This window comes from Chamaea fasciata, unplaced genomic scaffold (assembly GCF_029207755.1).
Source record: "Chamaea fasciata isolate MVZ Bird 193981 ecotype frontalis unplaced genomic scaffold, bChaFas1.0.hap1 SCAF_2, whole genome shotgun sequence".
NCBI lineage: Eukaryota > Metazoa > Chordata > Aves > Passeriformes > Sylviidae > Chamaea > Chamaea fasciata.
The window spans coordinates 98,023,122-98,095,210 of NW_027094087.1; the positions used below are offsets into that span (position 1 = coordinate 98,023,122).

Below are 72,089 nucleotides of genomic sequence, written 5' to 3' on the forward strand. Positions count from 1 at the left end.
AATATATAGAAGGCAAGTATTTAGGAATCTTCAAGACCTAAAGGAAATACAATTTTATATTTCAGAGTAATGCTGCAGAATCTAACCACTATGGAGATGAAAAAGCAATAGAAACAGAAAAGACAAAGAAGTGTCTCAAATCCCTCTTTACTAAGCTGGGGAACAGATGACTTCACTGATGAGAAAAAGAGTGAGAAGCAGTTTTTTGTTTTGGGGGGGTTTTTTTTGGGGGGGTTGTTTTGTTTTTGGTTTTGGGGGTTTTTTTTCCAAGAAGTGTAGTCTCACACCAGACACAGTATAGTTTATGTTTTTGTCTCAGGAGGTTGATCATCCAGCCAGGTCTGAAAAACCATGCTGTAAGGCCAAGTTCCTCCCTTAGATGCACATACTTAATTCTCATTGAGAAGACAAGCCAGAATATATCCCAGAGTAGAATCTGATCCTTTTCTGTTCTCTGGTTTCCTGGTTGCTATTAATGGGTGGACTAGAACCAGAATACCAGTTACTACTTTTCAAAGTTCCCTACTTACATGCCAAACTTGTGTGGAATTACAACATTTCAATGATAATACTTCATTTCTCTTTAAAAGTTTGCTACAAATTAACTCCTAATGGTGAAGCCATTGCATAAAAGATACAAATACACCAGCATCCTTAACCAATATCATAACATAATATCTCAAGGAATGAGCATTGCACAAAAACTTTAATGTATTTGAACTGGTTTCCATTAATTTTTATATCCCCAGCTCAGTAATGCTATGAACACACTCCTTCCTGTTCTGGTGCTTGAGAGAGAGTAAATGCTACCTTGAGACCTGTATTTTACTACAGAGACACAGAAACAGAGACATTTGTGTTATTAAACATGTGCTCAAGTGCTCAGAATTACCATGAAACACGGTTATCCTGTAGCTGAGGGAAGCAGCGTTCCCCTCTGCAAAGGCTGCAGTCACAAGACCCATTCAGAGCTCTGGCAGATCCTGACTGTGACAGGCTTAGTGTGGCCCAACAGAGCAGGGAGAAGCAAGGATTAACATAGCCATATATCCAATTTTATCTATATCCCTGCATACAATTTCACATCTGATGTAGCATCCTCCTCAGAAAGCTCAGTGTGTTGAAAGCAATTCTGTCTGCAGCTGATGGGGCTCGGGTCAGATTCAGCCTGGAACGTGTCACTGAGCTGATAACACACAGGCACTGTGGCCAAATATCCACCCTTCAGCCTAGCAGAACACAGGACACTGGGTCCTTGTTCAGCTCATCATCTGCTGTACATTCCCACTGTGCTCTGGACACACTGTCACCATGTATCCTGAAGGAAAGGTTGTAAGGGAATGTGTTTGCTTTTACTGGGGAACAAGAAGACTAACAACCTTGTGGGCTTTAGAACAACCATACTCAAATATTTTATTGGCACATCTTTAAAAGCAAAATAGGTCTGCTCTGTTGTCATTGTTCAGAAAGGAAAAGGAATCTAAAACTCTGTTATAATCTCAGTTTTTTACATTTTTGTCATGATTTACCATTTGTGAACTCTAGTATTTTCTTACTATAAAAATAGTTTAGATGCTAAGAATTGTTATCTAAAAAAGACAAGTTGATTTCAATTTTAAAAATGCATAGATAACATTTTTATCACTGTGAGAGGAATAAAATTATGTAAATACCAGTGTGTACAGAATTTAGACATAATGGAATAGCACTTAAATAACCATGCCATTATCAACTCTTGAACCAAAGTATGGGCTTTTGTAACCACGTAACATGGGTAATTTTCTCATGAAGTTTATCTGCCACGATATAAGAAACAAATGCTACAGCCAGGTTCTAAACCCACAAAATTTCAAAGTTTAGTCCAATAGCTTGAGAAAATGGTCTGCTTTCTTTTACTAAACTAGATATGGGCCTGAACATCCCTTCACTCTGAATTCAGACCAGATTCAATGTCCATTATCATAAGCTGCCTAGTCATAATTTCAAATTTTGATTTTTGTTTATAATATGATAGCATAGGTTCAGTTCTACTGTGGGAGGCAATTCTAATATGAAGAAAAAGTTATTTTTAAGATCTGTCCACAAATCTGGAAGCTAGCCAGTTGAGCTGTAAAATCTTTTCCCACTCTTTTTTTCCTTTTTCCAGCCCTTCAGGCCTTTCTAGGAATAATCCACTCAAAGATCTGCAATAGTGTAGGAGCACATTTACACTTTTAAAATGTGGAGCACATACTCAACATATATAATCCAAATTTAATAGAAAGATTATCTCAATTTGACAATTGTAATGCTATCACTTTGATGTTACAAAAGGCCTCCCACTTTACAATGACAACATTTACTATACAAACTTATTTTGCAAGGAATAGCTTTGTGGCTGTAATAATCCTCTTGACAGATTTAATGGTAATTTTCAAAGCTGAAGAAACAACACTGTTTACTCCTTTTACTGTTAATTTGAACAAAAAGATTTTAAAAAGGAAAAAAATGTATTTAGATTAGTATCTCTCAATTTCAAGAGTATTTTGTTACAGCTGGCACCTTTAGGAAAACCCTAAATATGCATTTTTGAGAGTGATGTGGATGAAATCAGATAATAATTCTCCCTTTAGCAATAAAGAAAAACTGTTTTTCCACCTTTTCTCAGTCTCTGTTACATCTAAGCTAAGTGCCTCTCCAAAGCAATGTTAATGACAAATTTTTACCTATTTAAGTTTGTAAAGCCACAAAGTGAAGCTAATATATTGACAAAAATATATGCACATCAGCCTTTTTGCTCACTAAGGGGACCACAGGGAAAAAAATTAAACTGTAGTCATTAATTAAGTCTTTCTATTTTTCTATACCATGAGATTTTTTTCTCCCATTGTGGTACTATGGAAGCAATGAAAGTGTAAAAGTACATCGTTTTCCTTTATCTTCTGGGAGTCTTTTTTGCATCATTTAGTACCAGCACAGAGGGGGTCCCAATTCAAAATAAACAAAACACAGCTTTGCATATAAATATATTGGAGCAGAAAACGCATTAAACTTCTCTCTCTGACCTGACTCTCTGTATCAATACCTTGCAGGAAAAAAGCATTCAGATTCTTGAAAAACAACAGCACAAAAGAGTGGCTCTGAGGTGAAAAATGAGCAGATGGAGATAGAAAATGTTCAATCCAAAGCTGCAGACAGAAAAATGCACATCAAATTACTATCCAAAAATTCTCCGAAAGTTAGAAACCTCCTATAAGCCTGAAGGGATTCTGGTCAGGATTTGGGGCATTCTTAAGTCCTACAGCATGAATTTAAGTAGGTTGAAAAAAGAATATTACCTGGCTCCAGTATTTACCTGATTTAGTGAACTAAAGCCCATTTCCAAAATCCTGCCACATTTTGGATTTCTGTATCCTTTTAGAGCATTTGACTGACAAAATTTTGACAGGAAAAAATTTTGCTAGGTTTGAACATCTTGGACTTCTTGTGGTCTAGAAATGAACCATGCCAAGGTGCCATCTTTTGCTAAAGACAAGTGACATGGCACCTCAAATGCAAGCTCATCTGTGTTTCTGTGTATTGATCTATCCCTCTATATCCATAAGTATATATAAATATATGTAAAGGAGTGGCTGGAGTGCACATGGAGGCTTGTCTTGGAACAGGTGACAAAACAGCAGAGATATCAGACTGAAGCAACCTGATTGTTTCCTGTGAAAATGCAAGTAACCTTGGTGGCTGGTCAAAGCACAGCCTTTGCCACAATCCCCTGATCAACAAACCAGTGGCCAGTAAGGCAGGTAGGAGATTGGACAGAATGGTGTCTCAAGGAGTTCTGATGAGTAGTGCACAGTCTCACTGGGAAGCAGTAACCAGTGGCATCCCTTCTGTCTGTCTGTCTGTCTGTCTATCTATCTATCTACCTATTCTATCCAACTAACCATTAATAGAAACACACAACTTATATCCCAGGTCTGAAAAAGGATGGCATAAGAACAGGTAGGTTTCTTCCAGAATAAAATTTGGGGGTTATTATTAGTGCAAGTAATAAAAAAATTCTCTGAAGATATGCAAAAGCGATATTCAGTTGTTCCCTAGGTTCTCAGTTTAATTTATTTTTTCCTTCTTTCTCTGAAACAAATTTAATGTAATTGAAAGGAATCATTTATGATTTACACATCTTATCGGCAGGGTGTTGTGGGAGGACAGATTAGTGTTTTTATTGTTGTGTTTCTTATGAAAGAATGAGACAAGAGAAATAATAACCCAGAGCTTTCATAGCAATGGAGAAGGAGATAATCTTCAGGGTGATATATTTGGGGATTCTGAAAGGTGTAGTAGAGGAAGGTGCCCTTCTGAGCTGTGGAGTGCCACACATAATGTAATTTCTTTATTAGAAGTTATTTACATGCATTGGGATTTATACCAGTTTTGTTTAAGGCATTTACTCACTAACTGTTCTATGTGCTGTGCTATCTTTTGAGAGAAATAAATTCAAAAATATTAACAAATATTTTATTGTCCAGAGGAGAATTTTCCCAAGTTACTGAAATTTATTTCCACTTCTTCTCAAGTCACTAATAACAAAGCCACTGTCCCAGCAGGAAAAGAATGCAAGGTTTTCGGAATCATACCAAAAAATTACCAACTTAAGTTACGTTAAGAGGAAAAAAAGAGTAGCATTAAGACATACAATGCAAGGCAATTTCTTCATCTTTCAGCAAGCAATGTCATTTAACAGTGGGATGCAGAGAGAGTGTTTTGTGTCATCATAACTGTAAATATTGGTTTAAGTCACCCACTGAAGGCAATGGATCACTTCTTGTTTCTCTTTGATATGTCTGTGACCACAACCTGTAAGTCAAAACCAATACCTTTTCCAAAAACAAATGAGAAGGCAGTACAGACTGTATCTGCTGGTTTATGCTGGCATCCCAACCCTGAGTATCTAAACACCGTTATCAGGCAGTACCAACCCAAGAGAGAAATCCAGCTTGTGCATAAACTGTGTATCATCATTCCCAACTTGTCGATGTTTTTGTTATCAACTAATTCATCTTGGAGCTTGGTACACCTTTTCCCATGTCAAATTCCAGACTAGCACAAGCAGCAAACTTGAGGAATGGTCATGGCGGGATTTCTGCAGTTGGCCTATCTGAAAAACCCTTCAGATGCTGTAATTGCTACAGTAAATGATAACTTCAGGGTGTCTTCAAACCTCTAACAACTTGTTCCTGTGTTGGTTGCCCACACCACGTTTATACTCAGAACAGCTGATGACTGTTGACAGTTGATGACACACTCCCTAAATATCAATTTTCCAAACTGTGCATGTACTACAGGTCATCAGGAATTTAATTTTGTGTTTTGTTGAACATGAGGCTTGTTAGAAGAGACAAAGTGAATTTCATATTTTCAGTTCCTGCAAAAATCCTTCTCATCCAGAAGTACTGGTCAATTTCATCCTCAAAGGGAAAATAACAGAAAAATATGTAAGAAAGGATGAAAAAATATTTCTTCTGATGAAACACTTCTTCAGTAAATTAGTTGTTCAAGAAATACAGCATAACATTTCTGTATGGACCTGAATCACAAAAGACATGCTCAGCCACTTAGTTCCTGTCACAGACCAGGGCTTAAATTTAATGTTCTGAAGAATGCCCCAACACACAGGAACTGACCTACTCACTTGTAAATCAAGACCTCCATTCCAGGCAAATAAAACACATGGGGTTATGAAATTGAAAAAAGAATGCAACACATTGTGTGCAGGACAAAAGAGAACAGATTTTGCTGTGAGATGATTGGGATTTCTGTACTTTGTGTTTCCTGCCATTTTTCCTCACATGGGGCTGTTTTATCAATTAGCAGCACATGTGTGAAATAAAGGTTCAATTAAATGGAGACAACCAGCACAATTATGCACATTAAACCCCAGAAAAATACTGGCATTTATTCACTATTATAATCTGCCTCCAGAAAGCAATGAACACTGTGACACAGAGCCATGCAATTGTTTCTAAAGAAGAGATTTTCTCTAGAGACCACTATTGTTCTAGGAAGGAGATGTAACTTTGCTCCCTTAAACAGATTGCTGTGGAGAGACAGGGCCCTGTCCATTGGCTTCTACTTCCAAGAGATGCAAACTAAAGTTTCCTCTCTGTACATTATTAACTGCTCAGACTTATACCATAGACAGTTTTAATTTCAAGAACAGAAAAGTACATATCCTACATAAGGGTCAATGAGAAAGACAGCCCTCTTTAAACACTGAAACAAAATGTTTTTAACACTCTAAAGCTCTTACTTGTTCCTTCCATTGTCTCAGCAAGATGCACTGGGCAGTGAGAAGTTCTGGGTCACAAATCATCTATTTACTTTTAATCCTCCTTTTCACTGCATTCTGCAGCTTGCATAACCCACAGTGTCTACACAGCTTCCATTGTCACCAGAGCTCAGCATTACCCCCACTAATGCACAGGATGCCTGCCATAGGCCAGACTCTCGTTTTTAACAAACTGTATACTATATGATTTGTATCTAAGTTTAATAAACGTGTCTATTATACTGTAATGGTATTGGAAAGGGAAAACAGCTTTCTGACAGACTCAGAATCTTAAAGACAGAAGGTTTCATTAGCTACAAGTGCAATTTCAAACCACGGTTTATCAATTTCTGCTATTTCTGGTGAGAGAATACTTAATTTTTTCATTGTGCTGATTGAAATTAATGATAAAGGTACTGAAACCCAGATTATTGAGCAAGGTAGACGTTTGATTCAATTTTCTGGAAAGGAGCAGTTCACCTGTTTCATATCCTATCAGAACATTTCTGTCAAGATATGATTCATGGACAAAGAACTACTTTTGGGATTTTTTTTCCCCAGAAAATGGTGATTATATAACTCAAGTAGTTTACTCAGGTTAAGGGGCAGAAGTGTTGGGAACCACAGTCATAAAGGACAGAATTAACTGGAAATGTGTAAATATACTTCAGATTTGCCCTTCACATACTGAACCATAGTGGGAAAGCAGTAAGAAGGACAGTGGAAGCTGAAGATAATAAACTTTTCCAGTCCTCAGTTTCATCTTGAAAGCTTCTGAAATCTGTGCATTTCCTCTACAACAGCTTCACATTATCTGTCTTCAGGAGGTGGCATTTAGAGAACACTTGTTACAATGAGACTGACCCTACACTACACATGCCCATGTGGGTTTAAAATGTTTGTAGGTTTGCTAAGGAATATCCCAGTGTCCAGTCTCTCATGGTGGTCATTTACACAGCATAAACACAATTACAGAGCACTGACAAAGAGTCTGTAATTCCACCCAACCTAAATTGGAGTTTTCTTTAGCAAAGGGATTAGCCATCATCACTCATTCTTACAAACCATCTGAAGTTACTACATATGGTCAAGAATGATGATACACAGAACACATGGTGCCCAGTAAAATCACACCAAGACAACGGTTGCAACTGCTGATATAAGTCTGGTTTTGTTACTAGCTCTGTGCAGCTCTGCAGATTACATCACACAGATGGTTTCTATGCCTGACATCCATTCAACCTGCACATATACTTATCCACCTCCACCTGTCTGCCTAGCCAAACCAGTAATGGGGAGAAAAAAAAAATAGCCAGGCAGCATATAAACCCATCTGCACTGAATATAGAAAGTTAATATTAAATGCTGTGCAATGGAGAAGTACTTTAGATTTCAAAATGGAAACACTTCCATTTAGAGAAGCAGGGAATTCAGTCCACAGTTGAAAAAGAAAAACTGAACACTCTTACATGTTCAAGCACAGTAGATACCAGCAGGATACAACATTTCAAAACAAAACCAGTAGATATACAGCTGTCTACTCAATCCTACCATCAGTCAGTATTATCTTGCACTGTTAGCCTACAATATCTATTTTCTTCAAATCTATGCTATGGGATCCTTGCTTCCACAAACACAATGGCATCAAGATCCCAGAGTTTGTTGACAGGAGGTATAGATGAACATACATAGGAAGTACCTACTCAGTTGAAAAAATAAATTTATTTTTCCAGAATAAGAATTCTGATATGGACCAGTGATAAATATGAAAAAAAAAATCACTATACTCCAGGGATAATCACTTCATTACTTTTCTTTTCAAAAGAAAGATAATCCTCAAGCTGAAGGTTAAAAGCTTTCTCAGTCTTGGCATTATGACACATAGCCTGGCAGTATTTAAATGGGACAGAGAGATGACCTCTCCTTGACAAATTTTATGCAACTATACTTGGGAGAAGGTATGCAATTTTGTTACAGTCTACTTTCCTATCAGCTTTAGAGTTATGCATCTTCCTGAGTTGTGTTTTTTGCCATATTATGTTCTTATAATGAACCACACACAACTCTTGTCTTTTCCTGACATGGGGAAAGCACCAGTTATTCACACTCCCTAAGTCCTGCACAGCTGCAATTCCAAGGTTTTCCTAGAACTGTAACCAGGATGGAAAGATTTGTAACCAAGGTTTTGAGGTTGCTAAGTATTAATTATGAAAGGAAATGTGTGTGAGAAAAAGAGACAGCGCTAGAAGAAAACAACAGAACAAAGGTTAAAAAAAAATGTAATGAACAAGGCAGTTCCAAGTCAATCACATCGAGGAATGTGTCAAACCCAGACAACACACATTGTGATAACACCTCAGCAGAAATTACTTATTAATGTAAGACATTTTGAGAACATAAGAATGGATGGCAACAAGGCTGCAGAACATCATTCACACCATTCCCTCCTCTTATCACAACAGGAGAATAAACACTAGTCCTAAATGCACATGAAATATTTATTTAAAAAGTAATTCATCGCTGCCAACCATAAGAATCCCAGAATTATGACAAGGACTCAGTAGCCAGTTTCTCTGGTCCTTTGTGTCCCACGTGGTGTCAGACCACTTAGGCACACTTGGTGCCTGTGGTAAGTGGAAGGAAGAATGAGTGTGAGTAAAACCAACTTATTCAGAGCTTTTGCAAGCAACTTTCACCTTTCCCTTCCTTTTAGACCTGATCAGTTTTGCTATACCACTTAGCAACAAATTTCTCTATATAACATCTATACTAACATCATACAGCCATATCCATAAGGGTGATCTGTCTTACGAGGACTTAAAAGAGTTCAAAAGACTTTTAACCAGATTAAAAAAAAAAAAAAAAAAAAAAAAAAAGTCATCTAAAAATTAATATTCATCAATATAATGTTATTACTTATTTTCCCATTAAGGATTTTTTTTTCTTATAACAAATATTCTACGTTTCTTGGGCAACAGGGAAAAGGAAAAGCAGAGCTTTTCCATCTTGCTGAACTCAGACCACAGGTAACTGTGGATGAAATGAAAGAACACCTACCAAGGTTGAAACATTGATTGCTTTTGAACTTTTGTTATCTCTCTGGACTAGTTGAGAACCATGCTGTGCATTCATGGGAACAAGCTGTTTGTTAGTGGTGTCAACAAGGAGGTTCTGAAATATTTCATAAATTTTGAAACAACAGCTATTATTTTAACAGCAGTCATTTTCCAGTTACTGTGGTAAGCACACTACCCCATGTGATTGAAGACTGAAGAGTGTAAGAATGGAATGTTTCAGGAGGTCAAGCTTCCAGGTGTCCAGGAAAGAAACTGAGCATCATGACAGAGCTGCCAAAAGCCTTCTGGAGAGTTTATGGTGACAAAATAACAAAGCTCTTCAAGAAAAAACCGGGAGGTCCTCTTTCTCTGAAAGTTGCCATGCAAAAGTTAAACATGGAAACTTCCTAATGAGCACTGTTACTGTTTTCTTTTTGACACAGACAGTAACAGAAAGCAGATGTTTCTGCATAGGGGAGGGGAAGGGAAGGGAAGGGAAGGGAAGGGAAGGGAAGGGAAGGGAAGGGAAGGGAAGGGAAGGGAAGGGAAGGGAAGGGAAGGGAAGGGAAGGGAAGGGAAGGGAAGGGAAGGGAAGGGAAGGGAAGGGAAGGGAAGGGAAGGGAAGGGAAGGGAAGGGAAGGGAAGGGAAGGGAAGGGAAGGGAAGGGAAGGGAAGGGAAGGGAAGGGAAGGGAAGGGAAGGGAAGGGAAGGGAAGGGAAGGGAAGGGAAGGGAAAGGAGTTGGACACAAACACTATGACTTCAGAGTACAAATTTATTTACAATATGTACACAGTTGGGAAGGGGGAAAAAAGCAGCCAAATTATTTTCCAGGAGGGACTTAAGGCATACACTGAACTTTACACTGCATATTAGCTACAGATAGATGTTAAACAGATGTTTATTTTTTAAAGTATCTGTAATAATACATCTCCACATATAAGCTTAGGAAATAGATGGTCATGTGAAAAATTTAAAGGAGAGAAATACACATTGGAGGACAAGGTTCCAAGACAGAGTGGTTGAAACCAAAGAGACAGATGTCTACTCAGAAAAGAAAATCATGGAATGGTTTGGGTTGGAAGGGACCTTAAAGATCCTCTGGTTCAAACCCTTCTGCCATAGGCAGGAACACTTCCCACTAGACCAGGTTGCTCAGAGCTCCATCCAACCTGGGCTGGAACAATTCCAGGAATGTGGCATCCATAACTTCTCTGGGTAACCCTTTCCAGTGCCTCACCTCCCTCACAGCAAAGAGGTTCCATGGGAGCCTCCTCTCAAATGCAGTAATGAGATTAAGTGCCACCTAGAAGACAGAGCGACATGGAACAAAAGTGCTGAGTGGTGAAAGATGTCTGCATCACCCAAGGAAAGTAATAGTGCTCAATTCCAAAAGCCCACTAAAATTTCAAACCTTGGAACAAGATAGCAGATCAGTTTCAAGAGGACATTTCTGATTATGCAAGAAACACGGCTCAAAAATCCACCTGGATCTCAGACTGGGACCAAAACCAAAGGTAACAGTTTTTAAAACACCAACACAAAACAAAAACAAAATGTGTGCACTTGTAAATATGGAACTGTACCCACCAAATGTTTATGTGAATAGTCATTGCTGAAAAATAAACTAAGTTTTATAAAATATTGCATATTTTGTAATTTTTCATTTGACTTAATTCTGCATTACTTCTATTTTTTTGTTGGATCTTCTCTGGATTCTCTTAAGATTTGTATGAGGGCAAGAGTATTCATAACTTTGATGAGAAAAAGGGGTAAAGACACTGACCAAATGAATTCAGGGAAGTTGATGAAATTCAGGCAGTTCAGCTGAAGAGTAAGAACATGTCCTCCAAAACTTTAATTTGGCATTTCAGTATCATATTTGACTGAACTCCAGGCTCCTTGATAATTCCTGTGTGGCTGCTGGGTAGTGGAGAGAGCACATGATCACTACAATAAAAGCCATATCTAGACTATTTTGGCCACCAAGAGAAGCAACCAAAGAAGAAAATAATTTTTCATGTGGTAAAAGGTACTGTTTTGTTACAAAAAGTGAAAACAGACTAAAATGTTCATCTAGAGGATGTCTTGATGTGAAAAACTCTTTCTACACATGTATGAGGCAAGGTTGTCCTTTTAGGAGCAGAAATAGGAGGGGAGTATTTTCAGAAAAACTATATAGTCACATTTATAAGCATTGAAGGTCTAGGGAAAAGAGCTTATGAAAGAGGTCAAATAAAAATAAGTGTAGATAAAGTCAGATAAACAACTTGAATCCCTTTGGAGTTTTCTCCAAAAGCCAGTATTTATTTATTATAATACTGGTGCTCTCCATAATGCAGACACAAATGGTGTTTTTACATCCACATTCTAGTTCAAATTAGAATTGCACCTTGGAAGTAAATCTTGTGACTGACTGTTCAACATGCTTAGGTTCATATGAAATGGACTTTGTGGACCTTAACCAAAACCTTAGGATGCACTTCAAAAGCAGACCTGACACAACTGAACCAGTAATTAATATCCATGCCAGAGAACCAAATGACAGCAAAGAAAACCTTGAGTAGACATTTCCATGCAGATATTAATCCATGATGCCCTCAGATTTTTCATTAGTTTCATGTTGTCTTCCTTTCCTTTAGTGACCTTTGTCTTAGCTATGAAAATAAACTTCATCAGCTATTGCTGAGTTCCTCATGTTCTTCTGAACCAGTCACCAAACAGGCACATAGATCCTTCAGCTCAGTTGCTTCTGCCAAATAAATTTATAACCTTGCTTGGAACACCAGGCTGTGGAATATAAACCCAACATGTGAAACCTCTTATTTATATGTTTAGAAAGGTGATCTCCAGCCCAATGGTATAATCTTTACAGGCTCTTGTTCATGGCGTATTGGGCCACCCACCATCTTGAGTGTGTGAGTTTAAATTATTTAAGCATTGTACAATACAAAGTATTTCCTAAACACTGAGCCTTTATGCTTGCAATTACTTTTGAGAAGAAATGAGGATTCCCTCATAGAAACCATAACTTGGTTAGATATATACTGAGCCCTTCTAATGGATATCTGGGATCCAGGCTGATCCTGTCAATGGATTCCTACTCTCTGCTACACAAAGAACAGCAAGCATTGCCCCATGGACCACAGGGCTGAGTTTAACCATGGTAGAAATCTGAAGAATGTTATCAAATATCAAAGGAATATAAAGAGACCACTTCTGAGAGTATTTTATAGTGTCAACTAAAAAGTATTTTGAGGTTACAACTAAATTTTCCTAATAGCAAAGGTTTGTTAACCCTGGTGCTCTGCCTTTTACAATCTAGTCTGCCAACTTTTCCTCATATGCATAGTCTCAGTGAAGCAATATTACAAGGTCTCATAAATCTCTGGATATTTGATAGTTTTCCTAAAGCCTCAGATCATAGTTAAATAACTGCAGGAATTTCAACTTTGAAGCTGATTTTTTTTCTCAAGATATCCTGGAGCAATACTCAGCAAACCAAACCAAACAAAAAAAAATGCTCAATTGATTTTATAATCATGATTCTATTCAGGAATTCCAATGCAGAAATCCCATTCGTGACTTCTTATTGTTTCAAAATAGTCTGTTGAAGCTGATAAAATGATTCATGAGGAAAAAAATTAATAGTTTGCTTTTATTTATTTATTCTAGTCCATGGAAAACCTATAAAATAACTTGATCTGAAACTACTTGGCAGTATAAATGGAACTTCATTAAAATTAAAGGGATATAGCCATTATTACTGTTGTAGCAATATTTCAATTTTTAATGGCCTTGAGGTTTTTTTTACTCTATCTATGCTTAATGTAAATATTTTAGTTGAAGTATTTCTGTTTCAACTTTATCAGTCCTTTTTGATTTTTAAATAGAGATTGAATAATTCATATTTACAGCATAAGAAAAGTTAGAATATTACACCAACACCTACTTCAAATATTAAGACACAGAGAGAACCTGAACTCATGAGAGCAGAAGTGTAATCTACATTTTGATAATTCAAATAGTAAGGCCAAACTGTCAAAGATTAAAGCTCCAAAGCACTGAATTACAGGATAGTCAATTAACATTTAAAATTTGCTAATATGACAAAATAAAGGTCTAGATTACATCAACTTCACATTTTTTTAAACATAGTATGGCTGAACAAACTATAAAACCACTGTGGTTTTTTTCTGTCAGAAAAAACCTCAAGAACTCCTAAGAAACATCATGTTATTGGGCTACCATATGGAAAGTGTTATATACAAGAGGATCGCCAGTGACTGAATTATTTTTGTTATAGGCTAATGGAGTCAAGCAATGAAAGATTTGTGTGTTAGTATGTAGAAAAATAATATGAGGGGAAAAAATGTCTAAATCTTTTTGGCAGGAGACATGAAACTAAAAAAAATCACATCAAAAGTCAGGAAGCTATACTTATATAAAATTCCTCCCTGAAAAGCACACAGTGATCTCGTATTACATTCATTCATAAAGCTGCTGGAAATGGCAATCCCTGATGCACACATGGATTGCACAGGTATCAATTAAGATAGGCCAGGTGGGGAAAAAAGAGCTCGTATGGGGGCATTAGATACTTGGTGTTGGATTCTCCACAGGGGACTTGCAGCACTGTTCAGAGTTCAAAACTTAATTTGAAAATGTAACCCCTTCCTTTCCATGGAAAGGGACACTCAAAGTGTGGAAAAGAAAGGGGCAAATTTAATTCTCTTCCATAGCCTCGTAGACCATCTTCCATTCCACTCTTCCACCCCTTTGAGTATTAGAGCTACTGACTCAGAGGAAAAAAAGCATATTAAATCATGGTACAGTCAGAGTTGTGTCAGGATAAGTACTTCATGTACCTTCAGCATGCTCTGGAGACTGAATCTCTGTAGTTTTGGTTTGTGCTTGATATGTTTTGGTTTTTTGAAATTTTTTCCCCAGAAAATTTTCTGTAAACAAGAGACATGTTTTTGTAGCTGTAACTTGTTTTCATTCCTTTTCCTAGAAGAAACTTCTTGATTTCCCTCTGGTCTGACCAATGGGAAAGAGGAAGTTTGCCTTGCAGTCTCCAATCAAATTGGTCTGTGAAAAATAGTATATGAAAAAGACACATCCCAAAAATAAAGAAGTCATTTTCAGCCTTCTGAAGTTCAGAGTCTGTGTCGTTGTAGTATAAAACAGCATCAAATCTCCTCCTCTGCATGGAAGCTCCAGGGTCCATGGGTCTGTGGAGCTGTTTCACAGTAACTTTCAGAGAGAAAATAGCAAGTGGAACAAGCAGGAGAAACCTAAGCAGAGTATTCCAGGTGTGACCTGACAAGTGATAAACAGAGAGGGCCAATTATTTCTTCATCTTTGTTTGCTGGTGATGCTGTTGTTGATACAACCTGACATGTCAGGCAAAGGAGGAAATGAGGGGGGATGAGCAGGACTCCCCCCCCCCACACACACACATATTCAGAGCTGTTATGTCCATTCACCCCAAATGGGAAGTGGCATCTTCAATGGGCAAAGCAGTCTTATCATGGGGCCTCACTTTGCTCCAGAGATGACTATCTGGAATACAAAACATAGCTAAGACACAAAAACTAGGGGCAGCATTTCATGAAACAATAACTAGAACTGTGTTCAGTCTAGAAATAGGATTAATAATTGTCATCCCACTAATCTCACATTTTGCATACTAGATATCAAGAAAATACACAAACAACAGCAGCCATGAGGGGTGCTTTGGGATCACGATTGTGTGAAGTACAAAAAAGATTTTCCTAAAAACTGAGGGACATTCCTGTAAGACATGTTATATATGACCCTAGAATCCGCAGGCCCTTCTTATATCACCTTCGTGTGAAAGAGCTCATGTGAGAGCTCAGAGCAAGATTGGGAGGATAGTCCAGAAACTGCCCATTAGCTTTCACCTGGGAGACAGCCATGACTACAGCCTCAATATACATTTCCCTGATAAATCACAGGGGACGGGGGAGACCCAGGGCCAGTCCCATGCCAGCAGGCAATGTGAAATACTACTTAGGGACCATCAGGGCAGACAAACCTATCCACAACTGAAAAAAAACTCTGAAAAAAAAATTGAGGAAATAATTATAGCTCATAACAGACTACATGCATCACAGTTCAGAAATTATTTGTCTTCTGACCAAGAAAACTTATCTTGAATGCCAATCAATATTTTAATGACAAGCTCAGACTCAAATGATACATTTATATCTATTTGTTGGAATAAATGTGCATAAAAAAAAAACATGAGTCTTTGAATTCTGTTTTAAGCAATTAGTATGCTTTCTACATGGTGCTGATTTAACTAAAATCAAAAGACTACTCCTCCCATACAGGAAAACAAGTCTAATGATGGGAGTTGGAGAGTTTCAAGGTACTCCTGCATTTCAGAAAGACAGCAGCACAGCTGCAAGCCAACAATGGCTTTTGTGCCCATCATCCAGGACAAAAAGTCTTTACCATCCTGTGCAACACATAAACAGTATTGCAAAAGTTTGTTTCTTTTAAATAGATGAAATTTTAATTAGATGTCATTTGAATCCTGGGGCTAAAAGTGCCATCTTTTGGTACCTCTGGCTTTGCACAGCTCCTCTACAAGGCGATTTAAACGTGCTTTGGAGGAACATCTGCACTTTCACAAGTCTGAAGGAATCAGCAGCAGATGTCAACAACTTGGCAGAAGCTTTTTCTAAAGAAGATTTTTCCTAACATCCAAGTACTTAGCAGCTTGGAAGAAGTTTGTTCAGGGATGGTCATGCAAGGCAAAGCCTGGAAAGCTTTCGGGGGAAAAGCAGTTTCCCGGCGATGGAAACCCATCGCAGCGCTGCCACGGGGGACAGCCGGTGGCGGCGGGGGCAGAGCCCGCGGGACACCGGGCTGTGGCACCGGGTGAAACACCAGCGGCCGTCCGCCGGAGCGGCACGACTTTCCCCGGGGGAGCATCACCGCGGCTCCATGGCCGGCTCCGGGGCAGCCTGCCCTGCTGCGGCCGGGACCACCCGCCCCTCTCCGCCCCGGTCTCTGCCCGCCCCGGCTCCAGGCGGGGGAGCGCGGCCGGAGGCGGGTCCGCCCCGCCCCGCCCGGTTACCCGGCCCCGTCCCGCCGCCCGCCCGCGCTCCGGTGCTGCCACCGCGCCGCCGAGGGTCGGCCAGAGGGACAGCCCGAGGGACAGCCGGACAACGCCGGGGTCGGGGTCGGGGCCGGGCCGCCTGCCCGTGTCCGTGCCCGGGCGATGGTGGCGGCGCCCGGGAGCGCCCTGCTGGCCGCGCTGCTCGCCGCCGGGCTGGCCGCTGTGGGCAGGTGAGCGGGGACGGGCGGGAGGGGCCCGGGGCGGGCTGCCGCTGCTCCCCGGCGGCCCCGCGGGTGTCGGGCGCTCCCCGCGGTGCGCGGGGTGTGCGCGGGTCCCGCCCGTGCCCGCGGGCTCGCCCCGCCGGCGGCCGGTCCCCGGGGCCGTGGTGCTGAACGGCGCCCGCCCGGTTCGTGCGCTCCAGAGGGCGAGTGAGCCGCTACCTCGAGGTGCTCACACCGGAGCTGGGGACTCGTGCTCTGGCAAAATCGGCAGCTTAAGTGGCGGTCCGAATGGGGGAACGGCTGCACCATCTGTGGGAAGGTGTGAGCACCTCCAGTTCTTGGTCTGCAGCACAAACGGCCCTTCACCAGCTGCCAGTCATCACGGATGCTGGGTTCTGTGGAGACGGGTGTGCTTCGGAAACAGAAGGAGATTTTGAGAGAGGATCAATAAAAGAACTTACTCCAGACCGAGCCATCCCAGTGTTCCCTCTCCCAGTTCTCCCGAAGCCGAAGTGCTGCAGCAAGGGAATAGCTCGAAAAGGGAGAATTCCCAGCAACTGCAAATGAAGCCTCCAAGATGTTTTCTGGTTTCTTTCTTTAATATTAGATCTATGAATGGAAACATTTGTCATCAACAAGTGGCAGTGTACGGTTCCAGCACATGGGAGGCTGTTGAGTGGTTAGGTCCTCAGGAAGTGGAAGTTCACGAACTCCAGACCTGCTCTTACGTCTTAGAGAAAGCACATTTGTTATTCTATACCACCTCACACCATTGTCGAGGGCAGGGGGAAAAGGACTGTCCTTCAGGAAGAAGGGGTTCCTTCCAGTCAACAAAACGTGGTGGAGGGAACCTGTCCAGTCTATTATTGGGGTATTTTCATGTGAAATGTTTCTTTTCTTCTACCTTCTGTCATTAGTAGTGTTGCTGTTGCTGTTCATTTCCTTATCTCATTGCTGTTTCCAGTAAATTATTCTTACCTCAACCTGCGATCTTTGCCTGTTGTGCTTCAGATTCTCAGCTCCATCCTGCTGCAAGGTTGAGGGGAAACTGGGGGAGCAAGAGACGGTTATGTGTGGTTGTGGAGAGTGTTGGTGGGGGTACTGATTTGGGGAATAACATTCCTAAACCATGACAACAATACAGGTTACAGCAGCAGTGAAACTTAGTCCCACTTAGTTTAAAATGCTGCTAATGGCTCACAACAATCTTGTGACAGCTAATGCAGCCAGATCTTCATTTCAGTCACCTCAACTCAGGGCCCTGGGTTATTGTGCTTGCTATTCATCCTCACTGTTCTTTGCTAAATGTGACATAGTGCTGTCAGCAATACCACAGACACATAAAATCAATTACTTCTCTCCTCCCTGGGCACCCTGAACTGCTAAGTAGCCACGAGTTACATTTTGCACCAATGCTGCCTCTCAGAGGACAGAGTTCTTCAGACGCCACCCTTCCACTGACTGCGCTGCGTTCTCACCTGCACAGTGTGCCTTCTCCTGCCTTTCTTTTTCAGTCACATATTTTGGCTGCAGGTTCTTCAAGGCCAGGAATTTTTTGCACACTGAACATACTGTGATAAGTCCAGCCATCTCACTCAGGTACCTTAGGCAGTCCCTCTGAAATCCGACTGGAATATCAGACAAGGAGGGATCAGAAGTGCCCTGTGCCTCCAGTCTACATTACTTCTTCCCCAGTATCTGGGAGGGTTCATGTGACATTCTCCCAGAAGGGGTCTGCCTGCCTGAAAAAATCTTTCTAAATTTCTTTTTCAAAAAGTGCTGAACTCCTGATAGAAATAGCTAAGCTGATGGGTGTTGATTCTTCATGGGTGAGAGGGGCTAACCTGGCAAAACTGGTTTTCCTCCCAGAATCTGGGATCTAGTTGATCTTTCCCTCTGCCAAAGGTAAGTTTTATCTTGATGCTTGTGGAAGTCAGAACAAGTTTTTCGACCTTGTCCAGGGCAATATCTGTAGAGTTCAGTTATGTTAATTTAATTTGCAGCTTTATGGAACATTTCCCAATTTTAAGGAAAGTTTGTTCTGAAATCTTGAGAGATACTGTATACTATATTATGACATTAATTTTTTATATTTAAGCAACTTATTAAATAAAACATTACTGAATCAGTTTTTCCTGTGAAAATGAGCACCTTTTGGAAAGGAATGAGATCCTTCTTCCAGGCTTTAGGCATTTTAGCCTTCCAGGGGAGTCATAGCACTATCCAAATGCATTCAAAGGGATTTTCTGGGATGCAAGCAGAATATATATTTACTATCCAGGTGTATTCAAGGCCACTTTCTAGTTTGCAAGCAGAACATATGTTCTTTAACTTGTATACTTGCAAGTGATGTAAGCCAGCAGCATGTGAATAACAAAATGGAAAAAGTTTATTTTATTGTCTATAGATGCAGAGGCAGGGTGCTGATTTGCCACAGACACACACAGAGGGGTTATAGCTGTTCAACACACTTTTTCACCTGTCTGAAAATGTTAATGTACAAGCACATGTACTCTTTAAACTGGTTGATGGCAAAAGTTGGATGGCTTCGCAACAATTTATTCTAGCACTGAAGCGTTTTTACTTGCCAGGTGACACGAAGACCATCTCTGTGTTTAGAGTACCTCAGATCCACGAGCTTATGCATTTCCTCTGAACTCCCTTCTAGTTCCAATGGTTCAGCTACTGAAGAAAACTCTGGAGTAACTTATTGTGTCTTTGAAGTGTATGCATATATTTGTTCTACTAGTTTGCCCCAGTGATGTCTGCAGGAACTGTTTTGATGTGAGTGCAACTGTTACAGATAAGCGCAGGAGGATACATGCAAAGCACTCCTGTAATGTGATAAAATATTACCTTTTTTGTGCCTCAGACTAAAAAAATGCAAAAGTTCATGACTCATGACTTTTTCCCACCATTTTTTTCCCACAGTGAGATTTCTGTTGCAGTGTGTTGCCCCCCTCAGTACCCCAAATCACTTGCTATAAAGCTCTCACCAAAATGGCATTTTCTGTGTCAAAACCAACACGTTGGGCTCTTTGAAGAAAATGCATTTTAAATAACGACTTGGATAAAGCAATGGGACAGAGGATTTTGGATAAAAGAAAGAATTTCACGAAGGGGACAGGCATGTGGTGGTGGACAACTTAAGTAACATCAAGCAGAGGGAGAAGAGCACTTAAGCCACAGCACTCATAAAAGCACAGAGGAGGTCTAGAAGATTTACACCATTGTGGATTTCCACTAGATTTATAATTTTGGCAACTAATATGGCAGGGTTTCCAACTCTTGCAGCTGTTGATCTGCACAATGACTTTGAACCCCCTGGGCTTATTTGGCAGGTGAAAGTAACATTAATTTATATGGTCAGGGAGTCTCATGCAACCAGAATGCTTGGGACTGTCTGCACTTACACAGTCACTTTGCATGTGTGCAGTGGCTACGAGCCTGCAAGTCACTAGTTTTTATGGGGCTGACTGATGTTCTCAACATGCTCCTCTGTAGAATCAGTCTTTCCTCATCCGAGGCAATAGTGCTGTCAGTTATGGTGTCATATATTCGATCCAGTTGTTCATGTGACACAAACTGAGGTAGCCCTATTGACTTCACTGATACTAATACGACTCGTTCTAGGAAGGGAGCTGGCTGTATTTTTTGTCTTAGCCATGTTTCTTATTACAAAGGGTTTACCTTGCACCATTAATTTGTTGCTGGTGAAACATTCCCATCATCACAGTTTCTCTCATCAAATGCAAGTTTGCATTCCTTGTCTAGGAACACTGCTGTAGGTTTGGTGAAATGAAAATGCTTGACAGTGGATAAAATATAAGAGAATTGTACAAAGGGGTGTGCAGAGGAATGGACTAGAGAATTTTCCTGCTGGAGCTAGTGTTTGTACTTCCTCACACAGCTCGAGGGCTCGTGGGCAGCTAGGGACTGTGAGCCAGCCTGGGGTGTGTCGCTATGGTTCCAGGTTGGATTGTTGTCCTGGCTGGAGGAAGAACAAGGGCCATTGTGAAGGTAACATTGACTTTCTGTTTGTTTCCTCTCTGTTGCTGCATACTTGGTACTAATAAGGAGGTTTCTTACATGTCTGCCAGAAGTTACAGAAGAAAACTTCTGAGGAGTGAAATCTCCTGACTCTGTGAGAGAGCGAATAAGACATGCTTGAGAGACCATCTCCTCAAAAAAGCAGAGCTTTGGGTAAAATAACACATAACTTGCATGTGCAGAAATTCTTAGATCCAGAAGGCACCATCTGTTCTAACCTCCTGCACAGCCCTGGTGGCTATGCTCTTACAGCTGTTGAGTACGTGACATAAATGCAGTGTTTTCTAACGCTATATAAGGACCCCTAAAATTATTTAATATCAGTTGGTATCCTTTATCTTCAGATTACACAGCCTCTGAGAACCGGAAGTGTTTAACATACTAAAAATATAAATAAAACTCAAGCAATAAGTGCCCCTGACTTGAGCTTGTGTGGCCAGCCAGCATTCTGGTCTGTGGATCATTTGCCTAATGAAGAGATAATGACTCTTAAGACACTTCTAATTTGTAAAAGGTCTACATATCCCAAGGAGAATGCAGTGTGGAATCTCTCTCTCCAATTGTACTTGGGCAAAACACACAAAATCATAAAATATATGTTTTATGAATCTTTTTCAGATGTTGCACCTGTTGTCCCAGAGAGTTTGGCCTTTTATATCTAGTGAATTTGTAGAAAGGCTTAGTGTAATAATTCATTGCTGAAAATCCATATACTAAAAGGGAAAGATGCTAACATGTCTCTGCTCTGTATATAAAATACATCATTTTAAAAAGGGGAAAAGGGATTATTTTAGTATTTCTTGCACTGCCTAACTGCATTTTAGTTTTGATGCAAATTAATACTTGGAGGGATAACTGGCAAATGTAACATTTGATCAGCCAGTGGAGTAGGTTTTCTTGTTTTAAAGAAATAGGTTTTCATAAAATTTGAATACTGTTCTTTGGCAAATTACTTTAAGGCATCTATAATGTAATTCTGCAATGTAAATCCGGATAAACTGTGGTGTTTTTCTCTGCTTCAGTGCTAGCACTGCAAGCTGGTCTTTTGCAGTCCTGCATCTCCTCAGTTACAGCAGAGAAATGTGTCCATCCATGGGAGAACATCCCAAGGAGGGATGCTTTGGATCCCAGGGGAAAAAGCTGGTCTCGCAGTCTGCCATGTTGCATTCAGGGCTGGAAGAAATGTTGAAAAATGCCTCAGTCTGCAGAGTTAGTTCCTTCAGTACATCTGAATGTATCTGTTAATGTAGGGAAGATACTTGAATTCAGAAAAATGAATTTTAATACTAATATTACTATATAGTAACTAAACTTTCCTGTAGTTTGCAGATCAGCTTAACTACATAGGAATAGAGATTCACATCGTGGTGCACACTCTTTCACTGTTTCCTCAGAAGTAGTCGTGATATAAATTCATGTTTAGTTTGCTCTTCCTGAATAACCCCCATGCTGACAATTAGAGTGATTTCAGGAGCCTTAAGGCTCATAAAAGTCAGCATTTAATTTCTGATTGATGATCCAGAGGATTTAGATTTGCTCTTTAATGCATCCAGGTTAAATACAGTCCTCTCAAATTATTGTAAACCTGATGCAATTCTGCTTGCTGGGATGTGTGGTAAGGACAGTTTCCTGATGACAGATGTGCTCTGGATGTTCCACCATGGGATAGACACGTTCCTCAGCTGTAACTGAGATCCAAGATTGTAAACTGCTATAGGATTATGTGTCTCCTTTGGCTCTAGGAGAATGCTGTTGCCTCTTTCCTACTCCAGATGCCAAGCATAGCAATTCAAGCTGCTAGCCAGCTGCTTCTCACATAGGCTTCCTAAAAAAAAGGAAAAACACAAGAGTACAAAACTAAATGTGGGTTGTAAGCATTGCAGAAAAAAAAAAAAAAAGAAGAAAAAAAAAAAGAAAAAAGAGGGTGAGACCTTTTGTCTTTACAAACCTGGAAACAACCAAATTCTTGTAATTCATGTTAGTGCCACTATTCCCAAGTCCAAATAAAGTGCTAATCAGTAGTTACTGTGCTCAGACTAGAGGGAGAGGTAAGGAGGATGCTGCAAAATCTTTTTGGTAATTAAGCAGGGAAAAAGTTCTGAAATAAAATATTTCTAACTTATTATTTTTCTCGCTCCTTTCTGTACCTGATTCCACCAGCTACCTGTGGACATGGCTGCAAGTATGGCGAGTGCATGGGACCAAACAAATGCAAATGTTTCCCTGGATTTACAGGGAAAACCTGTAATCAAGGTTTGTGCATATGCTCCCGAAAGGAGACTGTTGGTTTCCTGTTTTCTTATCTTGTACTATGGTTTTTGTCATCTTCCAAAGCAGTAAATCAGGATGTTTTCTTGTTTATGTAGAAAAACTTAAGAATTTAAGGCTTTTGCATCTCCAGCATCCCAGGCAAGCTGTAAGGCTCTTTCAGTGGACAAAAGTTTGAACCTATATTGTGTATCTCCTATGGGCTGATGACAAGGGCAAACTGTCATTTTTACAGTCAGAGGATTAAGGCACGTAGAGATTATATAGGAAGGTATCAGAAGAGATGGAAGTCAATTCCAGAACCCGTGTTATTTTCTTAAGTAGCAGCCCATGTTTCTTTTTAAACTAATCTTCTAGTCAGAAAGACATGCAGTTGTATGGTACACATGTAATTTATCAATCTGCCTGAGCTGTTTGTATGTACTGATGGTATTTCCAACCACCATTGGGAATCCTTAGAATTACATTTTCAGAAAATTTAAATGCACCATTTTCCCCCCATAATCTTGGAATTCGACACGGAAATATTTCAGTTAACACATTGGTAGGAACTCAGCTTTTTTTTTTTTCCTGTTCCAAAATATGAGACCCCTGTCTTGGACCAGATGAAAGGAGCAGGTCACTGTGGATGGAGAAGCAGATAAGTGAACTGTAGGTGCTATGATGGAGCATGACATAAAGGCCACACCAATGACTAGGTCTGTCCTTGCTACCTTCCTAAGCTCCTGCAGACTTTGCTTGAAAATACTGCATCGACATGCTAAACACACATTTTTTATAGTCAAAAGAGCCCGTTTATTACACAGTATCTTTCAAACAATATGCCCTAAAGGTGTGCTATTAGGTATTTTGGAAAAATCGATCTTTTGCTGTTTCTCACAGGGAAAGAAGTTAAATCCTCAGTGCCACTAGAGAGGAAAGGGAAAGAGCAGCTGTGGTTATATGTAACAGATACATAAGTACCTTTTACAACTTCACCCTCTAAATGCAGAAGTTTAACCTCAAAAATTGTTTGGCAGCTTAAATGTTACTTAAAAGGCAACAGAGAAGCCCTCAGCTTTTAGGTGTTTTCTGTGCAGTAACTCCATGTACATTTGACATGCTTTCCACAGGCAATCTGATCAGTTCTGGGCACTTCAGTAGGTTCAGAGACTGAGGCTTGGAGGAAGTACTGCACAGACCTACATATGCAAATTCCCTGTTAGCTCCTGGGCTTTTCTACCTTCTGCAGCATGGCCAGGATTTTTTCAGTGAGGTGGTGGCTGGTACAGGTCAGAAGTCTCCAAGAGCTGTTTGTTTCAACATTATATGTGCATAGATGGTCATGTTCCATCAGCCAGGAGTGCTAATACCCGCTTTTAATTTACTGGCAGATGTAGCCTTGGTCTGTCCTTACAACAGAATGTCCTGCTGAGCAAGCTCAACATGAGCTAACTAAAATAACAGAGATAAGGGCACTGTATTAGTCTGCCACTGAGTCTGAGCTAAATTAGCCTTATCTCCATAGGTTCATTTTTAGAGCTGTGTATGCTATCTGTGCATTGTGAGAGATAGGTGCAGATAAGCACTTTTGAAAATGTATGGTCTAAGTGGAATAACTTTTGTTCTCCAGTTTGCTCTCTGGTTTCTTTGTTAAGAGAGTCTTAGTTATGTAATGGAGTCACAGTAGCACAAAAATCCAGTGTGATTTGCAAGCAGACAGGTTGTCCTTTTTCAAACAGATCCTGTGAAAATAACACAATGCAACCCTCTCTCTTCCCTGGACTGAGCTGTAACAAACACTTGGGCACTTCCTCAAAGTTTATGCTTTGAATGGCCTGGAGGTTTTGTTCCTATACTCTTCAGGATGTAACACAAGAGCAGATGCTTCTCCCATTAGAAGTGGAGTTGCACAAGCTCAGTGCTTGCCTGGAGAGCTGCATCTTTACTGAAATTATATTTTCAGTCATATGCGCTGTTAAACACATATTGAATGGGCTGCATATGCTGGTGCATTCTATAAATGAGTTCTGTGTATTTACTAATCACTACAAGAGGTAGAGGTGTCAGGTCATGGAAGTAAAAAACACAGATGTTTTCCCCCTGTCATAGGCCAAATATAATTGTCAGCACTGCTCACCCTATACCACACAAATAAACATTCTGGAATTCTCATTTTCTCCCTGTGAAGGACAGATGTTGGGAATTTGAAATTGATTAAGTTTCTAAAAAGCCTTTAAATCCTGGATTTTGAGAAGGATTTAGGATGTTTTATTCTCAGGATTTTGAGATCTTTTTAAAGTCACATAATTATTATTATATATTGTATTTAATTTCTGCTACTGATAACCTTGGTGTCAGCATGTAGCTCAGAAAAAGTAAAAATCTTTGTTTCACTTTATCTCAAACTTTTTTGCTGTTCTTAGTCTCATATTTTTGCTTTTCTAATACAGAGGTCAACTGGAGGGCTGGAATCAGAAAAAATCCATTAAAAACACTCCCAAAAAAAGATTAGCTACAATTCTCTCCACCCCTCCACTTCCTCCTAACAAGCTGCCAGATGTGGCCAGAGTTTGCATTATTTTTTGAAGTGTAGAGGTCTGTGTATGTTGGTTTTACTAGCAGTCTTTCAGCCAGATGGTCTGCTAAACTCTCATCTTGCAAGGGGTTGGCTTATTTTCCATCCAGACAATTTCACTCTGGGGAACTCCACACATTAGGCAACATTATCCACCTATATGCATGAATATATGTATAAAAGCCCAGCACTCACTCCGTTCCAATGACTTCTGCAGATCTGAATGAATGTGGACTGAAGCCACGTCCCTGTGAGCACAGATGTATGAACACACATGGCAGCTACAAGTGCTATTGTCTCAATGGGTACATGCTCATGCCAGATGGCACATGTGCAAGTAAGTAATAGAGCTGATGGAACAGGCACACGAAAATCTTCTAATCACATTTAATCCCAGCAGATTTTCTTCTTGTGATGAACAGATTTAGCTTATTCAGGATAGGGTCTTTGCCCCTGCTCTCTGGTACTGTCAACAGCTGTAATAGGCTTCCTATTTGGTAGTTCCTGGGTGAAGTAAACTAGGTCATACTTACACTTTGGTCTTTAGAGGTGTTTTGGTCCTGACAGAAGTAAAACTCTTGGATAGTGTTGCATCAGATGAAGAACAGCTAGTATGATCTCAGTGTATAGTCCTGCCAGTTCATCTGTTGAATAAGGATGACCAAATGCATTCGAGCAAAGCACCAATACAGATTACTTTTCACTGTGCTGAATTTCATGCCATTATTCCTTGCTTTACCTTTCTGTGCTTCACAACTGATTTATTTTATCTTTTTCAATATGCTTTTGACAGTTGATGAAAACTGTTCTTGCAAACATTTGCTGTATGATCTAAGGCTTATCTAAACTTGTGAAAATAGGTATTTCTGCCTATCTTCTTTGTCTTTAAGCCAGCATGAAATGGAAAGCATTCTGCTTTTTTGCCAACCTGATTTTTCAGACCTGGAGAAGCTTCTAGTTTTTTGGTGACAGAGGTTTTTTTTGTAGAAAATATCTCACGGACTCCTGAATTTTTATATGTTAATGTATAAACAGCTTTATTTATAATGAATGGATTTTTGTTGTTCTGATTAACTTCTGTGTTCATCCATATCTAACTTAAAATTGTGTGAGTCCAGCCTAGAATTTTGTTCTTCTTGCTATTTTAAATACTGTTTCCAGGTTCTAGGACATGTGCCATGGTGAATTGCCAATATGGATGTGAAGAAGTTAAAGGGCAGGTGCAATGTCTCTGTCCATCAGGTGGCCTTCAGCTGGGACCAAATGGAAGGACATGCATTGGTATGGTTAGAGAGCTCACTCTCAGCTTCTTTTCTGCAAGATCCCCAAAGTCATAAGATTCTAGGAAGTAGTTAACCCTCCTCACTGGCTTAAATAATGCTTCTTGTTACTCCCAGTGTGATGTAAAGTTTTCATACTTTTTAAAAATATTTTTTCTTAAACTACTGGCCATGTAATTATTTAGATAACTCTCATCCCCAGTGAACAATTCAGTGTTTTGACATGATTTAGAGTCATCAACAGATTCAGTTTCTCCCTGTTGGTATTAAGGCCAGTAATTTCAGTGCTTTGCCTGTAGGAAGCTGCCCTGCTGACATAATGTCAGTTATAAGATTTGGGCATTTTGTTTAGATGGGGCTTTCTGTTATTGTGATGAGCCACAATACAAACTTCTCAATTTTTCTCCAGAAGCCTCAACATTACCTGTGAGTTTCCTGTGATTAAGAAAGCATTGCTTGTAATACTTGGTACTGTGTTCTTCCAAAAAGTTAGTTCACATTTTAGTGCTTAAGAACGCATGTGAAAGCCATCACCAAATGTGAAATTAAAAAATTTATTTATTAAGCTTATTTGTGATAGCCAAGACCAAAACATTGCCATGCAAATCCTAGTGAGTTTTTTCCCATTTTACCCTCTCATGGATCTGACCAGCATCCCTTCTCCTGCTGCAGACATTGATGAGTGCTCCACTGGCAAAGCTGTCTGCTCGTACAACCGCAGATGTGTCAACACGTTTGGAAGCTTCTACTGCAAGTGCCAGCTGGGTTATGAACTAAAATACACCAGTGGCCGCTACAACTGTGTAGGTAAGAGCTAACCTATGGATGTTCCTTCTTCATTCTTTTTAATCCCACCTCTGTGGGAATCTTCCCTGTTGTTGACTCCAGCACATCAGCCTGTCCTGGGGATGCTGCCTTCAGAAATGGGAAAAAGATGTCACAATAAGAAAATTCTTGATAGGACTTTGAATTTTTCTCTCTTTTTCTTTTCCTTTTTTTTTTTTTTCCTGTAGCCTTATGAAAAACTGAATCACTGGCACTTACAATTTAAATTTCCTCATTGTGCCAATCAACATGTGCACTAGTTTGTTGTAAGTTGGCAACTGCTGACTAAAAAAGAATGCTACTTCTGGTAAAGGTTTAGTTAAAGAACCATTTTTTGTTGTCTTGGTTTCAAACTGCGATGAATAAGCAGTCCCACTCTATTTCTTTTCTTTTTTTCATGTCACTATTGAAGAATGTGGAGTAAGTGCCTTCATGACTGTAAAGACAGTTATTTGGATGGCTTGTACAGAACTTGTGGGAAAAAATGTATGAAAGTAGTAGGTTTCAATTACTTTTCAGGTTTCTTTTGCATGACAAATTTTCTCCCTAACAAAAATAAATACAGGCAAAAAGTTATCTTGACATGCTCAGGTGTTAAAACAAATGTCTAAACATGCTCCTGTTTCAATCCATTAGCTGAATGCCGGAAGGACAGCAAAGTGTAAGTTACTGCAGCAGGTGCTGCAGGAGTAGTGTTCAAGCTGTTGACTACACAGGGCCTGGAAGGGCTGGAACTACTACATGTGCATAAAAAAGAGAATTAATGGGATTTGTTTGTATTTAATTGATATTGCAAGTGGGGGATGGGAGGAAGATCATGAGGCAGGTTTGGAGGCTTAAGTTTGCATTTCACGTCTGAAAACTCCGACAGACTTCAAGTGGAAAAAAATATTTCCTTTTCTCATTCTCCTTTCTCATACATATGTGTGCACGGGGGAAAAATGGAAAGGTCTCAGTGGTCAGGATTTTATTTACAAACCTAAATCTCACTTTCACACCCACCAGACTTTTGAGTCAGTCATCCTGCCACTTTTTTGTTTGCTGATTTACATTATGAGAGGACCTGTCAGCTGCTAAAAAATGATGAATCTGGATAAAATGTGAGTGGTATAAACATTTGTGCACCAACATGACTCCCTCACGTGGGATAAATCAGAAACATCTTTGTAACAAAGCAAAACCAAATATTCTTGGTGCCTGTACATTTTACTGTGAGTTGAATGTAGTATTTTCTACTGAATTTTCCTTATTATACCTTTTTTCATGCAGCATCAGGTATATACTGGAATGTGAGAGGTTAAAAATCTTAATATTAAGCTTAAAAATCTTGATATCTTGGCAGGCTCAGGGTTACTTTCCAGTGCATTCTTTTTACCGTGATTGAAAGAATGAGAATGTTTTGGTGAGCTCTTTTTTAATTGATGTCACAATTAAAATCTCTTGGTGCCTTGTGCATTTTGTTAATAGAAGAGTGTGTACAGCCTAGAGTTGGAATCCTGTTCTCAGTCAGAAAATCCCTGCATTCACCTTATCTTTACTGGGATGCTCTACGTTTTCCATGGATGCATACGCCAGCATCCGTGTATTTGGAGCTGACACCAAGCATTCTCTCCTAGTGTGAATTCTTCTGCCTCTGATGGTCACTGCACTGTCTTGGTCTAACATTAGTGCTTACAGTACCTGGAAAGAGATGGGTGGCACAAACAGGCTGTCAGGAGCCTTGGGTTTCACCACAGTTTTCACTGAAGTGTTTGTGTCTTCCTGCAGATGTCAATGAATGTGTGACAAATACACACAGGTGCAACCTCCACGCAGAGTGCCTCAACACCCAAGGATCCTTCCAGTGCAAATGTAAACAAGGATACCGAGGAAGTGGATTTGATTGTGCTGGTGAGTACCACTGGAGGTCAGGAATAGTGCTGTGTTGTTTCTCTCCAATAATTGATCATTACCAGGCATGTCCTCAGAAAAGTCATGCTGAACAGTGCTGCAATACCAACTAAGCAAGACCTCTCCACAAAATAATATATTAACTGCATGGCTCATAGCATAGTTGATACAAGTATCACTTGGTCAAATTAATTTCTCCTCTAAGTCTCCAAGTCTCATAAATTTCAAGTCCCTCTCAGAAGAATTTCAGGCTAAGCTAAAAAATGAGAAAAGGGAGAAAGCCATGACTTCTCTGTTCAACTGTTTCCACTTAAAATTTTGCCTCTGTTTGTCTATTGAAAATGGAAGACCTCCTATAAAGATGGCATTTCCCACTTTAACTGAATATGACCCTTCAGGAAGAGAGAAAGGCTGTTCTTGTCTTTATATTTAAAATGAACCTTTTCTTTTATACCTTTAATAATCCTGGCAGATGTTTCTACTGCAACATCATTAAAGATGTTTTCCTCAAGAGGACACTTGACTCCTGCTCAAACATTTTAAACATTTTTGTCTGTAGCAGATGAAGTCTACATAATATATAAATCTTTACAAGTAATCCTTGATCAGATATATATTATAATTATATTTCATGGTCACAGATGTTCTCTGAGTCCCTCTATTATTCATGTTCCTACTCCCATTATGGTAGAAATTGAAATTTACAATACACATTGATAAATTAATCTTTTCACAGAATATTTTGAGTTGCAAGGGACCCACTAGTCCTGCACAGGAGAGCACCATTTTGTTAAGTTCCAACTTCCAGTAAAAAAATGTTGACTTTTAACAAGCAAAAATAAACACACAAAAATCTGACAGTTACTGAAAGGTTTGCTATGGACATAGGTTACCACAGCAGAGCTGTTTAGAACATTCCTTGACTCAAATTCAATGTTATGAGCCAGGTTCCTTGCTGGACCACATCTCTTGTGATATGTCACTTCAGCTCACTGAAATGGAAGGATGCATTTGACGGGATATCAAAGCAAACTGACATGACATATCTTGGTATGGTTTTGTTAAAACGAAATGTACCACAGGTGAAATGTTAAACAAATACATCTCTGAGAAAAATAGTCTGGGGTGGGTTTTTTTGGTTGGTTTGTTGTTGTTTGTTTTGTTTTTTGTCTGGTTGGTTTGGGTTTTTTTTGTTGTGTTTTTTTGTTTGTTTGTTTTGTTTTGGGTTTTTTTTTTTGGGGGGGGGGATTATTTATTTGGCTTTTTCTTTTTAATGAGAAGGTAAAAATTTCCAGGGAAATTTTCTTTTTGACTAACTTTATGTATAAAATATTCTTTCGTCAAGAAAAAGCAATTCAACAAGAATGATTGCTAAAATATAAATAATAGAAATATTTTCAGTTGTGGAGAGAATTTTTTTGATGTCTGGCCCTGTAGAAAAATCAGTTCTGAAGTCAGATGATTCCTATCTTCTCAGAGGTGTTTCTCTTACACAGTTTGACCACTGCCTACTTCCTCCTGTCATATTTCCAATTTCTGAAGTCCATTTGTTGTTTAGCGGAGAAAGGATCCATGCCATTCATAAACTTAATAGAACACACTAAATGGAAAAGAGATTTATTACAAGAGAGGATGGAGAAATAACATACAGTAATGAGAGCAATCAGAGCCACAGGCAGGTCAAAAGGTGAGGGTCCAGCTAGAAGGATGTAAGCAACAACTGAGGAAGATTAAAATACAATCAGTGGTAGGTGAACCCTGAAATGCAGAGATGCTAAATAGAGACTGGTTTCTCTGGTGGTAATTCCCCCACATATACCTTTTCTTTTAAAGGAAAGTGGAGGAGATTCTTTTAGCTCTGAATGTTTCAATAAGTGACTTTTACTGCAATCCTCAGGAACATCTGACCAGTGTAGCTGATGGGGCCAGGACGTGTCTTGCTGTTGGGGAAACAATTGGATGTACCAGCCAACAGTGAAACACTAAATGTTCTCCATGTCATATGGCAATTGTGGAAAAGCTTTGCCTTTACTGCAGCCAAAAGAAATTTTGCTATTGGGTTTAATGGGATGAGGACACCATCTTGAGAATTTTAGGGGATGGAGACTGTGGCTTCACACTTCTTTTGGTGACAATGGCTACAGTTCCTGTGGCCCGTTCCAGTTCCCAGCAGGTGGGCCTGGGCTTGTGCTACAGCTGAACAAAAGCCTTCTTAAATTAGTCTCCAGTACTCCACATAATTTTTCCCACAGAGCTGGAATCCTGTTTTAACAGGGAAGCATTAGTTCTTAATAGCAATTTTCTCTAGTATAAAAAACCTGGCTACCATGGAAGCAGTATTTGCTTTTTTTTTTTTTTAACAAATGGAAACTATTTTAATATATAACTTTATTTTTGGAGTATGAAAGGAGAGCAATTAAGAACATTGTTTATAGTGAAATTCCTGTGGCTACATCTCATGCCATCAAATAACCTAATAAGTGACATAATATAAAATTCACCTTTGCAAAGAAGGTGGTGGAAATTCTTTTATTCAATTTGTATGTCAATACACTAACTTGGAGAAAGCTGCTGAAATGTCAGGCTGCAAACACTGCTGCTGGTATGGACATGACCTGTGATTATTAAGGCACCCTTTTGCCATTTAACACTCCTATATGTATGAAACACTGGAGACCATTTCTGAACTGTCTGTAGTACACATGTTTGAGAATCCATAGAGATGGATCTATTTGAACAATCCCTAAAAGGGTCCTAGTCATTTCCACATCTGGCCTCTATCTTGCTGCAATCTGTTGTTGTTCTCAGGTTCACGTGTTTCCTGATTTCCTGTAGTGCATTGAAAGCCCATATTTCCCCTGCCACATGCTTCTATGTGTATTTCAGCTTTATTTAAGAATAGAGTCTCACAAGGTTCTATAAGCAATTAAGATTCCTGAGGAGAAAAAAAAAACAACCTATTTTTTGATTCACTTTTTTTGGTCCTACAGAATAATAGGAAAAAGGATTACTATCTTTAAGTCTACAGGTATGACTCTAAGGAGCTCAACAACAACACTCTTGTTATTGCCCAGCTAGAGGCAGAGGGTACTCTTCTTCATTATGCTTTGCTGGGTATCTAAGTGTCAATAAAAATTCATGTTGGCTTTCTCTGCCTCTTGTATTACTCCTTTAATTTTGCTGATAGGGTAACCCTTAGACCCTATATATGATTTTGCTTTCTTATTAATTTGCCAGTCCTGAGAACGGTTTGTTTTGGTTGAGCAGCAGGTGAGCTGCTCATTCAGGCAAGTCCACAGGCCAGGGATTCAAAAGAACAGACTGTGTTTAAGGTGGTGTATCTTTACATTGAATTAGTCCTCCTGCAATTTATGGCTAGACATAAAAAGCCTTAAATCTCCCCCTTGGCCACTCTAAAGATGAATGCAGATTGGAAGGAGACTACTGTTGTGTCCCAAAATATGCTTAGTGTCTAGAGTCTCTGTCTCCACAAGCATGGAGATTTTCATAGTGCAGCAGCAAACTGGAATCTCTAAGCACATGGGAATTTATACCTTTTCATCCCCTGAATTTTGCCACTTCTGTCAGTTGAATTTCCACACTTCTAAATTTTGCACATACAAGGAGATTGGTGTTCTGACACTGCAGAGGTTATTATGTCGAACTGTAAGAATTTTCCATTTCATGAGGAAAACTTCAAAGCAGAAACTAAAAGCAGATGTTCAGGTTTGCTGAGCAGACAGTCCTGTGGCCTTGAAAATCCCCATACCCTCTCAAGTAAAAGTGTGAAGTTTCTTGTTACCAATAGTCAGGAGGAACTTTGTTTGGAATTAAGCTTTCCTGTTAATTTTTATTGCTGAATTCTGAGTTTAGATGCAGGGAACCTTACATCCTTCATTACATCATCCTCCAGAGGATACTGAGTGGAGTGTTAGTAAAGAGTTTATTTGCAAATATTTGACAAGCAAGCCTATAAGTTTTTTCCAAAAGAAAGAAAGAACAAATCCTCAAGTTTGACTTTCATTTTATTGGCATCTGTTTACTCCAACAGCAATCTGAAAACCACCTAAATGCTACAGTAAGCACACCAAGAGTCTGATTCTGTTCCTGACATACTAAATAGCACATAGCTGCACTTGCCATAAATAAAATGTGACAAATTCACAGTGATAGAATGGTATTATCCAGAAGTGAATATAAATTCAGGGAACTTTCCTCTTTTCCTACTAGACTGCAGTTCTATTTTATTTACTGGTGTTTCTTTTTCTGCTGTGTCTCCGTGAAAAGAGGCACAGAGAAAATAATACTACCTAAGGTTCCAAGTCTAGTCCATCTGTCTCAAAGTACTACTATAAAATTTTCATGAATACAAAATGAGGCGCAAAATAGGAACATATTCTTGCCCTGATAATATAATCATTAGACAGCAGAAGCAGAGTGAAATAAAAATAGCTGCCTTCCAGCATAATTTTTAGTCCTAAAAGACTGTAGGTACTGCAGCATCAATACTGATTGAAAATCAAAGATGGAAAACACTGTATGAGGCTATTCGGATCCACTGATGAAAATAGTCTCTGTTGATGAAAGAGCTTTTTTATAGCACACTGGAACTGCTCAGCTTTCATTGTTTCCTGGGTAGTTCACATAAAGGACCTAAACTGTCAGTAGTTTGTGACATGGTTGTGCACAATATTTGATAGTAGTGTTCAAAAGGGTAATTCCAGAATAATTAAAATAACACAAATTTATCCAAAATTATAAGATGCAGTATTTCACATCCAAGAGGAATCATAAAATGGTAAATTCTCAGGAAATGTTACATTTATGTTCTAGTCCATCTTGGGATTGTAAGATGGTAACAATTTGGCATTCTTGGACGCTTCTCTGAATTTTGGTGTTTGCCCTTACAATTAAACAAGAGCTTAAAGAAATATGATGGAAGAGCTTGATGTATGTCTTCTCAAAATATTCTCCATTTCAGTAGCTTTCAGCCTGCTATGGAAGGAAAATTAGACCAGAGAAGTTCACAAAAGATAGCCAAGAGAAATGCTCATTATTAGGCTGCAGTTGTTGTGGAGAGGATCCCAGCTCCACAGACAATTTTAGTCCAAAAACTGAAGAAGGAATTTTGGAGTTTTTTTGCCCAAGCTCCAGTGTAAAAATAATTTAAGTAAGGGGCTCTATGGCCTGTGTTACTCCTGTGCTACACAGGACGTTAAAGAGATCATTACAGAGGATTGCTTTGGTCTTTTCACTGTACCTCAGACAAAGCTGTCCGTACAACAGAGCTGAACATGTGCATGTGTGTTCGGTTCTGTGCAGAACTGAACTTATATCTCACAGTAGAGAATTTAATTCTGTGCATCTCTGGACCTTGTAAAGGACATCATAGTCCCATTTAAAAACATTGTCATGGCTGAATGATTCCTTAAATTAATATTTTTTTTATTTTCTTCTTGGTTCTAGTTATTCCTGAAAAGTCAGTGAAGGAAATTGCAAGAAGCCCTGGAACAGCTAAGGACACAATTAAGAAACTTCTTGCACATAAAAGCAGCGTGAAAAAGCATAAAACAATCAAGAATGCAATCCCAGAAGCAGCTTTGACACCACCTTCTAAGACCCACTTGCAGTTGCTGGACTATGAAGGTGGTATTGGTCTTGGTGAGAGCCATGGTGAAGAGGAGAAAGAAAGTGCAGCTGCTGCAGAAAAGGAGGCAGAAGAGTCAGATGAAGAGAAGGAAGATTTTGAAAATCAAATAGATGATCGAAGCCTTAGAGGGGATGTCTTCTGTAAGTTTCATTGTTTTTTAAAATGTCTGGCTTCAATGTTAATATGTATAAACACTAAAAAATCGTCACAAAACATTACAGACACTTCATCAGAATTTACTTGTAGGAAATGAATCATAGGATGGTTAGGTTCCCGTTAATGGTTTTGAAGATACATTTGAAGACTTTGAAAAACACAGCAAGAAATTGTACAGTTGTTTGGAACTAGATGATCTTTAATGTCCCTTCCAACCCCAGCGATTCTATTATTATAACTGTTTTTTAGTACAGTTGTTTCAGTCAAGCATTCTTCAAGGTAGCGGCAAAAATAATTACCATGAAAAACACACACTGCCAATAGTTCATTCATTATATTTTCTCTTTCCAAAGTATAGAAAAATAATAAATACTATCCCACAGCTATTAAAATTATAATAATAAAAATGAAAAAAATTAAGTTAACATTCAGTTTATTGCTATTTAACCTGGAAAGAGAGATAAGTATATGTTTTTTAAAGGGAAGATAATTTTAAAGTTCTCTGGAAAAAATGGTCTGTAATATTGTAATTCTGTAAGACAGCCAAGAAAAAAATGTAACTATGCACTTAATACATTGGAGAGTACAAGCTTCTTTGCCAAAAGCATGCTCCTAAAATTGCCCCTTTTTTTTTGTTTTCAGTGGTAATTGGCTTGTTTCAGTTTAAGCTAAGGATATAGGCTAATATTGCTTCCTCAAATTATGCTAGGGAGCTGATAAACAGAACAAAGTCAGGACTTTGCTCACCAATCTCCTCCCTTCCTGCAAATATTAACAGTGTGTGCTAATGGCATGTTTCAAGTTTGCTGACAGCACCAAGATGGGGAGAATGACCCATTCATTGAAGGGCAACACTGCTGTTAATGGGGTCTGGCCAGGATGTGGAGGTAGACTGACAGGAACAATATGAAGTTCAACAAAAGCAGATGGAAAGGGAGAGAAAAGCCTCATGCCCCATTATGGATTTGGGATGACTGCCTAGGAAGATGCTTTGCAGTAAAAGGCAAGTTTTGCACTCCCCATTACAAGATGAATGAGGACACACTGGCATGAGTCTAGCAGTGCTCTGCCAGGGAGAAGATGAGGAGAGGCTGAGATAACTTTTTTCAGCTTTGAGAGGGGAGGGCTAAGAATAGATCTTATTGATGTCTTCAGCTATTTAATGGAATGTGACAGGGAAGGAATGGACAAGTTTTTCTTGAAAATATACGGCAATAGGACAGGAAGTGATGAATGCAGGTTGGAACAAAAAAAAATTCTCATTAGATATAATGAAATGACTATTTCACCATGAAGGTGGACAAAATTTGGGACAGGTATGCAGAAAGGTTGTAAAATGCCTGTCCTTGCAGATATTCATAATATGACTGAACTGGGCATTGAGCAATACCCTGATCAGGAAGTCAGACTAGGTAACCTAAAAATGGCTCTTCCAACCTACATGATTCTGTGATTCATTCTGTGTTTTCAACCGAGCATTTCAAAGTAGTTTAGAAAATAATGAGTGTGGAACTGGATTGGATTTCTCTCTGGTACTGTAAGTATGTAACACCACAATTTAGGAATCAGTAATATTTCAAAAAAAAAACCAAAACAGATGCTCCCTAGCTGCATACAAAAAGAGATTTCTGTTTGTCGGCTTTTGACCAGATTAAATGGTGACAAATTTCTGACTAATGGTGCCATGCCTCCCTAGTGGAGGATTCTGTACTCAGGATGTCACTCTCCCTCTGGCCAGCCACACCTAAGCCCCAGACTATGTCTTTACTCAGCCCTTCACTCCTGACTAGCATGTGCCACTTTGTCTAAAGAAGTGGCCCTTCCATCTTCTGATGACCCTTTCATAAATTACCTACCTAAAAGAGGTAGTAGGTGCAGGAGCTGATGCTGAATTGGGGTTGAAGTTTTCACTGTATGGCAAACTACCCTTGGGGGTTCATCCTTGCTCTGCTGGTGCTGCCAAATGCATTTGAGAGTCTCAGAGCAAAGGATTGAGGGACTTGCCTCTGTTCTCTCACAAGAAGCAATAAAACATAGGTCTTCTGATGGCCATAATTTTACCTTTAGAAAACTGTGTTTCACACACATTCCTGCAAAAATACTATCCTAAAGAAGGACATAACTCTTCCCAGTCATGCTAATTGATCCAAAGCTGGCCATAATTTTACAGAAACTGTGGAGAAATGAGCAGAAGACAGTTGAAATATATATGTTGATGTTTGTTAAGACTGGCTTCTCAGGTACTCAGGCTTCCTCATGAGGGTAAGCTAGTGGGGAGCTTGTGTGTGCCACAAGGGTGATGGGGATTGACCAGATATGTTGGGCTGAATGTGATTAGACCTGGGAAGGACTCAAAAAGATTGACTAATTAACAGCAAAATGCTTGTGGAACCTGAAGGGAGGTTTACCCTTGGTAAGAGTGTGTTCCCCTACAGTTGTGATTTCTGTAGGGTTAAAAGCTTTTGTTTCTCAACAGAATTGTGGGAGCATTGCTGATCTCACACTTTCAGGGGCATAGTATTAATAGGGTCTGTTAATATTTACTGTAAATAATAAATTAAATATTTATAAATAATACTTCTGGTAATTATAGATATATTTATTCGAATTTTTGTTCCATAAAGGATTATGGCCTTTTTTTGCTTCCTCAATTGTGAGGCAAGGCATCCTGTTAAAAAAACAAAACCAAAACCGAAAACCACAAAAAACAACAAAAAGCAAACCCAAGTCAGCCTTTTAAGGCATGGATGGATGGATGGTTGGATGTAACTCGGACATCTCAACAGGTGTCTTTTTCAGCCTGCTTGGACAGGTCAGGAAGGATTGCCAGGAATACTGCGCCTAGGGTAGGGTATTCCCTGGGTTTTGGTTAAAAGGACAAAGGGTTCTGCTCTCTCTTCCTGGTGATGCAAGGGGAACTTGGTCTCCTTTACTGGGCTACATGACCTGATGCAATTGCAAAGGGGGGGATTATGCAACCTTCCAGTTGAGTAGTCAGTGCTACGCCACTTGGAATGCACTAATTTTCAAGACTTCAGTTTCAGTGAGCGCACACAGGGAAAATCCTTTGTCCATAGAAAAATCCAAATAATATATTATTGGTGAAATTCTTTGAAAAAGACATTCCCAACACAAGCAGGAATTTTGAACACCTGGGCTAGGCAGAGAGGCAGAGACTACTTCTTTCTACAGAAATTACCACTACAGCTGACAGCAGTAACAATGAATATTATTGCTTGAAAATATTAAAGCATTGTATTTTTTGCCTATACTGCCTTTGTTCCAGTCACTTTTGGCTGGAATTTTCCCTTAAAGATCTAAGAGAATTATATGCTGAATTTGTTAGAGAGATTTTATTTTGCTAGGGGATTCTGGCAGAAAGTTGGTTTGCTGCTTCGTGAAGAGATAGCAGCCTGCCCAAGATGTAGTTTCATTAAGTTTGTGAACTCTCTATTATCTGTGGCTTTCTTGTTTGGTACCAACTGTGATTCAAAGACTTGAAGCACTATGCCATTTTCATTTTAGGATACATTGCTAAACTGTGCTTTCTTTCCTTTTAAATTTCCATGTGTTGTACTTGATCTTTGTTATCATAAAAATTCAGTCATTATTCAGGCGCTTAATTGCTTGAACATTTGGCTTTAAAAACACTTTCAATTTTAATGATATTGAGTGATCCTTCAGAGAGCATCATTAGCTCAAATTTACAGCTCATAAATTCGTACATTTTTTTCCTTTCTTTGCTGATGTCTATTCAGCAGATTCCTTTACTACAATATTAAATTCCTCCATATAATTCCCTCAAGTATTCACATAGCATCTGCCTTTTGTATTATTAATATTGGTATTGTTTGTCTTCTGGGAAGAGTAGTTAATTAGGAAAAATAGAAAAGTCTCTTTAAATTGATGTGTTATTTTATCATAGTAGTTTTACTACGTAATAAATACATAGGGAGTCATAGAAAAATATTGCAGGAAAAAGGGGAAATATTATATGGAGACAGAAATTATTGAAACAGGCCCAACTACCAAAATACTGGACCTTTGTGAGAAGTGCTATTTACCTTTAAAAAAAAAAACAAACAAACCCAAAACACACAATAGTTAAAGACAGCAAAGTGAAGCTCACAACATTTAAGAAATGTCAAAATTAAGGTCAACAATGAAAACTTGAATTTTTTTCTTATATATTTATATCTTATGATACAGTCTGAAATTACTTCAAATTACTGTTTTCCATGGGATTCTTGCCTTGTACAATGTGAAGGAAGAACCTGTCCTGTTGTGAAAGGGGCAGTTTCATAAATAAGAATATTTATTTTTTATTGGACTACTTATTTATTGATATTATTATTAATCATTAATTGTTTATTCATTATTATTAAATAGTTTAATAAAAATGAGAGTAAACCATAGTACTGGAAAGCCCCTTTCTGCATATGGGAGAAGACACAGAGAGCTGGACCAAAGTACTTGGTTGCATAAGCAATGATTGTGGAGATGCTACACTCAAGCTCCACTGAAATAATTAAGCACAACCTTAATTCTGACAGTTTCTAACATTTTAGTGCTTTTTGGCTACCATTGATAATTCAGAATGGTATCGCCAACTGTAACGAAATTCTATATTCTGTACTTCATCTGTTAATGAAATTCACATCGTGCTTAAAATTCCTGTAGTTTCGTGTAGCCAGCCTTGTTATTACAGAGACACTTCCTTTGGTAGCATCAAGAATGGTAAAAAGGGATTAGTATTTGCCAATACTAAAAGTGGACTGTTTCCCTTAGGTCTTCATAACTCTAGGTGCTGAACAAGAGAACTCCCTCAGTTAATCATGATGTCTGCCCTAAATCTTACTTTTTTCTGGTAATTATACCGCTCTGTGAACTATTTATGCTCAGACCACACCTCAGTTCATAGCTATACATGTCAGACATCTGGCAAATGTAATTCTTTTAGAGCAGGATGTGGTAGCAGAGAAATGGGATATTCCTGTGAGTCCAGCATAGTGGTATACCATATATATTGGAAGCCTGTCTTAAATTTATTACATATTATATTCTGCTTGATTTTTTTTTTTTTTTTACAGTTTTACAGAAAAAAAGCACTCTGTTTTTCTGGGCTTTTTTTTTTTTTAATGGGCTTGTAGTAGAGTTTACATATTAGTTATTTCTGCAGATAAGTAGATGGGAGGGCATCTGCAGTACAGAGAGAGGGAGGGACTCTGCTGTGCCTGAAGTGGGACAAATGTGTGCTTTTGTTGGTGAGAGTTTTTCCTTAGGGAACATGCGATGACACCTGCCCTTCCACAAGACTACTTGACAGCAGAAGAGCTAAAGAAAGTAATTCTGACCCTGACTATTACTTATGAGGATCCTGGCTATGTGTGAGGATGGTCTGATGTAAAATGTAGGCACTTTTCAAGCAGTAAGGTTTCTTTGAAACCTGTTAGCTGAAGTTTACAGTTTCTCATAATATGCAGCTGGTATCTCTCAGTGAGTGCAAAACCTGATTGTAATGCCTGACGGAAAACAAAAATAGATTTGGAAACAAAACTGGACTCTTTTTATGGCCATGACAGTTCTTCACTTGATAGCATATGGCTACATCTGCATGTCTCTCTCAAGTGAATTCAAGTGTAATTCAATAACTTAACAAATAAATCATTCTGGCAGCTGTTGTCTTCTGTTAAATCACTCCACTCTTTCCACACCTGATCATATTTTAATAGCTGTCTTCATTTTGGCAAGGGTTTTCACAGTCTGAGCCTCTTTCACCAAGTACAAGGCCAAGTTTATGGCTTGAGAGTAAACATAACACCTAATCTGGATGTCCCTATTCCTAAATGTGTATATATAAACAAAAATTAATTTGGAGAAAGATGTATAATAATCCTTGCCTTAATTATTAATATTATCCAGGTGATCTAAGCAATGGTCTTGGTTAGGGGAAAGCTACAAGGACAACAAGAGAGGACACACTTCTGGCAACTCATCAGAAGCTCATAAGATTGCATGAGTCTTCTTCCTCAGCTCAATTCAGCACTTCTGGAAGTGCCTCTGGGGCCCATTTGTTAGTGTGTGTTTTCACTGCTGTACACAGAGCAACTTTTGACAGTTTTGAAGGAGAAGAAATGTTAAGTGCATGGCATAGCCTTTACGGTACTAGAAGGCTCTAGATTTCAGTTGCTTCTGAGTATATTATTAAAATTGAGTATGTGTGAGCATGTTGGAATATTTAAATGGAAAGCCCTAGCTCAGTCAAACTCATGGGGGAAAAATCTCCCCTCCGAACAAATGTGCATCTATGTGAAAGTTATGTCATTTAAAATATTTGGCATTTGTGTATATGATAGAATGCTGAATAGGAAAAAGTAATTTCCATAGCTCCTATCATCTGGCATTTTTGAGGAAGACTGAGCTTTTCTTAGCACAGCTGTCCACAGGGTGTGGCTGAAAAGTAAATTTCAATTGTTTCAGGTTTTCCACTAATACATTTTCTAAGCAGTAATCCAAAGGCTTCTCCCTCACTCCTCTAAAATGGCACTTTAAAGCTCCTCCTGTTTTTATAGGTGGTCATGACTATATCATAGGTATCATCTGCTTATGTGTTTGCAAAGGATAGAATACCAGTGAAAGCAGATTTTTCCCTTATGTGTTATTAGTCACTTACACAGGGTATGCATAAAGAAGTTGAGACTTATTATTATTTTTTTTAGTTAATGCACTTATCCATTAATCACTTAAAAATACAAAAGCAGCTTAATCATAGATATTTTAAGTAATTATACTAATTTAGAGATTACTGAGCGTAAACAAGAATATGTAAGCTGCTATCTCACCAAAAAGGAGACAATTTCCCTTGGTCACTGAGACTGAGAAATAATGCTTCTTGACTAACCACCTCTTTCAGGCCAGTATCTTAGAGAATTCCCCTAACATTCATTGGCTGTGTTGCTTTACCAACTCTTCCAGTTTGGCACAAGACACATCAGCCAATTTTTACGAAATAACTTGATCAGAACATCAGTGTGTGCTCACCAGCTGCAGCAGCGAGGGTGAGGAAGGGGAAGGGCAGTTTCTGGAGCCTTTCTTCCCAGCAGACAGCACAGCTGATCACGTGTGTAGGAAAGGTGCACCCTTGCAGAGAGCGTGACTTCAGAAAAGTAACTCTCTGGGGCTTCTCGTACAGCAGTCCCAGCTATCACTGCCCTGAATACAGGCCAGTGGGCCTTTGATGCCCTAATGTTTACGGCTTTTACAAAACCTCTAACATTATCCATTTTTTGAGGCTGCTGCTGGCAAACCGCTGCCACGTCACTGTCTCTGCTGTCTGGTCAAGTTCAGTTCAATTTGATCATTACAGCAAGAAAGCAGATCAGCCCACTGAAGAAAGATCAACATTTTATGACCTTGTGGATCTGTAATTCAGTGGAGCTGTAGTTCAGTGCATATAGGTTAGAAGGCTCAGTGCTGTGGAAAACAACAATTTAAGCAAATTTTCTAAATTCAGACTACCTAACTGCAGTTAGGAATATGGGTTTGGTGGTGGAGTGGAAAATACATATATTGACTTATTTAAATAAATGATGTCAACTGGTATAAGGGAATAAAGTTCCATTTTCTGTTCCTGTGATGACTCAGTACTTGACAAGTTGTTTTCCCTAGTTCCCAAGGTAAAAGAAGCAGCTGCCTTTGGCCCTCACCCGGCACAGACGAAAATTTCAGTGTCCAGACCAGACCAAGAAGGTGGCTCATTTTTACAATACAGTATTTATTTTCCTGTGTATCGTATCCTTTTTTTGACAACCTGTGTTAGCCAAGTCAAAACCAGTTTAAAAGCCTTTAACATAAACCAAAGATCTTGTGAACATGTCAGAGACAGTATCTGGCCAAACTGTGCTACCAGTTCCAACATGCCCTTTTCCAAGCATACTTTTACTGTTTATAACTCATGCATAGAAAGTTCCCCACATTAGAACTTGACTTGCAATTCAATTTCACTTGAATAATTTCATGGTCATGAAAAAATAAAGTAGCTTATATTTTCTATAAAATGAAAACATGTTGCATAGCACACAATAATCTTAAACAAACAAAATAGACAGATATGCTGCTTGACATTTTTCCAGTTTAGAAAGCAGTAGTCTCAGAAACAATGGATTTATACAACAAAGCTCTCTAAATGCCATGTACTTCATGTCTCTGTCTCATGATAAAATACTTTAAAATAACAAGAAGGATCCTTCTTTCTGAGGAAATTCAGATGGCTGACGTATTACTCTTAATCTGATCTGTCATGCTTGCATTGCACAGTGTTCCTTTGTGTGTGTAATGCTTTTCATCTGCACAGTCATGAAGGCTGTGCTGTGCTCTGCCTGACACCCTTTTCAGTGTGCTCTAAAGGTCAACTGATCTGGGCCATTCCCAGCTCCATGTAGCTGGAGTATCAGGTGCTGATGTAAGGGATTCTTCTCACGGGAGGCCAGTTTCTCTCAATGGATAGAACTGGAACTTGAGCTGATTGCAACTACAGCAGTGTAACAAATGGAGAATGGAGAGCTCTAAAGCTGGCAGGTCTCAAACAACTCCTGATGCTAGAGTTCAACACTAACAGCTCCACCTATACTTGGGGATTTGCAGACACTCAGTATACAGAAGTCACAGCATATAAACTCATGTGCAGATGCGAGATTGGCAGTAAAAAGACACTGAGCTAAAGAACAAATTGCTACATGAACTCTAATATTTTGGTTTTTTGCAGCATCTAGGTCAACACTATCTGCATTCAGATTATAACTTTAGAATGATCTGTACATTATTAACTGTATGAATAGAGAGCAAAATGTTTTAACAGTACTTAGGATATAGTGCTCCTATTATCTCTGCCAATTTTTTTTTTCAGTTGATTGCAGCTTCAGTCGAGGGGTGTGTGACTGGAAACAAGATGCTGATGATGACTTTGACTGGAATCCTGCTGATCGAGATAGAGGTATTTAGACATGTGCCATCTAGATAGGCTTTGATTCGACGGCTTACCCCCTCCAAAAAAAAGGAGTGGGGTGGAAACACAATCCAGGATTTTTCTTTTTTATCAGTGGGTTATCTTTATAAAAGAAGAAAGGAAGCAGAAGATACTAGAAGTGGATATTGTTTATTTGAAATATCCAATGGCAAATAGTAATCAGCAACATATTTCAACACGAATAAATCAGAATGTAAGAACAATTATTAGAACATAACTGTTCAGAATTGCAAACTACAAGACAATGGAAACCTTATCAGCTACGTGTTGTGTCTCTCCAAGACTGGTAGGACATTTAATCACACATCTGTCATTTAGACAGATGTGGCAATGTAGTCAACCCACATGGCTTAAATATCACTGGGATTACTGCTCAGAAATTTCAAACTCTACAAGACAAACTCAGAATAAGCCAAGGGCAAGGGGACTATTCAAGAACAAGCAATGCATTAACAGGTACCAATGGGAGCCTGCCAAAACCTGAGAAACAGCTCCATGAGAGCAATGTGGGGCTGCTGAGTGGGTGTATGTAGAAAGGTGAGGCTGGACGAGTTTGTTTGAAAGGATGTCTCTTTCCCTGTGACACAGAAATGTTGCAGAAGTTGCTGCAGTGGATCCTAGAGATCCTGCAGGCTGCTTGTACCGGTTTCCACAGGCTCATTCTCTCTCTCTTCTCTCAGAGTCTTTCCATGTTGGTCTTTCTTCACTAATCCTTCCTCTCCTGCTCCATATAAATCCCTTCTCTGTGCTGTAACTTCCAGGAAAACCTTACGCTGGCCTTATCCAGTCTCCCTGAACCTACATCTGCTGTTTATGACTTCATTTATGGCCCCAGATGTTTTATTCCTTTAAGACTTTGGGTGTGTATCTGTCACTTCATTGGTCTTCCAGGACTTGGGAAATAAGCTGTCAGTTCCCTTGGGAATTTGTCATCAATGCAGAGGACACTAGAGAGAATATTGAGCTAGCTCAAGTACAGAAATAATTTGACCACAGAGGCACAGCAGCAAGTTTCAGACTGTTGCATTTGAAAAACAGATGGTTTTGCCTTTGAAAGATAGTGCAAGGAAGAATGACTGTAATTACCAGTGAAATATGAACTCATCTCCTCTGTAAACTGATCTAGCTTCCAACAGTACAAGTTTATTCCTTGCTAAGTACACTCCCTGCTGCTTTTCTCCAGTGGGATTTTAAATTACTCAAGTAAATTAGCTTCAGCTTCCCCTTATTTTCTTAGCAAACATGTATTCAAATTGCTAATAAATAACACAAGCGCATTAAAGATTATTTTAAAAAAATTATTTTCTTTTTACAAGGTGATGGTTACTACATGGCTGTTCCAGCCTTTGTGGGGCACAAGAATGATATGGGGCGTCTAAAACTTCTCCTCACTGACCTCAAACCAAAGAGCAGCTACTGCTTGATTTTCAGTTATCGGCTTGCTGGTGAGAAAGTGGGAAAACTTCGAGTATTCCTGGCAAACAAAAAAACTGCTCCTGTCTGGGAAGAGAACAAAGAAAAAGATGAAAAGTGGAGAACTGGAAAAATAGAGATATTTCAGGGGGCTGAAACAACCAACAGGGTAAGCGTAACAGTTTGTAAGCCAACTACCATACTACCATGACCAACGTGACAGTTTAATTTCCTAACTCTCAAGTGTTCCACCAACTGTTTTATAGGCATCAGCAATCAAAAGGCTTATCTGAAATGGGAAACAGGAGCCCACATTTTAGGGGGCATAAAAGTTATCACCTGATTGTAATTTCAGAACTGAATCACCCCAATTGGTTAGAATACTGATGCCAGTAATTCCGTCATTTTGTAAAAATACTGCATCACATCATAAATTAACACAAGTAATCAAAATCTGGCCTTAATAGCTCATGCAACAGAATCATACATACATGCTGGAAAAATGAAAATTTTTCATTTTATAGAAGAGGGTGCTCTCAAACCACACTAAACCAGACCATTAGAGCAAAAGGAGACATCATGTATAATCAAAGGGAGGCCATCACCTTAGGAGCAGGGCATACCAACAGGGAACACTGTGCACTGATATATGCCTGAAAACTGCCTCAATCAGGACTTCATCTAGTTTCTCCTCCGAATCCTGGGGCCTGATTTCCACTTGTGTGATGGAAAATTTTCAGTGCTCTGTAAAGACTTCTACTGAATAATTGAATACCGTGAACATAAAGGAAATGCAGGTACTTTTCAAGGTCCTTTGCACAGCTGGAATGATGTAGAAAAGCTCTTAGATAAATGAGAATCAGACTATAAAATAAAATCCCAGATATCCTATTCATTAAAATAATCCTCCTCTTTATATATAGTATACATACTATACTCAATACATACGAAAGTGTAAATATATATAGAATATACACATAAAACCTGAGGATCCAAATGAACAGTTGTAATGTCTTCAGTAAATGAAATGCATGAGCATCATATGCTGTCATAAAACTATTAAGACGATTTCACTCAATTTGCATTTTTTGTACAATAACAGTAAATAATCTTATTAAAGTAATCCACCTGGTATTGTAAATCTGTGCAGAGGATTTTAAATCTAGTTCAAATAATGCACACAAGCTTTAAAAACGGCAAAGATTCAAGTCATTAAGTCCTGTGTTGTAAAAAAATATTCTTCATTTATTGCATTATAACTAATTAGGAGTTACTAAATAGTTGGATAAACTACATTTTCACCCTTAATACTTTTTTTTTTTTTGACAGGTCACTTTTGAAACAGAACGTGGGAAGGGTAAAACTGGAGAAATCGGAGTGGACAATGTTATACTAATTTCTGGTCTATGCCCAGAAGATACCTGATAATGGACATTTGAGTATACCAGATTTAATCCTATTTTTCATATTTGCCTTATTAGTAGTGTATTTTTGTATTCTTTTATTGATAAAAAACCAAAACAAAACTGTAAAATTGTGTCTTGAATCTAATGCAACAATGCAAACAGAAAAACTGGTGTGTAGGATGCAGATTACGCTTTTTTATGAGTTCTTCTAATTTTAATACATGTGTTGAGTGTAATACTACTGTATTTTAAGACTCAAGGTCAGGGTTTCTGAAGTATTATTTGTCTACCTTTTTTACAAATTCCATGTGTGTTTATTTCTTAAAAATTTTCTTGAGGCTATTCATTAATCTTCTATTTCATTTCTTCTACTCCGTAATAACATAAAGCAGTCTTTAAAAGAATGTTACTACTTCTGGTGACAAAATTAACTTCTTAGTGGGTATGTTGTTCCAGAAATCAGTACCCATCACCCTGTGTGCAGCAAGATAATCACACACAGAACCAAAGTATTTGTTTATTTAAATACTTGTGCAAAGATGAGTGCTAGGTAAATCCAAAAAGCCAGCACACCAAGCAGAAATTATGACCACTATTTATATGTTGTTAACCCTGATATTTTCCATTTATCTAGTATATATTCAGTGTTTACTACTCTACTATTGCTGAGTTGTGCTGAGCTGGCTTCTTATCTTGGGCAGCCTGGTGGCCTTCAGTGTTCACTATTGTATTATTGCTGAGCTGTGCTGAGCTGGCTTTGTTAATTTCTTCTTATTTTGGACATCCTGCAGTAGCACACACTTCCTCCAAATTTTGTTACCCCTTTGGGCCTGTGATCTTTGAAGCATGTCAAGCCCTAAACTTTAATAAAGTAATTCTATTGACAAATAATTTATCTTAGACATGAGGTAAATAATCTATTGAACAAGTAGGAAGAAAGTGATCATTTCCTTTTTGATGAAGCTAAGCAAGTTGTAAGTGGATTCAGGCCTTCGAGGAATATTTTCATTACCAATAAAGTATGTAAAATATCTTGATTGTCATCAGCGTCTTTGAGTCACACAAATCAGTATTAAGAAATGATCCCTTTACAGTTTTATAAGCATTTAATGTTCACCATTAACAGATGATGTTACCAACTGGCAGGGAAAAACAAGTGCAAAAAGAATGACCCATTATTAATGTTTAAGAAGCTTCACATTATGTATTGACCTTCAGGAACAAAAGGCTCCTGCTGGATTGCAGGCCTACTTTCCCCCATTAGAGGTGAGAAAGAATGATCTTCATTGTCCAGGAGACAATATGGCCTAGTGGCCACGACATAAGGCTCCTCTTACACAATTGAAAAAAATAATCCTTTTTGTGAGTTCCTTCATGATCCTTCAAACATCAACAAAAGGGGTGGGGATTATCTACCATCCCCAGGAGCAGGAAGGTGAGCAGAACTTTCTCCCACAGAGCAGGAGCTGCCATCCACTGCCAGGCTTGCCCAAGCTCACAAGTGCATGTCAATGTACACAAACACATGTGAGAAGGGACCAGAAGTCAGGTTACATCTTTTCTAAAAGGAAGTCAAATGACAGTGCTGTGAAAGAAAAGAACATTTTTGTCTTCTGATCTCTGCAGAATGTACATAATGGATTCTAAGAGAACAGAAAAGCCCATGGAAAAGCCCTGTTTCAGGCAATGTTCAGTTAAATAAGTGCATACATTTTACTCTTGGTTGGCTCTGTGTTTCCCCTTCCAGGCTGGCTGCTCACTGCTTATTCTTAGCGACTCTCTTATTTGAGTTGTTGTATGAAGAAGGGTACAAAATGACTGAATAGAATTTTGTACTCTAACGCTGAAGAATTTTGAAGAATTCAGCCCATATGAACCTAAGCTTTTTAACAAAAACACATGAACACCAGTTCAAACACCCTGAATTGCACCCATGAAGCAAGTCAGGGATACTTGAGAGATTTCTTGTTGCAACACAGTATTTTTGTGCTGTGCACACAGCTGAGGGAAAAAGGGTAGGCAAAACGGAACTATCTGGAAACTTTACAATGGCTATGTAACCAGGAAATGCAGCTTTTTTGTTAGAACTGGTTTGTGTTACAAAACAGATGCTCTGGGAAGTGTACGTGGACTTCAGCTTTGACATGGGAATCTGTTTCCTGGTGGAAAGCAGGAATAGAGTTGCTGAGGAAATTGCAGAAAAAGGGCTTGGAAAAGCAAGCTCTTTTTATTTTAAGGGTAAAGATTCTGGTAGCTTCAAAATGGGGGCAAAGTTCCTTCAGTATCAAATTGGATGCTGACTGTGATTGATCTCAGGCTGCTTGAATAACCTGGTCATAGTGAGGCAGAAAAGTGAAACAAGTATTCTTCTGGATTCACTCCTCCTTGTCTGACTCTGAAGTTGAACTATTCTTACTGAAGATCAAAAAAAAATGGAAGTTCAATTTTACTGAAGTAAAAATGTGTCAAGCTTCAAACAGCAATAATTTATGCAGCACCTCTAAATACTAAGAAGCCTAAGAATCATAACAGTCTTTAGTGCTGCGGTGTTCGAAGTGCAAATGATATATGTATGTGGAGGAAACTGGGTCTACCTGAAAAAGTGCATATGGGCAGTTACTGGGCATAGAAAGATAAGTACTACCTGTGGAAGGCATAATATCTACAGGGGATTTGCTCAATACACAAAGAACAGAGAGTAAACACAGTGAATATGGAGCTAATACTTATTTATTGTTGGTTGAATTGTAGCCCACTGTGAATTGGCACTGGGACCACTTCTTTACTGGTAGAATTCCATCCAAATGTCAAGTCAAAAACATTTTGTATTTCATGGAATGAGTAAGAAAATGATTTGCCCAGATCAGTACCAACTAACTGCAATAGCTGCCATAAGGCTTTCTGTAGTAGATGCAGAAATGGTTTCTCATTTGTTTGCAATGGATTATCATATAAAAGATAGCTTGCATCATAGCAGATGATAATTCTAGCACAGTAAGATCTGAATAGAAAAACTGAAATCGGTTTTGGTTGTGAATAAATTCAAAGATAGCTTCTGCAGAAGCAACAAAATAAATCCATTCTGTATAGACAATCATGTAAACCACATCAGTGCATCAGCAAATTAACTGTTATTGTTTGCAACATTCATTCTGAAGATGGAACTGCTAAGGGCAAAAGCTACATGTTTCTCCTTCAGATGAAAACAGTTAAAGGACATATTATGCCCATAGTCATTAATGCCTCAAAATGTTCCTGACAGTTTTCCATTACTGTGAAATCCATTATCTGCTTGATTATTTTGGACAGCAAGGAAACTGCACTGGGGGTATTTGAGCAAGTTAAAGTTATGCTGTAATCAAGTGGATTGAACTTTGATAACATCATTTGTAACTCTTAAGTCTGATAACACACTTTAGAGACTACTCTGCCTGCAAGTTAATGGAAAAAAAAAAAGCTTCTAGCTAATTGCTCAAATCTATACTGCATCCTTCAAATACTTCTCAACAGATGTGATCACTTAATCTTGAATGTTGTAACAAAAGGTTTAAGTCGCTTTTTTTTCAGCTGCCAAAAGAACTAACAGAGGCATTTCATTTTGACTACTATGAATACATGGAAATGCTGAGGCATGTTCCCAAAAGATGGTTATCACTTAACCTGCAGTTGAAAGGAACCTAAAACATTTTCCAGCTATTAGATGTTATTTTATATATTAAAAAATGATTCCCAAATGCAATTTTTCAGGATCAAAAAGATCAAGTAATGAAGAGAGGTTTTCAACAACTGCTGCTCATATTTATTTCATAATTGCTATATTGTTAATGACAGATTCATACCACTGCATGTACTGGAGGTATTGTAACTCATGACAATACATTGATGAAAAGGTAAATAGCAATGAAGTGTGAGTAATTTACTTGGTCGTATGTGCAACTGTCACATTAATACTCATCACAGCGAAAGATTTTTAACAGAAAAGAATTCCAAATTTTAACAGCTACTAACCTCTCAAATACCTGACTTTAAAGTTTGATTTCTACAAAATTAGACACACAGTCTCTTGGACCCTCCTCAGTTCTTCAGGAATGGTACATTACACAACTGTTGAGAGAACTGATTATAATTTTTTATCTGGGCAATACTAAGCTGGGCAATATTTAGCCTTCTGTATTCAGTGATTTTTTTTTTTAATAGCCTGATACTCTGAAAACCCTTCAATTTCTCAATATTTCTGAAACGCCTTATACCAATTTCTATTTCAGATATGCTCCTGAGCAGAAACTTCTCTTTCAACAGATTTGAGAAATAACTTTAAAAGTGACCCTTTTAGGTCTTCAGAAAGCTAAATTCAGTCACACATTTAGAGTGTTTTAATAATTAGCCTAAAATGAAAGGGAAATATTTCAAAGCTAAACATTATGTAAAATACTACAATATATGATAAACAACTGTGTATTTAATTCTGACAGAAATTAGGTCAGAGTTAAAGGAAACAGCATGTTCCTAAACGTGCCTTAAAACAGCATTTAATTCTTTTTATTTGCATATGCTTGCTTTTACTTCCATGAAAAGATGGTGCTTCTCCAACAAGTAGGATGGTTTCCAGGAGCACTAAATAGCTCCTCAGGTATGTTCTGACAGGGCCCAAGCCCCAGCTCTTGCTCAAATGATTCCCATGAAGAGCTTGGGAGTCAAAATGCTCCAAGAATCACTCCCAGGAGGCAGTTCACATGCAGAAGTGCCACTTTTTTGTTGAGTAGAGGAGGTGACATGTTTATTTTTCTGCTGTTTGTTCTAAAGAAAGGACAGCAGCAAAGTTAGCAGCTCATTCAGGCACTTGAAATCTTTGTCCAGAGCTGACCACCCTGCTCCATCACTTTCTGCTGCTGTACAGAGCTTAATTTGATGCCCAAAACCCGTCTGCTGAACTGGACACCTCTGGGACTCAGTCAGTAAATCTGACTTAGGGAAATAAAGCAATCAGCCAGAGTCTGGCTTTGATTTCAGGCTGATAGCAGTTAAATGTTAAATCTCTGGGGTTTGATTCACTGCAGGTTATTACAGTTATTGCAATCTCTGTGCTTTGACTCACTGCAGTATTATATTTTCTTGTTATATTTGATACCTTAATTCATGGTATTTTTGTGTAGTGCACAAGGATTTGTCTTCCCACTTGAAAAACAACTCAAATTAGAATTACACAATACCATAAAAAACAGAAGTCACAAACATGATAAAATGGTACAAAATAACTATAAAAACTTTTGAAATACATGCCATAATCAGAAACAATATATTTCAAAATCACCCACAAAAAAAAATCCTCTCCTCAAGCATTAATTTTATTCTAAACTAAGCAATGTTAACAGCTGATTTTAAAAGTGCTAGAACAGATACTGTACTTAAGAAAGCCACATGTTCACTTACAGTGAGTTAATCATTAGCCCAGGATGTAAATATGTGGGAGTCCTAATTTTGTCTTCTTTGAAATTGCCAGGATTTTAAAATAGTCACCTGCAAGGGGGCACTTGAAGACTGGCCCAAGTATGTGCACTATTGAAAATGCATGTGAAGGTGGGAACAGCAAGATAATAATGTTTGCCTTTGTGGTTCAAGAGAGTTAAACTGAAAGGTGGCTGCAAAGAGTCTTGTGATACTGAGTGACTACGCAGGCAAATGGGATATGAAAATTAATTGTGGGTCACCATAAGTAATGGAATAAGAATAAATAATCATTCTCCTTTATATCTATATTGTCCGTGGCTCCAAATTAGCTAATACCTCTAAGGAAAATGATCTGAGAATGACTGCATTTTCTTCTGGAAACTCACTTGCATTGAAAAAGATCTAATGTATTTTTTCCCATATTTCCTGTACTGGCACTGCAGTCCACCAAGTCGTGTAGTAGTGGAACACAGGATCACTTTGTAGTTGATCTACTTGCTGGTTCCTTCAGGGGGAGAGTCAATGGACTAACATCATTGTCATTACAGTTTGAGAGCTTTCTTTAACATCCAGTAACTATTTCAAGAGCACTGTGTGTATATAAACAATCCCAGGGCTGCCACAACAAATTCATATTTGTCTCACCAACACCAGATTGGTTCACTGCCTGTGCACAGCAGAAAAGGAGACAGAGAGAGACACCTGCTTATCTCAATTTTCCCCAAGTGAAGTATTCTTCAGTGCATAACTCAGCAAGTTACTCAGATGGCTTCATAACACTCCCCTGACTCTGGCAGAGTTTCTTCCTAATCCTCCTGGCAATTCAATTTCAGGTCTTCCAGGTGGTATGATACCCCCACCATGTACTGGAACTCCTGCCAGGAGGAAGAGCCGGGAGACCCATGGGAAATATCTCTCATCAACACTACCCCGTTAACTTTATGTGCATCATCCTCATAATCCTAAATTCAGCACATTCCAGTGTAACAGAAAATGCACAGGAATCTCAAGACATGGAAATAAACAGCATGGGCAGCCATATCAGGAGAGCTGAGCAGCATTACTGCCAAGTTCATCCACTGCTCTGGATGCTGAAGGCTTTATCTCATCACACAGAAGCAGCATCCATTCCATGCCAGCCTAATAAAACCCAGGGCCTCATCCACCTCCCTCTCTGAACTGGATCAGAGCCTAAAAACTGTGAAAGTGTCTCTTGACATGAACAGCCACCCAAGAAGTCACTCCTTGTGTGATTCAACACACTTCAAATGTTGTGATTGAAAGCACTCTCATGAAATGAAATCTGAGTCCCAAAGTATGGCCCACTTCTTGGATTTTCAGAGTCTATGAATATGACATTCATATAGGATTCCCTTCCATATATCATCAAGGATGGAGGGAGATGACTGTTCAAAACACTTTAGCCCCTATTTAATTTCATTTTACTTCAATATAATGCTCTGCTTCATATTTGCAACCCATATTGTGGGGGGTTTTTTTCCTCACTTGCTAGTAGAAAGGTAGGAAGCCTTTCCAAGAACAGAATCACATTTCTAAATTTTGGCTTTTTTTTTCCAGGAACTCTAAAATCAATATAATACCTTCAGGTAGGTAAAATCAGATTACTGACAGCAGAGGGCAACACAGACCTCATTAGTGAATAAAATCAAAAACATGTATTAAAAAATTATACCAGCATTTTACTGTATCTGAGTATAAACCCCAGCACCAACTACAGATTCGCTGTAGAGCCAAAATTCTGGAAGTAATAATCTCTTAAAAATCATTTTGAATGCCTCTGTGAAATACATGTGAAAAAAGAAAGGACTTAAACAAAGGCAATGACAAATACCTTTACTTTCACTAAACTACATCTACCTTTAGATGTTTACTGCATTATCAGACATGTCCAGCAGATTTCATCATACCGACAAGCTTTAACCCTGTGAAAATCAATAATATTCATTTTCTTTAGCTCTGTGTATACCAATAGCTCCATTTAGCATTCAAAAGACCAGTTGGTTATACCAAAAGTAACGCAGTGCCATGTTGAAAACAAGAAGTTTTACAATTTTTTTGTTGTTGTCTGTCAGCCTTAGGTCTGATAGTCATTTACCTTGTGTGTCACACTGTCTTTCCAAGCCGTGTTTGCTCGAAAAGGACAATATCATGACTAAAGCTAAAGTTTAAAATCACATGAATGTTACTTATTTTTCATTCACCTTAGGGCTGAGAGGAGCATGGTGGGGCTCCCCCAGCCATGCAGACAGATACCAAAGGAAGGCCAAGCTCTGCCCGGGGGCCACAGGCAAACATCACGGTGTCCCTTTCACCCCATAGGCACAGCCACGTCTTGTGCCAGATCCATGCCCAAAATAGCCGGCAGCCTCATTGGAAACTGTGCCCTCGCACCTGAGCCTGCACGGGAGAGCAAGTTATTCCCCGGGCTGCTGCCCTCTCGGGAGTGCTGTCACCCTGCGGCAGCCGCGGGGACAGCACATGAGCCCGCTGTGAATACACCTGCCACAGTCATCCGACAGCAGAATCACAGGATCAGCCAGCTTGGAAAAGACCTCCGAAATCATCCAGTCCAAGCCCTGACCCAACACCACCCTGTCAACCAGACCATGGCACTGAGTCCAGACTTTCCCTGAACACCTCCAGGGACGGTGACACTGCCACCTGCTTGGGCAGTCCACTCCAGCATCTAATCATTCTTTCTGTGAAGAAATTCTTCCTTATGTCCAACCCAAACCTCTCCTGGCACAGCTTGAGGCCAAATCCTCTCATCCTGTCGCTAGTTGCGTGGGAGAATGGGCCGACTCACAGTTGGCTACAATCTTCTGTCAGGTGGTTGCAGAGAGTGACAGGGTCACCGCTAAGCCTCCTTTTCTCCTGACTAAACAACCCTCGCTCACTCGGCCGCTTCTCGTAGGACACGTGCTCCCAACCCTTCCCCAGCTCCGCCGCCCTTCTCTGGACACGCTCCAGCACCTCAGTGTCCTCCCTGGAGCGAGCCGCCCAGAAACGGGCACAGTAGTCGAGGTGGCCCTCAGCGGTGCCGAGTACAGGGGAAGAATCGCTTCCCTGGTTCAGCTGGCCGCGCTATTTCTGGTACAACGGGACGCGGATTCTCCTTCCGGGGACACCCGCGCCCGCGGCGGGGCTGCCCGAGCGCGGTGTGCGGCGGGGCCAGCGCGCAGCCGCCGGGGCCGCAGCCGCGCCGAGATGGCGGCGGAGCCGGGAGCGGGCGGGCGGCGCCATGGCGGGCCCCGCCGCGGAGGTGAGCGGCCGGCCCGGCTGCGGGGCACGGGGCGTGCGGGAGCAGCGCTGGGTGTTTCGCCGGGGACAGAGGAGCGCGGATTCCCCGCCTCAGTAGTGCCCGGAGAGCCGCCGCCTTTGCCTTGGCGGTGCGGTCGGGGAGAGGTGGCAGGAGGCACGGACCGCCCAGCTGCTCCCCAGACCTGGTTTGCCCTTCAGTGCGGTGCGAGCCCCGCTGGCCCTCGGGACCCGGGGAGCAGCGCCCTGAGAAGCGGGGCTGCGGTGGGTTGGGCCGTGCTTGCGTTTCCTCCTGGCCCGGCTGTGCGGGGCGGCATTTCGGCCCTGAGCAGGACAGCAGCGCGTCAGAGTGAAGGTAGACGGGTCCTGTGTTACAGGAATGGGTATGAGGAGCCAGGGGAAGTTTAGGTTGGACATTAGGAAGAATTTCTTCACCGACAGGATGATTGGATGCTGGAATGTAGTGCACAGGGAGGTGGTGGAGTCACCGTCCCTGGAGGTGTTTGAGGACGTGGCACTCAGTACCATGGTCTGGTTGACAGGTTGGACTCGATGATCTCGGAGATCTTCTCCAACCTAATCAATTCGGTGATTTTGTGAAGTTTCAATGAAGAATTTGGAGAAAGCCCCACAGAGTTAGCGTGCCCGTGGCGTTCCGGATCGCAGTTGGAGTGTGCTCTGGCCCACCCGTTTCCTGGGAAGCGAGCACAGGCAGATTTGCAGGCTGATTTCCCCAAGTTTCCTGGGCTTGGTGACCAAGATGGATGGTGATGCCTGTCCCCAAACCTCGGCCAGACAAGCCGTCACCTGTGTCACCTTCGACGCTAAGCAAATGTCAGCTGCTTCCAAATGCACACGGCTGGGCTGCTGCTCCCGGCTGCCATAACTTCTCTTCTGATTTACGTCGAAAGGGGCTGTAATTCCACTCACAGAAGAGGCTGACCTTGGAAGCTGCAGGATAGATACCTGTAATGGTGCTATTATGGGAATTCTTTATGTGTTTGTTATATTAGTCTCCATGCAGCATTAATGTCTTGAAATAAGACTTGCTGGCATAAATATACGAAGGAGTTAGAGGTCATGCTTTTAAATGTAGTATTATTTTAATAGTTAAATATATAAAAATCCATTTCATTTCAAGTGTATTTCACCCCTTGCTTGAACTAGTACATCATGAGTCTTTGATCAAAACTCTAAAGTATTGAGAAATTATGTGCTTAACACTTTTAAGTGTTCATAGTTTAGAATAAAGAATGTCAGCAGACACTAACAGTATTTTACAAATACCATTTGTTTAAATCATACTCCTTATCCATTCAGGTTGGATGGCCTTTTCAGGAGCATATATACTCTCCTGCATACGAAGGATTTGTTTTTGAAGGAAAAAAGTTTTTTAATTTTTCAGTGGAAAAACCTATAAAACCACACCAAAGTGATATCTAATCTAAGTTTGACCCTGGCAATGAAATGACAAATAGAAATAGTATAGAGCCAAGACTTAACTAAAAAAATGAATGCTAAAACAATAAAAAGATAGTGTTCATCTGGCAAATGATGAAAAGCTTTCAGAAGTTCATAAAGCATATTTTTATTACTTATATGGTCCTTTTTTGGTGAATTTTCCAGCACAATTTTCCATAAAAAGACATTGCAAACTAAACATTTACCTTTACTTGTAGTGTGCTAGAATTGAATTCCTTGCTAGCTGTATATGAATAAGAATATTCTTTAAAGCTATTTTGTCAAGGAAGTGTGTTCAAGAGAAAGAATTGCTTATTTCTCTCCAAAATTATTTGTATTTTCTTTCTAAAGAATTAAGTAAACAAATGTACTTTGAACGGATATGTCTTAAGTACATTTTTACTTTCTGATTTAGGCTTCTGTCTTCAAGACAATCTGTTTTGTTGGACTTCTGTGCCAGTGCAGAGCTCAGTGAAAGAAGGAAGTGTGATCCACCTCAGGAAAGCTTTGTTTAGATTGAGGTTGTCCAGCTTTCAAACAGGTACTTCTGCAAGAGGGTATAAACAATACTTATGGAGACTGAAAAATAGATGGACACATAAGAAAGTTTGATATCTCTCACTTAAAACCCAATCTTAAGCCTGCAGCTCGCAACATGTTGTTCTTTTCTGTAGGTTTAAAAAGTGTTGATTCTCCTTGGGTAAAAGAACAAGAAATTTAAGACAAAGAAACAAGAAATTACAAAATAGTGGATGAAAGCTGTAAAGCCAAGAATGAACATGAAAGGTAACATCTTTATAGGTAATCAGGGAAAGAATTTTCAGTCTTTTGTAGTTCTAATAGAACATGGAAAAGTTTGAGGTTTTTTTCAAGTACTTGCTGCTGGAGCCATGTTGTATATAATACTGTAACCTTTCCTTTTCAAAAAGGTATAAACTCCTAATTGTTTTGTCTGTGGTGGAAAGATGGGAAGATTAGATGCTTACTGCTTTAAAGAAATGCAGAACAGTTCACATTTTTTTACTTCTAAGAGCATTATAGTGTGTAAGCCAATCTCAGTGTACTGGGAATTTTGAATTACGATTTCCCAGTCTTTGGAGGACAATGTTACAAATGCTTCTTGTGCACAGACATTGAGTAGAGGGAGCAGAGCAGGTGAGTGATACAAATGGTTTGCTATCTGATGTGATTGGAAATACAAATAAGAACATTTGCATCCATCCAGATAAACACTTAGGACACTAAACTATATTGCATTAAAATAGTTATTTAATAAAAGATGACACAAATCTACTTAGGTCATTTCTATTGCCAGGTATGTTTCTTGAGTGAGGAAGAATATTTATAATATCCTCTTGCTGGGGGAAAATAGTGAAATATTGTTCATGTTGTCAGTCAGATTTAACAATTCTTTTTTTTCTAAAATCTGTTATTGTTTGAAAAACATGAATGTTAGGAAATGAAGGAGTTATTTCAGAAAATGCTAAAACCTTTTTCACACAGTGAAGTTTTGGTTAAGCAGGTGATGTTAAGGGATTGATATTAGCATATTCTGCCTGGCTCAGCTTAGGTTTTGCTCTTCATGTTGGGAGAATGCCAGATGTATTTCTAACAAGCTTGGATTTTTATGCAGATGATAGGCTGTACTCTTTAGCTTGCAGGAGACTCTGTTAATATATAATCACAATAATTATTGTATGGCTTGTGAAAAACTGTGTGCAGCTGCACCAAAAGCCTGAATCTCACGATTAACTTTATGCTAGCAGCTCAGCTAGTCTGTGTCTCTACTATAGCTAGGTAGCACTAAGTCATGTCTCGGTCATCTGCTGAAGTTCCATTCAACACACTTCTTTTCCTGTGTAGTCACTTGAGGCCAGAATGGGAGTTCATGTTTAGGAAATGTGCCCAGTGTGTAAAAAAACTGACTTTTGACCTGCTTGAAGCCCCAGCTAGTACCTCCTACTGACAAGTAGTGGAAAGTGGTTGAGAGAAAAGGGATTCCTCTGCCAGCTTTGACAAGGCTTTGTCATGAAAATTTGCAAAACCAGAGTGCTCCATGGAACATTTGTGTGACCTTGTGCCCAAACTAGGAAATGGATTTTAGAATGAAGTTAGTTAATATTGAAAAATAATCTGGATGTACCTTAGAGAAACCCAAACAAGTGTTTCTTTATGTGAAATGGTGCAAATTTTAAAGCAAATAGACACCCACTTTATTTATACATAATTACCAATACAACTTTTGATGACAAATCTCTCAAAACTATATATGCATTTTATTCTTGCCCCCTGAATCATAATGTATTAGAATGTATTGTGAGTCTATATATCTCTCCAGTTGTGGAAAAGATTAGCTAATACCTCCACTTGACATTTGTAATCTGTAACTTGCTAAAGGTAAATTTCATATATTTTTTTAACTCCTTAAAATAATTTTATTAACAAGGTCAACAATATCGTAAAAATAAAGATTTCGTGTGAGTGGAGTATTGCATTACTTATAACACATTCTGTGTTTCAACTAGTTAACTACTTCATTCAGTAGAAAAATTCACATGGTTAAGGAAGACAGGATATAGGAAAAGCTAAAATATCTTCTAGTGTGAATCAGTTTAACTGTAAATTAAGTTATTAAAAGGAGCCATTAACAAAGAGAGGTAATGTCTCTCCTGGGATGTGCGTCCTCTCTAGCATCAGTGGAGTATCCTGGAACTTGAAACAGATGTAGCTGTTCAATTTGTAAAGTATTTTCTCATTTAGTGTTTGCCATGGAGCAAGTCAGGGTTTAATTCATCTGGTGTAGCTGTAATGTATTGAACCTTTTCATAAGCTCTAGCTTACATACTGATGTCAAACGAAGCCAGTGGCTAAGCAGTCTGGTGAGGACAACAGCTTTTCCTATCTCATTAAATCCATGCATGTTTGATCTTATTAGAAAAATGTGCTGACAGCTCTGCATTGGGGTTGATCCCTGAGGCTTGAGAATTTCATTATGTGCTCTATTGATTGTTTTATCTTTTTTTAGAAAATAAGAATTCAATTTTAATTAAAAATGGAGGGGGGGGTCTAGAAGAAGCATCTCCAAATAAGGATTAAAAATTGGCCTTGTAAAAGAGGATACTTTGTGCATCTTCACATGAATGTGATACATTCTGCCATCTCTCTTCTTCAAACTTGCTAATTTAGGAAAAAATGCTGTGGGAGAATGATTTCACAGAGAGAAACACAGGGTCAAGACAGTATAGCTCCAGATTAGGTAAGAGTGCTGTGGTTGGAGCAGTCACTGATGTAAAAGGTGCAGAACAAAGCTACTTCTCCATTTTAGTACTGTGTACTCCAGTGCTTCTGGATCTGTGAGTGAGAGGTGGCTCTTGGTCAGTGAGGTGGTTGTGGACAGCTGGAAATTATACTGTTGTATTGCCTCAGTTCTCTTTGTACTCACTTAGCTTTATTCATGTGGCTATTCTTTGAAGATGAACTTCTGTCTAGTTCTGAATTTTTTAAGTGTAAGAGGCGGTCCTGTGGAGAGGCAGGAAGAGCTCTGATTTTTGCTGAGATGAAATAAAAGCTGCAGTAAATGCTTTCTTGGTGACATCGTTGGTATCTGCTCTCCCACTATAGATAGGATGAAGAAATGTTTTTGGGGTTGGAGGCTGGCTGTGAGAATTCTCTGATTTCTGCTTAGGCTCTTGAATTTAAAATAGCATTTGATAATTTTCATTATTTATATGGGATTTAGGTTGTCCAAAGGAAGCTGGTGTTTCCAGGACACAAGCTGGAAACATCTCTGCTATAGCATTAGCATTTTTAACACAATGTTTGCAGAGCGCTTAACTCCACCTTGTCATGGTTTAACCCCAGCCAGCAACCAAGCCCCATGGAGCTTCTCACTCACAGCCCCACCAGCAAGATTGGGGAGAGAATCAGAATGATAAAAAGCAGAAAACACATGGGTTGAGATAAACAGAGTTTAATAGGAACAGTAAAAGCTGCACACATAAGCAAAGCAAAACCAGGAATTCATCACTGCTTCCTATGGGCAGGCAGGTGTTCAGCCATCTCCAGGACAGCAGGGCCCTAGCATGTAAAACAGTGACTTGGGAAGACAAACTCCATCACTCCAAATGTGCCCCCTTCCTTCTTCTTCCCCCCACTTTATATAGTGAGCATGATGTCAGATGGTCTGGAATATCCCTTTGGTCAGTTGGGGTCACTTGTCCTGGCTGTGTCTCCTCCCAGGCTCCCATGCACCCCCAATTTCCTCACCAGCATGGCAGTAGGAAAGGCAGAAATGGCCTTGGCTCTGTGTAAGCCCTGCTCAGCAAAAAACAAAAACATCTGCATATTATCAGCCTGTGTTCAGCACAAATCTAGAACAAAGCCCCATACCAGCCACTGTGAAGGAAATTAACTCTACCCCAACTGAAACCACAACACACTCTTAGGAGTGTTTCACTTCTGGTCTTTGTCTGGGCTGTGGTCTGGATTTTTTTCCAGTTATGTAGAATTTCTTGGAGAAAAGCTCACCTACATTGGAGGTTGGAATGAGAGAGAAGAGGACAGGTGTTCACCCTTCCAACACATTCATACATACTTGCTTTGATGCATTCTGAGTTTGTCTTGGTTTTTCAGGGTTAAGACAAAATGAACTATGGCTTTGTACAAGATAAGGTGTAAAGCAAAGACAAAGCATTTATCCAAAATACTTTTGGAGAGGGCATTGTTTTTCCTGGGCACTGAATTTGCCCTTAACAGCAATTGTCTCAGGCTGATTTAGTTTGTTTGTTGGTTTTCTCTTACTTAGTCATTTTACTGTTTAAAAATGTTCCGATTCAACTTGGCATTATTAAAGCAGCATGGCCATATTTTAAACCTGAGGTAGCCTGATGGGGTTTTTTTGGAATTGGGCTTTTTTTTGTTTATTTGTTTGTTTTGGGGGTTTTTTGGAAGCAGACTAGCTTACAAGGTTTTTATTGATTGTCATCATTTATTCTTGTACACACAAGTGACTCATTATACCATGCTGTCAGAGTGAGAGCTGGTAATGATTTGGCAAGAAAGTGCCTCATCAGCACAGCATTACAGAGTCTCATTGTAAATATGAGCCTTGTAACCTTCAGTGTACACTTGGAATTCAAACAGATGTTCTCATGCATATTTGGAAAGTCCTGGCAGTCAGGTGAAGTCCCTGGTGACTGGAAAAAGGGAAACATCACTTCCATTTTTAGAAAGGGGAGAAAGAAAGATCCAGGGAACTACAGACTGGTGAGGCTCACCTCTGTGCCTAGGAAGAGCCTCCTAGAAGATGTTCTAAGGCATATAAAAGATAGGAAGGTAGTTCAAGGTGACCAGTGTGGCTTTACTATAGACAAGTCATGCCTGACCAATCTGGTGGCGCTCTGTGATGGAGTGACAGCAAAGGTTGACAAGGAAAGACTGACCAATGTCATCCATCGAGACTTCTGTAAGGTCTTTATTATAGTCCCACGTGACATCCTTATCTCCAAATTGGAGAGACAGGGATTTGATGGATGGACTTGTTCATATTCAGTGGATAAGGAGTTTGCTGGATGGATGCAGCCAGAGAGCTATGGTCAGTGGCTCTGTGTCCAGGAAGAGGCTGGTGATGAATGGTGTCCCTCAGGATTCTCATGAGACTGGAACCCTTTAATATCTTTATCAGTGACATGGGCAGTAGGAGTGGTGCCCCCTCAGCAGGTTTACAGGTGACGCAGCAGCAGGACAGGATGCCATCCAGGTGATCCTGGACAAACTTGAAGAGTGGGCCCACAAGCAGCTTATGAGGTTCAACAAGTCCAAGTGCAAGGTGCTGCACCTGAGTCAGGGCAATCCCAGACATGAGCACAGACTGGGAGAAGAAGTCATTGAGAGCAGCCCTGCAGAGAAGGACTTGGGAGTTCCTGTGGATGAAAAGCTGGACAGGAGCCAACAGTGTACACTTGCAGCCCAGAAAGCCCATGGCACCCTGGGCTGTATCAAAAGTAGGCAGGAGATCGAAGGAGAGGATTCTCTCACTCTACTTTGTCCTCATGAGAACCCACCAGGAGTGCTGCATCCAGCTCTGGGGTCCTCAGCACCAAAAAAACATGGACTTGTTAGAGCAGGTCCAAAGGAGGACCACAAAGATGGTCAGAGAGCTGAAGCACCTCTCCCAGGAAGACAGGCTGAGAGAGCTGGAGTTGGTCAGCCTGGAGGAGGCTCTGGGGAGGCCTTATTGTGGCCTTCCAGTACCTTAAGGTGCTTATAAAAAAGAGGGAAATTAACTTTTTTATATGGGCAGATGGTGCCAGGCCAAATGTCAGTGGGTTTAGACTGAAAGAGGGCAGATTTATATTAGATGTTAGGAAGAAATTCTTTACACAGAGGGTGATGAGGCACTAGAACATGTTGCCCAGAGAAGTCATGGCTGCCCCATCCATGGGAGTATTCAATGCCAGGTTGGATGGGGGTCTGACCAACCTGGTCTAGTAAATGGCATCCCTGCCCATTGCAAGGGGGTTGGAACTAGGTGTTCTTTAAGGTCCCTTCCAGCCCAAACCATTCTGTGAGTCTGTCATTGCTAAACTGAAATGCCCTCTGCAGTTATGGGAGGGTTGAGGGTGTTTGTTTTCTGCTGCACAAAATTGTGACATCATTTGTTTGTTCTTTTTCTTACAGCTCTACTTAACAAAGATGCATGATTCATTTTGTAACTTAAGAAAAAAACTAGTCTTTCTCAGGTTTCTTGTCTCTTAGAATTCGGAACACAGCAGAACAGTGCTGACTGAGTTCAATTCAGTTAATTTTATAAATACTTGCTCAGCAGCATTTGTCAAATTGCATTAAATCAGGTAGAAAAGTGGTCAAATTCCAAATTAAAAAAAGAAAAAAAGATCGAAGTGCAGTGTACAGACAATAACTGGATAAGGGATATACTCTTTCCCTCCTGTCTGTATCACAGTATCTATGGACTGTGCACATTTTTTTTTGCCAAAATTAGGCAAATATGTACCTTAAAAATGAGAAGTCTTCATAGAGTAAGTGTTTTTATCTTCACAGGCTGGAGTTTCTCATGCACATTTCAAAAGATTCCATGGGTTTGCTATGCTACAGCTCCCTCAAGTGGTAGAATAATTCTCCATTTGGAATTGCAGCTTGATTTCTGTGACACACTTGCATTATCTTCCAAAGGTTTTGGGGCTTCTTCCAACTTACTGTTCTATCTGATTTATAACAGAAACATCAGAGTTCAAGGAACAGGAGTTAGCAGGGAAGAACTCAGGCTTGCTATACTTGGGTTCCCAGTGAACTTTGTCTAGAAAATACACTTCAGTATTACCACTGCATCAATAATTACAAATCTCCTTATAAAACTGTGGAAAATGTGTTTCTACAGTTGTCTGACATAATTGTCTTGTACCTTGATTCGGAAGGCAAAAAAACTGGTTGGCATTCAGACTTCATATGAAATGCAGTGCAGGTTCCCTGGTATTAATGAGCTTTGCTTCATCCTTTGGAAGAAACCGTGGTAGTAAAATGAAATGGTGGATTACATTATATGTTCCTTGTAAGTTTAGGAATCCCTATTTAATTTCTGTTCATGTAAAACAATGTGATCTGTGTCAACCTTGGTGATAAATCTGGTCCTTACTTGATTTGTAGGGCAACAAACATGCAAACAACTTTTTATTGTTTTCACCACACTTCCTTTTAATTTGGAAACGGAGATGAAATTTATGCTTGAGTAGTTAGTGTAATATTTCTGTAGTAAGTGTAATATTTCAGAAGTATATATTGCTTTTCACCTTGAAAGATTTTAAAATTTGTTTGCAAACTCGGTGCACACAACAAAGCCAGGACCATTTCAAGAACATTTTCTCTACAGAAACCTCTGTGATGTCACTGATTACTACTTTTATTCAGTGGGTTTTTTCTTCTCTTTCTTATGCCTCTCCCAATTATCAGTGAATATTTGTCTCCATTAAAATACTTCTTTTATTACTTTTATCTAACTTTGCTTTTTACATTTGTAGGGAATCACTCCATCCTACCTCTTTGCTGTAATTAATACATTTTGAGAAAAGCATTTCCTTAGAAGTGATTGTTTTGACTAAAATATTAGTAGTGTACTAGGTGGCTTAATTTCCAAAATTATTTTAAAATAATTGTTTATAATTTGATGTCCATATTGTGATTTCACTTTGTTTATTTAACTGCTGCCAAAACAAATACGAACTTGAATTAATGTTGCATGAACTTGAAAAAGTCCATGCAGGACTAAGAAAGTTTTAAATTTCTAATAACTAATTTATTGCCTTAGTGTGAGAGTCCTGAGGTAGAGCCTTTCCATGCTGGGGGGCTGTGGAGAGTCAGGTGGACAGTGATGAGCAAGGACCACTACCATAAAGCAGGTGATACCCACAGACTTTGTATATGGATCTTGCATACAGTTTCTTACAGACAGATCCTCAACCTGCAGTATTAGAGAGGAAGCTTTCTGTGACACATAGTCTTCTATGAAAGATCCATATGCCTCACCTTTGCCATAGGGTAGAAGTATATGCACTGAAAAATTATCAGCAGAGGTTTGTGTGTGATTATTTCTTTGTGTGTCCATAGTCTTATATGCTAAATATTGAGAGTTCATGATTTCATCTTGCATTTAGACAAGTCCGTTTTATGGTGTGTGAGTGTAATACAACACATACATAAATAGACACTATATCTGAAGAAAATGTGGAGTATGCTGGAAGAAGCAGAACTGATTGTAAGACCTTGGGCAATCATACTGGCTTAACATCTGTCACCAACTCTGCCCTGGATTGCATGGGAAACAGTAAATCAGCAGATAATAACATTCTAATGTCAGCATCTTGGTATTCTGGAGACAGGGAACTGTTCTTGCTTTGTGAGGGCTCTCCCACATGAAAAAGCTCTTCTTTTTAGCCTCTGTGTTCCTGTAGCAGAACAAATGAGTGAATGCACTCACATGTTCTTTTTAGTATGATGGTGCAGAGGGCTCAACTTCAGTATGTGAAAACTGCATCCTGTTTCTCTGAGCCTGAAACTTCTTGAGTAATAGATCAGTTTCTGTAATTGCCATTATTGAGGTTTTGCAGGACTCCAAAACATAAGACAAGAGTGTTTAAATACAGCTTAAGGGAATGCTGAGGACATTTACTGTGGAGGATGGGTTGCTTCTGTTTCTGTAGAAAACAGTGAAGTCTTATCCTCTCTGTCCTTTTGTTTTGTGGAGCTCTGAGGTCCTACCTAAAGTTTGAGCTTGTTTCTGTCATGCAAAGACAAGTTAGCTGGTGGAGGTCATAGAAAAAACAGAGTGTGCAAATTACCCAGCTGTCCCTTCTCTCTACCCCTGTGCTCAGGAGTTTTCATCATGGAAACAATGATGCTGCAAGAAACCAGCTTATGAGTTCCTTCCCATATGGACGTGTGTAGCTGGCCTTGTCTCTGTCAGGCAGATGAGTTTTTCTGGAGCAGAATCAGGATGGATGCAATTTCAGACAAAACACTGGTTTCATGCATTAACTTAGAAGACTAAACTGCAGAAAAGAGCATGGCACTTACAACACGTCATTCATTTCTGCATTCTACATTTAATTCTCATTTTCAGCAAGAAGAAGAATAACGTTAGGAATATAAATTTTTTTTGCATGCAAATTTGCAATAACAATGCACTGAACATTTTTTTGATCAAAGGGCTTGATGAAAAGGAATCAAAAGGAAATACTATTGAAAGCATGAGATTCTGCATTCTGAAGACACCCTTTGATTTTCCTTTATATGTGTCAGAATATATGGGAGTATGCTTTGATAATGCTACAGCTGCAAAAAAATTACAGAGGGATCTGTCTTTAACCTTTAAGAATTTTCAAAATTTGTAGATGTCAGTGTTTTGAAACTATTTTGCGGGTGTCACTGGTTTTGAGCTGCCCCATCTTGATAATCTATCTGTAATATGATTCCAGAGCTAGCGAGGGAAGGGGCAGCAGTGGCACCTCAGGTAAAAGTCACAACTCTGACTTGCTTCTCTGATAGCTTTAAGGAGAAACCTTTGAAAGAGAGGTAGCATGATCTCTTGTATAGCAAGTGAAAAGTTGAGGGTCATGTAGGAACCAGAATGGTGTTTTGGGCTTCTGTACACCATTTCAAGAAAATAGTGGGAAACCCAGTGGTATATACAAATAAAATAGTGTAAAATAGCATAAAATGAAAAGAAGACCTTGTGTGAATATACGGAAGATGAATTAATGTCATAACTGCACAAAAGGTGATGATCTTTTTTTGTTTGTTTGTTTCCAGGTTTAAAAATGTCTGATCTGAAAAATATCGTACACAGAACCCATTGTATAGAAAAACTGCTGTCTGCGAACAATTTGCAAGATATTGAGGATCATCTTAAAGAACTTGAAGAGGTTGATATGACTGTAGAATATCTTCAGGGGACAGAAGTTACCAAGGCTGTATATAGAGTACTCAAGAGCTGCCCTTCAGGAGAGTTGAAAAAGAAGGCGAAGCAGTTATTGTCAAGGTGGAAAGCACTTTACAAGAATAACTGTGCTCAGTCAGTGCAAGTTAAAAAGTCAGTTTCTGTGTATGTGAAAGAAGAAATTGAGTATCTCAGTGTGATTCATAGAGAGCAGTCACTGTCTGAAGGTCCATGTCAGCAGGAGGTATCGGATAGTACTAGTTCCAACATTTTGGTCCCATCACAAACTGTCAAAAATGTGGTATGTAACAATGCAGAAGGCAGTATGAATCAGCATTCTTCTTTTGAGGAACAGCACACTGTTCATGAAGATTCTAAATCTGTTAGTGAACCAAGTCTGCAGCAGGATCTGATGAGAGCTCTGAGGTGTAAATGCGTGGATCTTCTTTATAAAGCTTTGATTGGTTCTGCCAAAGACGAAGAAGAAACTGTTAAATGGCTAGAGTTAGCTAAAGGAATTGAAGAACATGTTTTTGCTCTTCATGCTAAAAATGATAAGAAGTACAAAAATTGCATCAGAAGTAAAATCTCTAACCTTAAGAACCCTAAAAGTTGCCACTTAAAACATAGCCTTTTTTCAGGAACTTTGAGCCCAAAGGCTTTTGCTGAGATGACAGTGATGGAAATGGCCAGCGATGAACTGAAACAGCTCAGGGCTCTGTACACAAAATCATCTGTTCAGGAACATCAGCTTCCGCAGGTTATTAAGGGCACACAGACAAACAAAATAAAGTGCAGACGCTGTGAAAAATTTGATTGCACTGTCACGATGATTGCCAGAGGAACTCTCTTTCTTCCAGCTTGGGTGCGAAACACAAATCCAGATGAACAAATGTTGACTTACGTTATTTGTAATGAATGTGGGGAACAGTGGTATCACAGCAGATGGATTTGTTTGTAATGCTGTCCCTCTTTAATAAGGGGCTTGGAAATGTCTGTGAGAACGTACCTCTGTTGAAACTCTGTAATTTTAAATTTTGTGCTGATAGTAGGTGGGTGCTGCCGCTAAAAACTGCAAAATCAGTTTTAAAAAAACTGCTAATGTATTTTTAAAGATGGCTTGAATGAATCTTACATGTTTTTAAGTAATGTAAATATGTAAAGAAATAAAAGGGTAAAGGGGAAAAATTATTACACTGTATCTGAGTGGAATATTTGCTAGTAAATCCACTAAAATTATTCCAAGTGCTGAGTTTTTTCCTGAAGGGACTGGATACTTGGAAATTTTTTTAGCTTCAGGAGGAGCTCGTTCACAGAACATAAGTTTCATTTACAGTAAACAAACTGTTTCCAAAACTGCAGTTCACATACTTGTGTGCATTGCAGAATGTTCAGCATGGATTCACTCTGTAACTAAATCACTTTTTCTGAGCAAGTGTTAGGTTAAGTTGGTTTGAGTGGTGATTTCTAATAGGGAAAAGAGAAACTAAAAGCAGAGCGTTAAAGGGGGTGGAAAGCAGCTGGCAAATGAAAGCAAGAATGAAATTGTGCTTTAGTTTTTTTTAGCTGTTAGAAGCAAAAGAGGACTTGTGGCAGTCTATCAGTATGCAGGCCAGATTTACAATGTAAGATGGTGTGTCCTGCTACTGCAAAGAAATTAATGCAGGATCAGACAGTGGATTGTTTCAGAAAATGATGTAAGTATATTGTTGGATTTATGTTTAATAAATAAAATTAATAGTAGTTAACAACTTTCTTGAGTGGGTATCCTCTCTGGAACTGGGACATCTGTCCTGAACTGAGAAAATTAATATTTTTATATAGCATACATTACCCACAAACAGTGAATAGAAGGAAATCCAATAGCAGAAGTTTTTATACATACTTTTATTCAAGAATCAACAGGATTCTCACTGATTGTTTACTAAAAGTATTTATTAAAGAAAAAAATTCTTCTCACTGAAGTACAAGACCTGTATCTTTTACAAATGCAGTTAGCACTTCAAGGTTATAATGTATCAGCAGAGCAGAGAAACCTGCTGAGTATTTGCTGGAGGAATTGAGGGCAGTTCTGTATCCATCTGACTGACGCAGCTGAGGCTCATCAGCTCCTCTGGGCTGAGCTGCATGACCTCTCAGACAAAGGAGTTGGGGGCATGAGATGAGAAAATAGGTATTGGTGAACTTAATGCCAGCCAGGACTGAAAGACGAGCTTTTATCTGTATATGGGGAAAATTATGCATAACGTGATATTGGAAAGAGACACTTAAACTATTCTACTGAAAAAAAAGGAAGAAAAATCTTTCCATTCTGTGAAGGGCTAACAATTACATTTCAGCAGCATTACTTAGATTTTTGTCATGTAAAAATGTGTGATTTTGAGGAACTGCACTGATGTAAAATACACATTAAAGCTTTAGGCCAGACCCCCAGTGTTCAACTGTGTAACTAAGGAGTTACCATCTGGCCTTCCTTCCCAGCCCTTCCTTGTGTGCTGGAATTGATGCTTACCAGTAGTCCTGCGTAAGTGGCAGTACTTTTGTGTAAAGTATTATTGTTAGTTTTCAATGAAACTACAGGAAAGCAAACACTCCTGTTTTAGTGGATCACAGCAAGCACAGGATTGTGTGCAGTCATTTTGAAGGTCATGGTCCTGTTGAGGAGAGCTTTGTGCCAGCATTGTGCTGTGTCAGAACACCATGTAGCAGAAGACTTTATTTTAGCTGTGAACAGCGTATAAATAATTTCTGCCTGCAGTTGGTTTTGAAGCCATTCCAGTAATGTAGAGCTCATCCAAGTTTTATCTTGGCAAAATGAAATATTACAAGTCATGGAGCGTGTTTCTAACAGAATATAGTTCAATGGTAAAATTTCTATATGTAACACGGACTACATTTGTAACAATACATAATTTTCTTTTGAACTCCCCATCACTAAATGTGTAACTGCGGGCCTAAAGTATTCGACTAAGATTATATGCTTTGTCTCTAAATGTCTTTAAAAGCCAACTTGCAACTACATAGTATGTACAGCAGCAGTGGAGTGCAGATCACTGAAGTACAGGGAGTAGAGTCCAGAAACAAAACAAAAGCTATGAAAAGTGAGATTTTTTTATATTGTAGAAATCTTTTTTTTTTTTTTTTTCAGTTCATTCCAGATGAGAAAAAGATCTCTGAACTTTTTTAAGCAGAGACAAATAATTTGGATATGATGTTTAGTATGTCTGTGCTGCTATGCCCACAAGGAGTGTGTCATTAGAGGTGATCCCCACAAACGTAGTACAAATATATGCTGAACAAGGCTAAAGTTGTATTTGTCTCCACAGGATTTTCCAGAAATGCTGTAAATTCAATTCCTCCTTGAATCCTGTGATGTAACAGCAGCAATAAGGTCTTAAACATAAATTACCCTCAAAGATCAAGCAGCCTGTAGCTGCAGAACTTGTGATACGTATCTTAAGAAGATGAGGGCTGAATTAACAATGAATTTCACACAATTTTCAATGTAAAAACAAAGAGACTATTCTATATCTGAAGTGCTCTATTAATTGTAGTCAATGTCGCTCCCTTAACACCAGTAACAAAACTCCTGGTTCCTAGAGATCCCCTGCCAGATCCACTTCCATCTGTTCTGTCGAGTGCCTTTTCTATCTGTCAAATGCCTCTTACTGTGCACTTTTTAGGGAGGTACTTAGCTGCCATTTGTTGTTTATAACTCTTTCTTCTTTTCAAAACCAGAAGGAAATTTATGCTGTTTATTTTTCATTTAAAATGTGTTCCTTTCCTTCTGCTGTGCTATCTACATTTGCTACTAAAGCAGAGAACTGCAACTCTTTAAACAGAAAAAAAAAAACCAAAAAACAGCTCTTTTTGTGCCAAGGAGGAAAGTTAGCTGGTAACAGGCTGTGGTTAAGGAGCAAATATGTTGAATTACAGTCCTTCAGGGTGTAACAGCCCAATTCACTGCCTGCCTGGAAGATAAGGAAAGAAACAAGAGCACTTTGATAATTTCTTGGATTGCTTGGGAGCTGGCCTGCTGCATTCTGGTATTAACAGAGCCATAAAGGCAGATGACTTCATATCCCCTTATTTTGTACTCCTGTAATTCAGCCAAGAGGTGACAAAGTCATGTTTAACTGAGGCCATGTCATCACTTGCCAAGATAGAACATAGTCTCCTTGCCAGCTACAGATGGTAAAAAGTATTATTCACAAGCTCTTATTTATTATAAGAGAGCTTTGCTGATGCAGAGCTTCCCCCTA

At 39.3% G+C, this 72,089-nt stretch overlaps 2 protein-coding genes across 7 annotated transcripts; both read left to right on the top strand.

Annotated features, from left to right (window-relative positions):
- Positions 1-16,613: 16,613 nt before the first annotated feature.
- Positions 16,614-48,159, top strand: EGFL6 (EGF like domain multiple 6). Its single transcript, XM_066177506.1, has 12 exons — positions 16,614-16,681; positions 20,583-20,692; positions 22,883-22,975; positions 25,765-25,884; positions 26,709-26,828; positions 27,500-27,634; positions 29,420-29,542; positions 35,009-35,332; positions 43,017-43,097; positions 44,254-44,340; positions 45,690-45,955; positions 47,116-48,159. Exons 1-12 carry the CDS (start codon positions 16,614-16,616, stop codon positions 47,209-47,211), a joined length of 1,623 nt encoding a protein of 540 aa, XP_066033603.1. The 3' UTR covers positions 47,212-48,159.
- A 7,525-nt stretch (positions 48,160-55,684) lies between these two features.
- Positions 55,685-70,243, top strand: TCEANC (transcription elongation factor A N-terminal and central domain containing). Of its 6 annotated transcripts, none has more exons than XM_066176829.1 (3): positions 55,843-55,923; positions 56,462-56,887; positions 67,701-70,243. In XM_066176829.1, exon 3 carries the CDS (start codon positions 67,709-67,711, stop codon positions 68,786-68,788), a length of 1,080 nt encoding a protein of 359 aa, XP_066032926.1. In that variant the 5' UTR covers positions 55,843-55,923; positions 56,462-56,887; positions 67,701-67,708; the 3' UTR covers positions 68,789-70,243. The 6 variants fall into 6 exon arrangements, with proteins under 6 accessions (XP_066032923.1, XP_066032926.1, XP_066032925.1 ...); XM_066176828.1 differs by lacking the exon at positions 56,462-56,887 and adding an exon at positions 58,055-58,166 and having other exon boundaries at positions 55,881-55,923; XM_066176831.1 differs by lacking the exon at positions 55,843-55,923 and adding an exon at positions 57,796-57,921 and having other exon boundaries at positions 56,849-56,887.
- Positions 70,244-72,089: the final 1,846 nt, after the last annotated feature.

Bases quoted from the DNA above. Each gene is read 5' to 3' on its own strand.
- EGFL6 (XM_066177506.1), top strand. From the start codon at position 16,614: ATGGTGGCGGCGCCCGGGAGCGCCCTGCTGGCCGCGCTGCTCGCCGCC. The intron at 27,635-29,419 runs GTAAGAGCTAAC...GTCTTCCTGCAG, and splicing joins TGGCCGCTACAACTGTGTAG to ATGTCAATGAATGTGTGACA. The intron at 45,956-47,115 runs GTAAGCGTAACA...TTTTTTTGACAG, and splicing joins GGGCTGAAACAACCAACAGG to GTCACTTTTGAAACAGAACG.
- TCEANC (XM_066176826.1), top strand. From the start codon at position 55,869: ATGGCGGCGGAGCCGGGAGCGGGCGGGCGGCGCCATGGCGGGCCCCGC. The intron at 55,924-67,700 runs GTGAGCGGCCGG...GTTTGTTTCCAG, and splicing joins TGGCGGGCCCCGCCGCGGAG to GTTTAAAAATGTCTGATCTG.